General features: G+C 37.4%; 1 protein-coding gene and 1 pseudogene across 1 annotated transcript; one reads left to right on the top strand and one right to left on the bottom strand.

Annotated features, from left to right (window-relative positions):
- The first annotated feature begins 39,744 nt into the window (after window positions 1-39,744).
- On the top strand, window positions 39,745-48,934 carry LOC132069203 ((+)-neomenthol dehydrogenase-like; annotated as a pseudogene).
- Window positions 48,935-56,727: 7,793 nt separating this feature from the next.
- Window positions 56,728-57,540, bottom strand: LOC132029588 (17.3 kDa class II heat shock protein). Its single transcript, XM_059418860.1, has one exon. It carries the CDS (start codon window positions 57,443-57,445, stop codon window positions 56,969-56,971), a length of 477 nt encoding a protein of 158 aa, XP_059274843.1. The 5' UTR covers window positions 57,446-57,540; the 3' UTR covers window positions 56,728-56,968.
- Window positions 57,541-72,089: the final 14,549 nt, after the last annotated feature.

Genomic DNA, 72,089 nt, shown 5'->3' with positions numbered 1-72,089 from the left:
ACAACCCCGAGAATTCCACTTGGCCAATTTTTCAACAACAATACCAACAACTATTTGAATAACATAACAATCAATTCAAACGCATTATATCGCTAATAATTCTTCTCCACATATTTCAACAACATACCAATTATGCTCAACTCAAGTTCATATATTCAAAACCATCCAAACAACATTCAAGAATACTTTAAGCAACTCGCACAATAATTCCAACTTTCCAACAAAAGCATTACTCTACCCGAAACTTCTCCAACCCAACAACACAACATGAACACATTCCCTTCTTTCCCAATTCATAAACTATACCATCAAAACACTTTAACAACATTATTCTCCCAAATTCAAGAAACTACATTTAGATCACATTAAGCTTCAAATCAGCCCATACGATTTTTAATCTTCAACTTGGGTCATTAAACTTCATTTTACGTCATAGAATTCAATACGACGACACGCAAAATGCTAGATAACATTAATTCATTCATTACATACCAAATAGCCTTTGGTCACGGCCCACACCAAATACGCATAATCTCATGGGTTTCATTCATTCTCTACACATTACAACAACACACAAACATGTTAAATTCAATTAACTCACCACCCCCACACAACACACACACCACACGGCCAACCCACACACACACGGCTACACTTCCACATCCATTTTTTTTTCATGATTTTCATTCATATTTGCATGCTACAACACTCATAAACTACGCATAACATATAAAAGAGGAGATTAAAGCATACCTTCTTCACTTGGTTCTTCCACTTAGCTAGGGCTTGTTTGAACTAATTATTGTTCTTGCTACTTCAACAACCCCTCCATGTTGTTAAGCACCTTCTAAAGAGTAGATTTGCTAGAGAAAGTTATTTTTTTTATCACTTTTTCCTTGTCTTGCTCTCCCTCTCTCTTGGCCGAATGGAGCTTGTTGTTTCTCCAAGCTTCTTGATTTTTCTACCAAGTTTTGGAAGTGAGCAAAAAGATGACCAAGTCATATTTTTAATCCCATATTTTCCATGTGGCCATCCCACATGGTGGCCATGGCCCATTTTCTCCTTCTTTCTTTTTTTTTTTTTTCCATTTAAAACATAGAATACAAAAGTCCGCAATTGTTTCTAACATTTCCATACCAATAAAATTATACACCACTTAAGCCTTTAAAACATACAAAAGTCTCTATTCATTGTCCTTAACTTATCAAAGTTGACTCGGATTATCCCGACGTACAAAGTACGGGATATAACAGGCTTGATGCCACGTGATTGATAGTAGATATTGGGAACTGTTGTTCCGTCTTGATTGTGATATTGTAGTACCTCACTTGTTGATGTTGATACGAGGATAGAGTTCCATATGACTTGTGTAATGATTTTGTTGGCGGACCCATGTTGGTTCTTGTGATATTGATTTGATTATTGATGTTGACATATACATTGCATGTATTCTCATCCTTCATGATATACTGTTGATACATCGTGATACTTGATGAAACACTGTGATGAGCTAGGCCCGATTTTTGGATGATAGTGAGGTGAAAGTCCGATATCTGATGTTTGTCTCGAAATCGTGGATTGAGTGAGTGCATGGACTCCACGGGTCCCCCAGGGTGGTGCCAGTGAGAACCCCCTATGGGTAATGATCCGGAGTCTCGTCTGTCTGTTGGGCAATGGTCCGGGACCAGTGGCACTTAGACTTCGCCAGTCACCTCGGGTTGTGCTACCGAGACGTGGAGGTATTCCGTCCAGAGTACATATGTACACAACATTACATGGCATTGCATTTGCATTCATACATTAGTGCATTGCATTGCATAATGGCTTATATTGAGATGGTTTGGTGTTTTACTTGTGATGTTTGTTTCGAATTGGTCATGTTGAGACTTGGCACATTTGGGTTCAGATGCTCTACTTAGGTAATGATGTGTACTTGGTTCCAATTATGTTTGACTTATACTTGTTGATTTATCTGCCTATCTTGTTTTATTGTCTGGATTATGTTAGCTATACTTAGTCGGCCTATGATACCTACTAGTACTGTGGTTTTGTACTAATCTGCACTTGCTGCATTCTTTTATGAAAGCAGAGTACCATGTTGGGTCTTCCTCCATCTCCCGTGGCTGATAGTTGCTATCAGAACTGCTTCGAGTCTATAGGGTAAGCACGAGACTTTCGCCGCCTTGAAGACTCCTCTTATTATGTCTTATTTTTCTATTTTGACACATAGACAGATTTGATGTATATTTATATTCCAGACTTGTATATTTTCACTTAGATGTTGTTTTATGGCTTAGACCAGACCCTGGGGGTATCTCTTTATTTTCGCACTATTTCTACTATATATCATTGTAAGACTTATGTGATTATTCTCTTCCGTTTGACTAATTTATTTATTTATGTCTGTATTTCTGTTGGGTTGAGGGTTCACTTACCGAGGTAAAAAAGGCAAGTGCCGGCACGACTTAGCCAAATTGGTTCGCGAGAAGTTGGTATCAGAGCCCTAGGTTACCCGGTCTATAATACAAGAGCGTGTCTAGTAGAGTCTAGTAGATCAGTACGATGAGCTCCGTATTTATCTGCGAGAGGCTACAGGGTATTTAGGAAGTCTCACCTTCTTTGATTCTTTCGTGCTACTTTATTCTAATTGGTATCTGGAACGATCAAATTGGCATCTGACTCTTTTCTTTTCTCTCACAGATGGTGAGGACTCGAGCTTCTACAGCCCGAGGTCAGGCACCTGATGGCTAGCAACGACCTGAGGACGTTGCAGAGATAGAGGCCACGGGGCTGCCCCAGCCAGGGGCAGGGCTCCTGCAGTAGGACAGCAGGGCGAGAGATCTCCCTTTCCCGCGCCTGAGAATCAGCAGGATCGAGACCAGGCCGTAAAGGATGGTGTGGCCCCAGCAAGGACACGGGGCCGAGATTACTTCGATCGAGCCATACGCAGATACTACGGCCGTGGTCTTACTTCATCTAGATGCCCAATAGGCTGCAGCTAGTGTTACTACTCCTAGGGGAGGTTCACAGACTAAAGTTAGGGTGCAGACCCCTCAGCAGAGACCTACTGCAAGACACCCTGCGCGGCCCATGCTCCCACGTGTTGATGCGCGTACATCCGCTCACCGGTGATGATCTTAGGCCCATGGAGGATGCTGTTATGACCGTGTCTGATCAAGATCTTATTGGGAGGCTTAGGAAGTTAGAGCCGTCGAGAGGTTTTTGGGTACTTCTTCTGAGGACGCTTATGAGTTCATCCTGGATATGCATGAGTTGCTGCATAGGATAGGGATCGTGGAGACCCATGGAGTTGACTATGTGTCCTACCAGGTTCGCAACGACGCGAAGACTTGCTGGAGGTATTTTGTTGCTTCCAGACCTGAGGGTTCCCCTCTCTAGATTTGGACTCAGTTCTACCGGGCTTTCCTTGAGAAGTATGTGCCTCGGTCCTTGATAGAGGCGCGTAGGGAGGAGTTTCTACATCTACAACAGATGAGTATGACCGTGGAGGCCTATATGACTCGTTATCTGTATCTGGCCCGTTATTCCACCCCCTTGATCCCAACTGAGCTTGACAGGATTAGGCGTTTTGTTAGTGGGTTGGTCGGTCCTCTTCATATTCCTTGCCTTCAGATGGAAGCCATGGGAGCTTCCTTCCAGTCCATCGTCGAGCATGCTTCTTTAGTTAAGGTCGCTAAGGCTCGTAGATTTGGAGGTAGTGGTGACAAGAGACCACGTCAGACTGGGAGTTATGGTGGTTCTAGTTCGAAGGGCATTGGTCAGTCTTCTAGGCTATATCAGCCATATTCCGGCCGCCCTGTGCACTGAGCCTTGTAGGTTTCCTCCAGTGAGCCACCCAGGCAGAGAGCTCCTGAGAGTTCATTTTCTCGACCAGTAGACAGGGTTGTTTCATCCAGGTTCTCAGTTTTTCATGTAGAGAGGTTAGATATATTACAAGGAGGTGTTGCCGACCCAGACAGGATTATCAGCTACAGAGGACTCTAACATCATCTATTATTGCAGGGACCATTTCTGTCCATCATAGAGTAGCATATGTGTTATTTGATCCTGGATTCACCTATTTGTATGTATCTGCATATCATGCCGTTGGTTGGGATTTGCTTTGTGATAACATAGATATACCTATTTATGTGTCTACTCTAGTTGGAGATCTTGTGATTGTTGATCGAGTTTATCGGTCTTGTTTAGTTACTTTTATGGGGTATGACACTTGAGTAGATTTGATGATTCTCGATATGGTGGACTTTGATATTATATTGGGAATGCCCTAGCTCTCTCCTTATCACGTGATCTTGGACTGTCACGCCAAGACGTTCACCTTAGCCATTCCGGGCATTCCTAGGCTTGAGTGGAGGGGTACTCCTAGTCCCGCCCCGAAGAAGATCATTTCATTCCTTCAGGCGAAGAAGTTAGTCAATAAAGGGTGTTTAGCCTATTTGGCTCGTATGCGAGACACGACTATTGCATCTCCACCCCTTGAGTATATCCCTATTGTGAGCGAGTTCACGGAGGTATTCCCGTCTGATCTACCGAGTATCCCACTCGATCGTGACATTGATTTCTGTATTGACTTGGATTCGGGTACTCGCCTTATCTCTATTTCGCTATATCGGATGGCACCTGCCGAGTTGAGAGAGCTTAAGAAGCAGTTACAGGATTTATTGAGCAAGGGATTCATTAGACCGAGTGTCTCCCCTTGGAGTGCTCATGTGTTATTTGTAAAGAAGAAAGATGAGACCATGAGGATGTGCATTGATTATCGCCAGCTGAACAAGGTTATCGTTCGAAACAAGTGCCCTATGCCTCGTATTGATGATATATTTGACCTGCTTTAGTATTTTCAAAGATTGACTTGCGTGTGCTACCACTAGTTGAGGATTGGGGCTGAGGATATTTCGAAGACAGCCTTTCGGACAAGATATGGCCACTATGAGTTTCTGGTGATGTCTTTTGGGCCCACCAATGCCCCGGCTGCATTTATGACTTTGATGAATAGCATCTTTAGATCATTCCTTGACTCCTTCGTGACTGTATTTATTGATAATATCTTAGTGTATTCCAAGAGTAGAGAGGAGCATGAGAGCCATCTTCGTACTGTTCATGGGTTGTTGAAGAAGTATAGCCTGTTTGCTAAGTTTTCTAAGTGTGAGTTTTAATTAGAGCCTGTGGCATTCTTGGGCCACGTTGTGTCCAAGGATGGGATTATGATTGACCTACAGAAGATTGAGACTGTGAGGGGTTAGGCGAGGCCCACTACTGTTATTGAGGTTCGTAGTTTTATGGGTTTGTCCGGCTATTACCGTCACTTTTTGAAGGGTTTTTCTTCATCTTTGCCCATATTGACTAAGAAGGATGTTCCCTTCCAAAGGGTCAGATAATTGTGAGGAGAGCTTTCAAAAGATCAAGCTTCTTTTGACTTCAGCCCCGACTTAGCATTACCCGTGGAAAGTACGGATTTCGTGGTCTATTGTGATGCCTTCCATATGGGTTTGGGTGTTGTTTTGATGAAGGAGGGTAGAGTAATAGCTTATGCTTCCCGTCAATTGAAGATTCATAAGAAGAATTACCCTAACCATGATTTGGAATTATTCGTCGTGGTCTTCGCCTTGAAGATTTGGAGGCACTATTTGTATGGTGTCCATTATGAGGTTTTCACCAATCATCATAGTCTTCAGCATGTGTTCACCCAGAGAGATCTTAATTCCAGGCAGCGCTGATGGATGGAGCTCCTGAAGGACTATGACATCTTTATTCTTTACCATCCCAGGAAAGCCAATGTTGTGGCTGATGCCTTGAGTCGCAAGGCAGTAAGTATGGAGAGTTTAGCTCCTTTGATTGTTTCCTAGTGTCTGTTGGCCATGGAGGTTCAAAATCTGGCCAACAGTTTCGTTCGCCTTGATATTTCAGCTCCAGGATGGATTTTGGCTAGTGTAGAGGCAAGGTCATCTTTATTGGACTAGATCCGGACTCATCAGTTTGAGGATGCTCAGTTGAGCAAGATTCGAGATAGAGTTTTGAGGGGTGAGGCCAAGGAGACCGTGATTGATTATGAGGGCATTTTGAGGATTAGGGGACGCGTGTGCGTTCCTCGTGTTGGTGATTTGATTCAGTTGATCTTGTCCGAGGCTCATATCTCTCGATATTCCATTCATCTGGGGGAAACTAAGATGTATCGTGATTTGAGGCAGCATTATTAGTGGCATCAGATGAATAGGGATATAGTTGATTTCGTGGCTAAGTGTGGGAGTTGTCCGTAGGTAAAGTATGAGCACCAGTAACCCAGCGATGTACATCAGAGGATGCCCATTCCTAAGTAGAAGTGGGAGGGGATTATCATGGATTTTGTAGTGGGTCTTCCGAAGACCCTGGGCAAGTTTGAATCTATTTGGGTGATAGTTGATCGGTTGACTAAGTCCGCTCACTTTGTTCCGGTTCAGATTTCTTATACCGCGGAGCAGTTAGCCAAGTTGTACATTCGAAATATTATAAGATTGCATGGGCTTCCTATTTCAGTTGCATCTGATCGGGGTACTATTTTCACGTCCTGATTCTGGAGGGCTTTTTATGAGGAGTTGGGTACCCGATTGGATATCAGTATGACTTTTCATCCCCAGATCGATGGTCAGTCCGAGCGGACCATTCAGGTGCTCGAGGACATATTGACAGCATGTGTTATTAATTCTGGGGGTCATTAGGATCAGCACTTACCATTTGCAGAGTTTGCATACAACAACAGTTATCATTCAAGTATTGGCATGGCGCCTTTTGAGGCTTTATATAGTAGGAGGTGTAGATCTCCGGTTGGTGGGTTTGATGGGTTTGAGGTTCGACCTTGGGGTATAGATCTGTTAAAAGAGTCCCTTGATAGGGTGAGAGTTATTCAGGCCAAGCTTTTAGCAGTACAAAGTCGATAGAAGATGTATGCGGAACGGAAGGTCCGAGATTTAGAGTTTGCTGGCGACTGTGTTCTATCAAGGTTTCACCCATGAAGGGTGTTATGAGGTTTGGGAAGAGGGGAAAGTTGAGCCCCATGTATATTGGCCTATTTGAGATTGTTGACCGTATGGGCAATGTTGCTTATGAGTTATCCTTGCCGCCAGGCTTGGCGGGAGTTCATCCGATTTTTCATGTTTCTATGTTGAAGAAGTACCACGCCGACGGTACTTACATTGTTCATTGGGATTCGATATTACTTGATGAAAATTTGACCTATGAGGAGGAGCCTATTGTGATCTTGGATAGGCAGGTTCAAAAGTTGAAGTCGAAAGAGATTGCTTCTGTGAAGGTGCAATGGAAGCACCGTCCTGTGAAGGAGGCTACTTGGGAGACCGAGCCCGATATGCGCAGCCGATATCCCCAGTTGTTCGCTGATTCAAGTATTTCCTCGCTCCTTCCTCTTCTTCGCTCGAGGACGAGCGATGGTTTAGTTGGTATCTGATGTAACGACCTGTTTGGTCGTTATAGTCTTTTCGACATTTTCGCCTCATCCCGAGCTTGGTTAGCTTATTTTTGACCCGAGTGGACCTTTGACACACTTCTCGAGGTGTTTAGATTTGATTCGGGTGACCTTTTGTGAAATTTGAGCTTTAAGCGCAAAAGAGTTAACTCAAAATTGACTTTTAGGTAAACAAACCTTTTTCAAAAATCCGTCGATTTTAAGAGGTCCGGATGGTCATTTTGAACTTGTGTGTATATCTGGTTCGGTTCCCAATACACTTGGATGCATTTTGACACTTAGGTTGGGAAATTAGAAATGAGGTATCGGAGGTTGACTCGGTCAACGAGACCTCCGTTGGAAATTTTGAGGCCACGAGTGCGTTCGTAGCATATTTTTATGTGGGTCTGTGTATGTGGTTTATGAGCAGATGGCCTCGGAAGTGGGTCGGGATTTCGGTTGAGACTTAGAAAATTATTTGAGATTCTTGTACCTGCCGTCCGCGGTAGCGGCACTGACGTCCCCCGGCACCGCCGTCAGCCGGGACGGGATCGCCGCTTCTTCGACCGCCGACGGTCAGAAGTGCTCCGGCGTTGGCTCCGGGGCACCCAATGCCGTTGTGGCAGTACCCGGCCTGTTATTTCATTAAGTGAGTATTAGAAAGCCCTTAGTCTATCATTTATCACCATTACGAAATTTGAGCTCTTGGGGATTGTGCTAGAATACTCTTGGGGGAAACACTTGGGGGTAAGTCTTGCTAATCTCCTTATTAATTCATTACCTCTAATCATCTTAAAATTCCCCTCTCCTTATTAGTTCCTTAGTAATGGAAGATAAAAAGTGAATTTAATGGATATTCTACTTAGGCTTTTAAATGACGAAATTGATTGGGTTTATGCTAGATTATGATGTATCTAAGGTTATTAATCATATATCTTCCATTATTCATGGCGAATCCTTGAATCTAAGAGTTAGGGTTTATACCCAAAAATTGGGGGTTTTACTTGAAATTCAGAATTAGGTGAATCCTTGAGTTATTTAGCAATTAGTCATTGGGTTTTGATAACCTTGTGCTTAATTTGATATTTGACCCTCGAATTTTCCATTCTGACCATGTGGGCCATGTTTCCCCAAATTCTAGGGTTGGTTTTGACCTAATTTTAATGATAGCAATATAGGTATCAGTGTTCGTGATTTCTAATCTAGATTTCGAATATGCATAGACTTCATTGATCTTGAGGCTCAGCGAAAGGGCAAGGCTAAAGAGTGATTGTTGGAGTTTGCTGTGCGGCCATCCAGGTAGGTTATGGCTTACCCTTGGTGAGACTTCGTGTAGCGAAGCATATATTTATATGATATTGTCGAAGACAGCATGTAAACCATCGGGTATGAAGTTGGGTTGGATATTGCCTTAGGTTGGGCCCTGTTGTGTGATTGGGGCTAGCCACCCCGTTGTGTTGTGATTGTTTGTTCTATTGTAGTTGGCTTGATGCCACGTGATTGACAGTATTTATTGGGAACTGTTGTTCCGTCTTGATTGTGATATTGTAATACCTCACTTGTTGATGTTGATACAAGGATAGAGTTCCATATGACTTGTGTAATGATTTTGTTGGGGAACCCATGTTGGTTCTTGTGATATTGATTTGATTATTGATGTTGACACATACATTGCATGCATTCTCATCCTTCATGATATACTGTAGATACACCGTGGTACTTGATGAAACACTGTGATGAGATGGGCTCAGTTTTTGGATGAGAGTGATGTGAGAGTCCGATATCCGATGTTTGTCTCGGAATCGTGGATTGAGTGAGTGCATGAGCTCCGCGGGTCCCCTAGGGTGGTGCCGGTAACAACCCTCCGTGGGCAATGATCCGGAGCCTCGACTGTCTGTTGGGCAAAGATCTGGGACGAGTGGCGCTTAGACTTCGCAAGTCACCTTGGGTTGTTTTCCAACGAGACGTGAAGGTATTCCGTCTAGAGTACATATGTACACAACATTGCATGGCATTGTATTTGCATTCATACATTAGTGCATTGCATTGCATCATGGCTTATATTGAGATGGTTTGGTGCTTTACTTGTAATGTTGGTTCCAAATTGGTCATATTGAAACTTGGCACATTTTGGTTCAGATGCTCTACTTAGGCGAGGACGTGTACTTGGTCCCGATTATGTTTAAGTTATACTTATTGATTTATCTGCCTATCTTGCTTTATTGTCTGGATTATGTTAGCTATACTTAGTCGGCCTATGATACCTACCAAAGGCTATGGTTTTGTACTGATCTACACTTGCTGCATTCTTTTATGAATGCAGAGTACCAGGTTGGGTCATCCTCCGTCTCCCGTGGCTGATATTCGCTATCAGGACTACTTCGAGTCTATAGGGTGAGCACGAGACTTTCACTGCCTTGAAGACTCCTCTTATTATGTCTTATTTTTCTATTATGAGTCATAGACAGATTTGATGTATATTTATATTCCAGACTTATATATTTTCACTTAGATGCTCTTGTATGGCTTAGACCAGACCCTGGGGGTATCTCCTTATTTTCGCACTATTTCTACTATATATTATTGTAAGACTTACGTGATTATTCTCTTCCATTTGACTGATTTATTTATTTATGTCTGTATTTCTGTTGGGTTGAGGGTTCGCTTATCAAAGTGGGAAAGGTAAGTGCCCGCATAACTTAGCCAAATTGGGTCATGACAGCATAGAAGACATAGTTTGGTAAGCGGCACGATTTTGAGGGATAGAGGTTGTCTGCGTGGTGAGTAAAGTAACAGTGCTTGGGCGGATAACTGGATTGATGTAGTTAGGCTGAGGAGCCTGGTAAAAAGGAACCGAATGAGTGGTTCCCGGTATTTGAGCAACTTTGTCGGGTGGTGGAGTATGGTAGGTAGTACCAGCATGATGAACTTCAAAGGGATTTTGTGGACGTGTGACGCTTTCGGGTGGATAGGTCAGTAAATGATCAGGCATTGGAGAGTTGAGTGAGAGGAAAGGAGAAGGAGGCCTCCTTGTCTCTGCAGCAGTGTTTTTGGCGGCATTAGCCATCTCGGCCTTAGCGACCCTGTCCTGCCGATCAGTGACTGTGCTGAACAACGTTAAAATTACGTCATCATGGGGTGGTATCTCTTTGGGGTCTGGGATATCCTCTTTGCGAATCGCGAGCTCACTATGATTATGCTCGTTTTCTGGCGTACTAGTCATTTTTACTTTCCTTTTATCGACTTCTGATAGAGATGCTAGTGCGGGTTTGGACCTCGTGAAGTATGCCAGTTTGCGTGCTATGCTAATCGGCCTCATTCTATAAGAGAAAAATAACACAAACGCGGACAATGTTAGTCATCTATCAAAAAATAAAGAAAGATATCACATATATCACATGTAAAGCACATAAGAGCATATAAATTCGTGCATTTTTGGCCTGAACACTTGATTGATCCTTTGTTCTAAAGGTTCGGGCGTTAAGGGATTTTAGTTTTAGAAGATCCTAGTTTGATTGTTTTCGTGGCTAACTTACTTTGACTATGCTCAATTCGTCATCCTGGAAAAATATGGGGGGGGGGGGGGTGGCTAATATTTTATGTAATATAGGGGCTGAGTCTAACGTAGACGGCCTACGTATCCCTCCGTGGGAAATCCGATGAGGGCTTCCCACGTATCCCTCTTTAGGGACATCAGGTCGGCGTGGTTCCTAAGATATTTAGGGAATTAGATGTAACGGTTCGCTTTTTCGCGCGGGTTTAAGGCGCAAAAAGGCTACTACGAACTCATTGACGTTCTTTCAGACTTGTTTTGAAAAAGAGTCATCACCTAATTTTTAGGAAATTAGGAAACCGATTTTGAAGGGTTTATTCAAATACAGTGAAAAAAAACTTTTGTAATCCAGAGTTCTAGGTAAGGGTTTTGATGATCCCCGGGGAAGGTGTTAGGCAACCCAAAAGATAAGGATCCGTACTATACGGTTGACCTTCAAATTCCAAGATATGAATATTTGCTTAAACTCGCTTATTTCGTGTTTATTTTCCCTTAAAGAAAAGAACTCATGCATATCATGTATTTTGGAAGAATATATATCTCTTTATTTATAGAGGTATTGTAATTTCGGATTTATATTAACCGAGTATAAATAGCTTCCCTTTATGTATAAGGAATAAGTATAAGTTGTGAAGTAAATGTTGTTTATAAGTTGTTTTATACTCATACACCGATGTTCAGGTTGACTCGTATTGGTATGTTTCAGTCTTTATCCGGAACTTTATATTACGCATAGGTTCTTTAATCGTTTATAAAGGCATTTTACATTTGAACAAGTTTATCTCGCCTGAAAATATGCTTTAAGTTAGGCCCATTCTGGGCCAAAACAGCATTATAAGCGAAAACCCCTTCATTTATTTTAAAACCTTTTAAGGATAAGTGTTATAACTTGAAAAAATCTGCCTTTTATCCAAATCTGTTTTGTGCCTATTTTGTCAGAAAGGAGAGCATTACAATTTTTGTGTAAAGGAAAGTTTGCAAAGGTTAGAAGTCATTTTCCTATGTGAGCCCATTTTATCAAAAAATTGATTTAAAAAGAATGCCCGTTCGTATTTGACTCGAGTTATAAAAAGAAACTTGCTTCTCGAAATTCTTTTGTCAAAAAGCCGATATCCTTGTTTTAGGTTTAGAGAAAAACTTTATCCTTAATTTGTATATGTAATAAAACCAGTTTGAGTTATCCCATTTACATACTTAGTCATTATAAAAACGTTATATTCAAGTCTGTGTTTTTTTTTTTTTAATGAAAAATGCGGATGGGGACCTAAAGTCTACTAAATGGCATAAGAACCATTGTCTTTAGACGTCTAATTCCAATCATAAGGATTTTCCACTATAATATGAGTTTGAATACACATTTTTACAAATACATCAAGTCGGAAATAAATTAACCAAATGTGAAGAGACCAAGTTAGACTAGGGGCTTACCAAGCCCCTAGTTGGCCATTTTCACCCATGGCTGGGCCTTCTGCGCGCCTTGCTATCTTCCCTTTGTCTCCTCAAACTCTATATTGAAGTGGTATTCCTACTTGAGCCTTAGGCCCAAGAGGGTGGTTTCATGCATTTGTGACCAAGTAGTCGCGTGATAGGAGGAGGAGAGGGGGAAAAGAAAGAAAACACCAGTTAGTTTATAATCGCTGAACTTATCACTAAGGTAAATAACTAAAATTATGAATACACACACATGTATAATATAAAGTATGCACACACACACACACACATATATATATATATAGGCAGCCCACACTTGATCCATACTTACCCCTTTGCCTACTCCAACAAAGCTCAAGTTATTCTAAGACTTAGGCATGGCATGGGGACTAGGTATAGATCCCGTATATCCGATGTCGCACAAATTCCAAGGGGTTTAGAGGAACCCCAGACATCGCTAACACCGGGAGATTAAGACAACCCCGAATTACCATGCTTAGCCTTATATTTATTAGAGCCTTATTGAGAGTGGACAGAGAGAGCACAGAACCAAAATGCTGTGGACATAAAAGTAATGTGCTAGTAGCTTCAATGAACAATCATGGACACTATACAAGTATATACACAGAAACAATCTTCCTAGAGAAACTGGATATCACAAAATAGCACTTGACCAAATCAAATACAACTTCTTTTGAAAGGGCAAAGGCAAGCAAAGACCAAAGAAGTGAAAGAAATACAAGGGAAAAAATAAACAATTGCCAAATGGCAAATACAACAAACCAAAATACTTGTATAGGCCCAAACAGCCTAGCCAGATGACAGCCAATCTCAAAATATATTTATGTAAGCATCTCGTGTCCAGGAGGGGATCACTAACCTCAGCCAACTAAACCTCAACAAGACTAAACTTAAGCTGGCATGTCCAGCAGGCATATTAAAATGGAGGGAGGTGACATGATCAAATGTAGGCAACAATGTTGGACAAAATGGAATACCTTGGAGGTTATGTGATCATACATAAGCAAGCATACAAGGTTGTTTCAACCAAAAAAGAGAAGCAGAAAAGGAGAGAAGCACACAAAGAAGAAACAGACCAGGCTAATTAACAAAGAATCAGTTCTCAGGGATTAATCACTTAAACAGACTATACTGTAACAACAACTACTCCAGTCATTAACCATTTAGTTTAAAGACAAAAAAAAAAAAAAAAAAAAAAAAAAAACCTTAGTTGATACTTCAAGTTAAAACATGAATCTACTTCAAATCTAAACCTCAGTCAAGTAAGAACAAACAAGACCAAGCAAATATCAATAGAAGAACTCCATTAAACTACTGTCTTAGCTAAGCTTAACACAAATCCTATGTGCACTAATTCAAAAAAAAGGCAAATGTGCTTAAACTGATTCCTTTTTTTCATCAAAATCCATTTTATCAATAAAAGAAAATAAGAACAAATATAAGGAGCATAATGGTCCAGATTCAAACAAGTTCTACCAATATCTATATCAACTTAGACTAGACTAAACTGGAAGGACACAAAACAGAAATCAATTAACAATGTCACCAAATGATTAAACACAAAACTCCAAACCTAAATTAAACACCATATAATCACAATTAACCAGGAAAAGCCATAATAACTCTAGGACATAACTACAACAAGTATTATAAGACTGAAATTAAACAAAGGAAACAACAAGACTGAATATTACCTTTTGTTGGCACGGCCTAGACCAAAATGGGACTTGGATGTTGCCTCCTCCAAACTCAAGCCCAGAGATGCCAAGAATGACAAAGAACAACAAAATTTAGAGACTAGGCTTTTGAGCAAATCGAAGAAACCTTAAACTTTTGAGCAAAATTTAACTTTTTAAGGACTAATATTTCAAATCCCTAATATTTCTTAATAATCCGACCTTTCTTTCATGAATGGGGGTTTCTATTTATAGAAACCCCAAAAATGCTCCAAACTACAATCAGTCGATGTGGGACTTGCAAGTTTTTGTGTAAGTCTCACTCTCAAGCCTAAATTAACGACTCAGATTTGAAGCAAAAATGAAATCAAAGGTTCAAAACACCTCAATCCTAACATATACATATAACATGGGGTGGGGGGGTGTTATACCTTTAAGGCTTGTTTGGCCTGATTTTAGGGAGATAAGGACAAAGCATTGAATGCTTTGCCTTCTCTCCTCACGCCCACCAGTAAAGGGGATGGGACGGGGAGAAAAAGGGACGGGGTGGGTGGTGTATATGCATATATATATATATATATATATATATATATATATATATATATAAAGGGTCGGGGGAAAAATAGGTTAATATATAAATAAATAATGAAAACTAATTGTTAGTCCATTAGGGCTTAAATAATTTAAGAATACAACCCCCTAAGTAAAACTAAAAATCATTTTGCAGATACCGGTTTCTGAGTTAAGAAAATTAATCGATTACGCACACAGAATCAGGATTTAAAGGGTAAAATGGTCATTCCTTTTAATTACTCAAAATGCCTTGGACAAAAAAACTGCAATAAAATTACTCATTAATCTAATTTTCCTGATTTAATTAACTAAAAAAATAATTATCCAAAAGGGTTTTCTTGCCCCTTCGATTAATAAAATAAAATCTTTTTCAAAATCAATTTCCACAAAAAATTAAAAGTACCTCAGATGTTTCTTTATCAACTCAAAAGGGTGAAATATTGTCCCAAATAATTTCATTAAAAATTATCCTAGACCCCTTAGGGGTGCACAATTTATTTTATTTATTGTCCAAGGACTCTGAGCACTTAAAATAGATTTCGGGAGGTCAAAAATTAGGTATCAACAACTGCCCCTTCGGTGTTCGGGGATGGCGGGACCATCCCTGGGCAACGAAATTTGACTAACCCAAATTTTTGACGGACCCGACTCATCTTGCCTTAAAATTTCAAGCAATTCTCACATGTGTGGCCGTACCCTGACTTCTGGGTTTCTTACATATTTCGGGTTACACGAGAACTCAGGCCACTTGTAGTTCGACTCTACTAAAGATTTCATGTGCATAGCTGAAAGGTCCTGAGATCACCGGTGTTGTGAGGTTTTCTCCGAGACTTGTGGGAGGGTGACCGACTCTCTGGTCTTGAGTTTGCCTATATATCCCTGGTCTTAGGGAATCAGGCCACAGGTAGTTTGACTCGCTGGAGAAGGGTGTGTCCCTTTATGTGGGAACAACTTTGGACTTCCCGATTTGTACCGGACAGTTGCCTTTTAATTTTTTATTTTTTATTTTTAGTAAAAGAAATCAAGAGCAGACAAACTTTACTGAGTCCGAGAATAGGGCCTTCCAAATCCTGGCCGGAGACCTTGACTCTCATGGGCATCTTTTTTTGGTCGGCCGCGTAAGAAAAGTTTCATGTTTGTTCTGAAATTTGTCCGGATCCGGTTTAGTAGGTTGGCTCTCTCTCAGAGATTATGCACACCTTCCGAAATCTAATATATCACAGAGGTCTTCATGATATTTGCATAAATGATCCCTTCTGCAGCAAAAGCAAACATATGATGGCAATATGTAATGAAATGAATGAATGGCCCTCTCGGCAGTATGAATGAAAGAATGAACGGCCCTCTCGGCAGTATGACTGAATAAATGAATGGCCCTCTCGGCAATATGAATGAATGGCCTACTCGGCAACAGAAAATAAACATGCAATGGCCCTCTTGTCATGGCCCTCTCGGCAGTAGAAAAAAAACGTGCAATGGCCCTCTCGAAAGCAGAAAATAAACGTGCAATGGCCCTTCGGCAAAGAGAAAATAAAACATGCAATGGCCCTCTTGGCGACAGGAAAGTAAAGAATTGAAAGGAATTTAAAGAATGGAAGAATTGAAAGGAATTAAAGGATACAGATATGGCCCTTGCGGCTGGATGATCTTTCTCTCATCCGTAGTGTGGGCTGCGACCCTCATGGTCGGATATGCCCCTTTATTTTTTCATGACCCTTTTGGTCGAATATGTCTTTATGCTCATTCGTTGCGGCCCTTTTGGCCTGATATGTCTGTCATTCGCTCTTTGTGCCCTTGTGGTCAGATAGGTCTTTGTCATTCATTCTTTGTATGACCCTTGTGGTCAGATATGTCTTTGTCATTTATTTGTTCTTGTTAACCCTTTCGGTCGATTGTATCTTTGTTGTTTGTTCTTCGTGCATTTCTTTCGGCCTGATATGTCTTTACCGTTCATTCCTTTGTCATTTATCCCTCTCGGGACCCTTTGGTCAGCGTGGCCTCTGTTATTTTTCCCTCTCACGACTCTTTTGGCCAGCTACTTCCTTCGAATCCAGTGCGCCGTTCCTTTATTTTCTGAGCCTCTTGGCCGGGCATATTTCTCATCCCTTTCTCGTGCGATCCATCTCCTGGTCGGATGTATTTCTTTTGTCCATTCGTCGTGCAGTGTACCTAATAATCCGACAAGTTACGCTTGAAGGTTTTGGCCTCCGCAGCTTCGTCGTTTTCCTGTTAAGACCTGTATCCATAGAAAAATGTGAGTTTCTTAAAGGCCGATTAGCGCTGTTGCCCTCCCGTCTGATAGCTTCTTCGATCATCCTTCTGAACCCTCTTGGCCTCAGTATTCCTGGAGATGGTTTTGGAGCGCGCTTATACTAGCGAGTGTATACATTTTTCTTGAAATCTGCAGTACAAATTAGCAAAGCGCATTATTCTATATATACAAGTTCGTTATTATATATACATATTTTTTTTTTGAAAATCTTTGTCATGACATGTGACTGTGAGCGCGGTCTTTTAGATCCCCCGGGAGGTATGACTGTTGATTCTTAATCTTGATGGAAGAATCCTAAGACCTTTCTCGAAAGTCTTGTCTAAGTTCGGGCTTGCCCTGAGCAGCTCTTGTTGTTTCTTATCATGCGGGGATTTTTGAGGTCCCTTCAAAAAATTTCGCCCCAAAGGTAGGGTCTTATTTTACTATCTCGTCTTATTTTACTATCTCCCTGTTGATTGTTCTTGATAGGAATTTTTGAGATCCTCTGAAAAATTATGCCCAAGTGTGGAGTTGACACTGGTCGGTCCTCGCGGCTTAATTTCGCCGCTTCCATTTTGCTTCATTGCCTCTGGGGTTTTCTTAATGGTTTCTGGTTTTTTTTTTATGACGACCGAGCTCAAAAGCACCTACGTATCCTGTCGCAGCAGGAATTCAGGTCAAACGTAGTTCGGGAGAAAGTAATTGAGTTTTTGGTTTTTTCTAGTCCAGCATGTTGAGAAGATGCTTGTTTCGCTTTTTTCTCAATTGTCTCCACCCTGCTCATCATCTTATTTTGTGTGTAAGCAACATTTCTGATGGAAGTGCTAATATTAGTTAACACTTTGTTTTCATCAGGTAGGATATCAACTTCATAAAGGTAGTCATATTTACAAGAAAGGGTTTTATACAGAGTGGGAGACATATTTATTTTTGCTAAGGACTTACAAGGGTTGGACGCAGATGGTAACGACTCAGACATATTTTTACTAAACTGCTCCTCTCTCCGAAAGAGTGTCTACACCCGTAAGTGACCCAGTGATAGCTAGACAGGTATATAGAAATTGTGTGGTTATAGTCTGTGATCGTCATACCATGGCAGATTTGATTGAGCTGAATATGGTAGATTTTGATGTCATTATGGGTATGGATTGGTTGGCCTCTTGTTATGCTAATGTTGATTGTAGAACGAAAATGGTTCATTTCTAGTTTCCAGGAGAGCCAGTTATAGAATGGAAGGGTAATACAACATCTCAGAGAGGTAGGTTTATTTCCTATCTCAAGGCAAGGAAGATGATTGCTAAGGGGTGTATTTATCATTTAGTCCGGGTTCAAGATACAGTAGCAGAGCCACTGACTCTTGAATCTGTTCCAGAAGTGAATGAGTTTCTAGATGTGTTTCCGGATGAGCTTCCAAGTCTTCTACCAAAACGGGAGATTGATTTTGCCATTGATGTGTTACCGGATACTAAGCCAATATCTATTCTTCCTTATACAATGGCTCCTGCAGAATTGAGGGAGTTGAAAGAGTAGTTGAAGGATTTTCTTGAGAAAGGCTTTATCAGGCCTAGTTCGTCGCCGTGGGGAGCTCCTGTGTTATTTGTAAGGAAGAAAGATGGCTCCTTACAGATGTATATCTACTACAGGCAGCTGAATAAGGTGACAATAAAGAAAAAGTATCCACTCCCAAAAAATTGATGATTTATTTGATTAGTTGCAGGGTGCCAAATGGTTCTCAAAGATAGATTTGAGATCTGGTATCACCAAGTGAGAGTCAGAGAGAAGGACATTCCGAAGACGGCCTTCAAAACCAGATATGGTCACTTTGAATTTCGTGTGATGTCGTTCGAGTTAACGAACTCTCCAGCAGTATTTATGGATTTTATAAACAATGTATTCATGCCTTTCCTAGATTCAATTGTGATTGTGTTCATCGATGATATTTTGGTTTATTCTCGATTTAAGGCAGAGAATGCGGATCATTTACGTGCTGTCCTTAGAGTTCTTCAGGCCCAGAAGTTATATGCAAAGTTCTCAAAATGTGAGTTTTGGTTGAATTCAGTAACTTTTTTAGGGCATATTATTTCAGCCAATGGTATTTGGGCGGATATCCAGAAGATTGAAGCGGTGAAGACTTGGCTGAGACCTACCACATCTACTGAAGTTCATAATTCTTTGGGCTTGGCAGGTTACTATATAAGTTTTGTCTAAGATTTTTCTTCTATTTATGTACCACTGACGAAGTTGACTCAGAAATCGGCTAAATTTTAATGGACGGATGTTTGTGAGCACAGTTTTCAAGAGCTGAAGAATAGATTGACTTCGTCCTCGATTCTGACACTTCCAGAAAGATCGAAGGGCTATGTTATGTATTGTGATGCTTCAGGTGTTAGACTAAGTTGTGTATTCATGCAACATGGTAAAGTTTTCACTTCTGCTTCAAGGCAGTTGCGGAAACACGAGAAAAACTACCCGACTCATGATCTAGAATTAGCTGCGGTGATTCATGCATTAAAGATGTGGAGGCATTATTTGTATGGCATTCATGTTGATATTTATATAGACCATAAGAGCCTCCAGTATATTTTCAAGTAGAAGGAGTTAAATTTGCGGCAAAGGCGATGGTTGGAACTATTCAAAGATTATGATGCTAGCATCTTGTATCATTCGGGAAAGGCGAACGTCGTAGCCGATGCCCTTAGCCGCAGATCCATGGGCAGCTTATGTGATGTTCAGTCAGAGAAGAGGGAATTAGCTCGTGAGCTTCAATAGTTAGCTAGTTTGGGAGTTCGATTATTGGACTCGAACAACACAGGAGTTACTATTCGGGATTCAGCTGTTTCGTCTTTAGTGGTTGAGGTGAAAGAGCGCCAGTATGAGGATCCCATGTTAGTTCATTATCGAGATACATTCCCTCAGAAGAAGAAGTCATCATATGAGATTTCTGCAAATGGATTTCTCGTGTGTACCGAGCGACCGTGTGTTCCCGATGTTGCAGGTTACACCGCATTTTTAGGAGAAGCCCATTGTTCCTGTTATTCTGTTCATCCGGGAGAAACGAAGATGTATCATAATATTAAGTCAATTTATTGGTGGGACGGAATAAAGAAAGACATAGTACAGTTCGTAGCTTAATGTCCTAATTGTCAGCAGGTAAAGATCGAACATCAGAAGCCTGGTGGATTGCTACAAGCTATGGAGATTCTGACCTGGAAATGGGAGTGATTAATATGGATTTCATTACAGGCCTGCCTCGTTCTTAGTGTAAGTATGATTCTATATAGGTAATTATGGATAGACTCAAAAAGTCAGCTCATTTTCTGCCTGTTAGAACTACGTACTTAGCTAAAGATTATACAAAGCTTTATATCAAGGAGATAGTACGACTCCATGGTGTTCCGGTAGCCATTATCTCCGACAGAGGTGCGCAGTTTACAACTAACTTCTGGAAGTCCTTTCAACAGGGTTTGGGGACTCAGGTAAGTCGTAGCGCAGCATTCCACCCCCAGACTGATGGACAAGCTGAGCATACTATTCAGACCCTCGAATATATGTTAAGAGCATGTGTGTTAGACTTTGGAGGCAGCTGGGATGATCATTTGCCACTTACTGAGTTTGCATACAACAATAGTTATCATTCCTCGTATGAAGCTTTATATGAGTGAAAGTGTAGATCACCAATTGGATAGTTCGAAGAGGGGGAGACTAAATTAGTAGGGCCAAATTTGATCCAGCAAGCAGTGGAGAAGGTTAAGCTTATTCAGGACCGATTATTGACAGCCCAAAGCCGATGGAAGTCTTATGCAGACAATTACCGACAAGATTTAGAACTCCAAGTCAATAAATGGGTATTCTTGAAGGTGTCACCGATGAAAGGCGTTATGAGATTTGGTAAGAAAGGTAAGCTTGGCCCTTGATACATTGGACCTTACAGGATTGTACGCAAAGTGGGCCGGCTAGCTTATGAGTTAGATCTACCTTCAGACTTGGAGACAGTTCACCTAGTTTTCCATGTATCAATGCTTCGCATGTGTATTAGAGATCCTTCCAGAGTTGTATCTATAGATGATGTTCAGGTTACCGAGCAATTATCTTATGAAGAGGTTCCCATTGCTATTCTATATAGACAAGTTTGGAGGTTAAGGACTAAAGATGTAGCTTTAGTTAAAGTTTTAAGGAGAAACAGGAATAAGAAAGAAATGAATTGGGAAGCTAAAGAAGATATAAGGTCCAAGTATCCACAATTGTTTCCACGGCCAGAGGAGGTTCAGACAGAGACACCATTGTCTTCAGGTGCATAATGATTTCTTTTTGTGATTTCTTGGTCGTGTAGGGCCATTATTGTTGTTGTTGTTGTTGTAGCCATGTGGGCCATTGTATATTTTGGGTTGTTGTGACAGGATGACAGTGGTATAGTTACAGGGGAAACACAGGCAAAATCATTGTAGAATCCCTAAGAGTTTAACATTCGGGGACGAATGTTCTTAAGGGGCGGAGAATAGTATACCTCGTACTTTATACGCTGACTTTTGCCGTAAGATAGCCGACGTGAAGTTAGTAAGTGAGGTTGTTGTCAAGGTTATAAGATATTCTACATGATTATTCCACATATGCGGGAGTTCAAGTTATGTACAACAAGTATCGAGAAGATTAGAGGCAGAATGAACCAGAGAAACTGAGTATGACAGCTGAGCAACTCGACGGTTGCAAGTCGACGGACGGTCAACTTGTCGATGGATCGTCAACATACACCATTGAACAACTCTCTCAGAATCAGAGGCTGCCGCCATTCGACGGTTATGAATCGACGGATCGTCTACTGGTCGACGGACCGTCGACCTTGCCGTCGAATTTTAGGCAGTGGGAATTTTTCTCTCTCCTATAAATTAAAAGGGCTACGACTTGGGGTCATTATTTACACCAAAAATTAGAATTCTCTACACTCTTAAAGATCTCTCTACCCTCTCTACCTATCCATACACATCTTAAGCCAAATCAAGTGAGAATCAAGCTTTAAAAACCCTAAGCTAGCTTATAGATGGTGATGGACCTTGCTTTAGTTAAAATTTTGATAGTTTTGGTTGCAAACAAGGTTGGGTGAGTTAGGGTTCTTCAATATTAAGGTATGTTCTCTCTTTATTTCTTATATTTAGTTGATTTGGAGATTAGTAAGCCATAAAGGTGAAGGAAATTGTGATAGGAAAAGTTATGAGACATTGTGTTGTAGTTGTTGATTATGAATGGAATTTGGAAGGAAGGTTTGGATTGTTTTAGGTGTAAATTGTATATAATTTCTTAAATATGGAATTATTGACATTGTTGTTGGTATTGTGGATGTTGTTATTATTGTTTGGGAGTTGTTTTGGAACTTGGTGGAAGTCGATAAAATAAAGGAAGTGCTTCCTAAATTTCGCTAGCCCATTAATTACTCTTGTTTGAACTTATGAGTGTTTCCAAGACTTAACCTTAGTATGAATCCTCTTGAATGTAGATTTGCGAGCTTGGGAGGAGAACGTTAAGTAGTTAAGGAGACGTAAAGGTATGTTAAGGCTAACCCTTTCTTTCTTAAGGCATGATCCCTTTGTTGTGAACCTACACACGATATCCATAATATCCCTATTCCTAAAAATTCTAGAAGCTCATGATTCTCAGGGCTTTTACGATATTGTTGATAAATGTTCTCCATGATGATGATGATTCCATTACTAAAGATACCAAAGCTTATATTTCTTGATGTTCTCATGATATTATTGAGTTTGTTTCATGATTTTGATCTTGTTCATTGTTGTTGATCTCATCTTATGGTAGTTGTTCCTTCAAGGTGAAATATAGCAAAGATGATGATTCCATAATGACGCATCGGAGGTTACCGACCTTACGTCACTCCGATAGATTTATAGCTTTTATTTGGGCTCTCATGCATGCTTTATATATATATGTATGTATTTTCTCATACCGAGTTGCACTATAGTCAGTCGGGTACGGCACGTAAATGTGCACACCACTGCAGTGGGTACGTTATGATGTTACCCTGGACGCGGGATGATATGATTTATGGATCGGGCTGCACGTTCCACAGCACTAACACTTATATTATATATCTATGAATTATTATTTTTAAAAGGCTAAGCATGCAGGATATCCGCCTTAAGAGGCAATAGATGTACAGGTTATTTCTCCTATCTTATGTTTTTTCAATATTTTCATTAAGTTGTTATTCATGCCTTACATACTCAGTACATTATTTGTACTAACATCTTTTTGTTTATGGACGCTACGTTCATGCCCGCGGGGAGACAGGGAGACGGACCAGACCCCTAGGCTACTTCATCAGCGAGTATACAGGAGCGCTCCTTTTGTTCCGGAGCGGTGATTCAGCTGGTATTATTCTTTTGTGTACATATGGGCATGGCGGGGTCCTATCCCGTCCTTATGATTCCATGCACTCCATGTAGAGGCTCGTAGAAAAAAAATATAGTTAGATGTTCTGTAACCTCATCGGTTCATATTTCTGTATATCATCTTTGTACCGTCACTCGTATATAGGCATGCCACGACGATTATATAGATGCGTTTTTATCTTTGAACTTATGCTCTTACAGAGTATGATAATTATAAGTTATCTCTCATGGACCACCTAGATATGATTATGAGAAGTATGTTTAGAGGTGCTCGGTAGGTTAGCTCGGGGTACCCGTCATGGCCCTCCGGTTGGGTCGTGACAACCACCCGATCGCTGGTGCTCATACTTAACCTGCTGGCAATTCAAGCACTAAGATACAAATTCCACTATATCCCTCTTCATCCTACCCTACCACTAATGTTGCCTCAAGTCACGATACATCTTTGTAGCATTAGGATGAAAGGAGTATCTGGAACTATAAGCCTCTCTTAAAATCAACTGAATCAGATCACCAACTCTAGGAACGCAAATGCTCCCCTTAATCCTCAAGACACCCTCTTCATCAAGAATTTCCTCCTTGGCCCCCACTTAGCATCTTATCCCGAATCTTACAAAATTACACATCCTCAAACTGATGGGCTTTAATCTATTCCAAAAAAGACGACCTCGCCTCAACACAAGCTGGAACCTTGCCAAGTTCCGACATATCGAGTCTCACCATGCTATTAGCCAAACACTGAACCTCCATGACTAAAGGACGCTCTCCCATAATCAAACGCGCCAAGCTACCCATACTCACTATCTTTTGGGTCAACGCATCAGCCACCACATTAGCCTTCTCGCGATGATACAGAATGGTCATATCATAATCCTTCAGCAACTCCATCCACCTACGCTTCCTCAAATTCAGATCCCTCTGAATGAACACATGCTAAAGACTACGATGATCTATGAATACCTCACAATGGACTCTATATAGGTAATGCCTCCAAATCTTCAAAGCAAAGATTATCGCCGTCAACTCTAAGTCATGAGTGGGTTAGTTCTTCTCATGGATCTTCAACTGGCTCGAAGCATACTCGATCGCCTTACCCTCTTGCATCAACACACAACCCAAGCCAATACGGAAACACCACAATAAATAGTAAAGTCTTTACGCTCCACAAGTAAAGCCAAAATTGGATTTGAATTAAGCTTTTAAAAGCTCTCCTCACACTCATCGAACCACTGCAAGGGCACATCCGTCTGATTCAAACGGTTCAAATGAAAATGGATGAGAACCCCTTTACAAACGGACGATAGTAACTCGCTAAACCCACAAAACTGTGAATCTCGATCATAGAAGTAGGCCTAGCCCATTCATGAACTACCTCAATCTTCTTGGGATCAACCATAATCCCATCCTTAAACCCGATATGTCCCAAAAATGCTACGGAATTGACCCAGAACTCACACTTGTAAAACTTGTCATATAGCTTGTTTTTCTTCAACAACCCTAGAACTATCCTCAAATGCTTCTCGTGCTCTACCTTAGTCCGAGAGTACACCAAGATGTCGTTAATCAACACAATCACGAACATATCCAATTAAGGCATAAAGATCCTGTTTATCAAATCCATGAATGCTAGGGGGCAGGAAGAAATTGCAGACCGCTGCAGCGGTTGGATTCCCCCGCTATAGAGGTACCGTTGCGTACCGATCAAGGGATGCTGCAGCGAGACTACCTAGATAGAAATAAAATGGGGAAGGGTGACATTTCACCTTCCCACTTCCATACCTCTCCCTTAATCGAAAATCCTCTCCACTCCCCACGATTTTTCTTTCCCCATTCACTCCTCTAGACTCCTAATAGTCCCCCTTTTCCCCTTTTAAACTCCCCACATACTTTATTCAACTCCCATTCTTAAAAACACAAAGGAAAAAGCAGAAAATTTGGGAGAACTAGCAAGGGTCAGATTATTATTTTTTTTGAGCAAAATCTTACAAATGTTTGGCCCATTAAAGGTATGCACACTATTCTTCTACTCTATGAGATGGCTAGACCCTTTTATTTTGAAATTTTTCATGCTTAAACAATCAGATTGTGGCATAAATGTTGGGGTTTTGAGAAAAGGGTTTTACACTACTTAGGGAAAGGAGATTTCGAATTATGGCATGTTATTTCGATATTCAGAAAGTCTTAGCATTACTGATTACTTAAGATCTACTTAAAAATGGGGATAAAACCTTGTTGGGGTAGTGGGTACATTTGGTAGAAGTGTTTTTGGATAATGCTCAAATTTTTGACCTATTTGCTGCTAAAAAGGTGCTTCATGGGGTGTAAATGATGTACATGCTAACATATACCCGATCTATGTCAAAATCTCTAGAAATTTGGTCAAAATTTGGGCCACCATTTTTGTTGGAAAGGGGTTTTCTCGCTGTAGAAGATGGGTCCACTACAATGAGCTAACCTTTCACGGCGTGACCTATCACTTGCGGTTATAGCGAAGACCGGCCTCGGGGTAACCCGCATTATTAGCAGTCTCCCATCAAGGTTAAGTTTTATTGGTCTTTCTTGACTGCACAAGTCTTATAGCTAACTGAACTGGGTGTAACATCGAAAACACGATTTCTTTCTATAGGTACACATTCTTACGATGTCATGGCTGGACAACAACAACAATAAGCAGCCCCCGTTTATGCCAAGTTCGTCAGCCCTCAGTGCCGAAGGCACTACATGGAGCAGCAAAGCAAGGGGTTGTTACACAAGAGGGTTTTTATTATGGACCAGGTAGACGAGCTTGCCTCGGAATTCTACAACAGTTTTCAGGAGATTGGGTGGAACAGGTTGGTCCAGGACCCCGGTAATTGTGCCAACTGGGTCAGGGATTTTTAGGCCATGCTTCCCACTATTGATTGGTCCTCTCCAGACCCAGAGATTATGATTCGGGGTGTCCAAGTGAAGGTCGGGGTGGAGGGGATCAATGAAATCTATGGGCTGCCCAATCCTCTTGAGGATGAGATGCTTGCTAGAGTCCACGATGGTAATGGCCCTTGGCTGGTATCTGTGCTGGTTCCGGAGAACAAAATGCGTAAGGTCACTTGGGCTATTAGCCGGACCGGGATCAAGAATACCTACTTTTCGGCCGACACTTGCAGGTGGCTGAACCTTGTTTACCGGAAGGTTCGCCCTTCGAGTAACACTATTGATGTCACCTACTCCCAGGCCCTTTAGATTTCTTGTGTAATGGATGGTGTGCCTGTAAATGTGGGTAACCAGTTGATCGAGGAGTGGAGGATTTTCATGGTTAAGGCCGGCTCGAGTTTGATAGTCCCCTCCCTTATTACTTCCTTGTGTTGGCAGGCAAACGTGCCTACAGAGCCTGCAAAACGGATGGTTGAGTGTGATGTTGAGTTCAACCCGTTAAGGGTGAAGGGTTCGCGGACTCGCAGCAAGAAAAGAAAGGTAGACTCGAATGATGAGGATAGTAAGGACCATGAGGGAGGAGGAGATGGTGTTAGCCCTTCGCAGCCCTCAGGTCCCTTGTAGTAGATGGCGACCGAGATGGTGGCCATGAGGAGTATGGTGGCGAGGTTTGCATGACCTTCCATAGAGGTCGGTTTGTCTAGTGTCGCTGCTGGTGCTGGTTATTTCACCCAGGACTGGGTAAAGGGTTATATGGATACACAGACTAAGATGCAGGAGTCCGTGGACACCTTGCAGGATGTGTATGGTTCTCTGGCCCAGGCCCATGTGGAGCTCCGAGAGGATTTGGACAAGGAGAAGAAGAAGAGGCGAGCCCGGGACAAGTTGCTTGCGAAGATGTGGAAGGGCATCAAACACCTTCTGATGACCTTGAACCCAAGTGGGAAACTCCCCAAGGTGACCAAGAGTGATGCCCAGCAGTTCTCCTTTCTGAGCGGGTCCGAGCTCAACAGTGATGACTTCAGCGATTCCAGTAGATCGGAGGTGACCGGGTGACCAGCAGACAAGTGGCCTAGTGTTCTCCCCTCCCCCCCCCCCCAACCCTTATTTTGTATAATTTCCCTTACCCTTGTAGGGCTTTTGGTTTAAGACAACGGTTTATTTCATTTTGGTTTGTTTTTGGTCGGATGCTTCAAAAAAATTCTTTTGTTTTTCCGAATTTGGTTTTGGATAACTATGTTTTGGTACTTAATGGCCTTTTCCCTCTCTAGGCTAGGTGCCTTTATAAATTTGTTATGTTGGGAATTTTTTATTTTTCTTTAAGTTTTTGAATGAAATGTACAGGTTGAGAAATTTTGAAATTGGGGATCTGGTCACTGGAAATTTTTGACCACTGCAGCGATGTGATTTCCGCTATAGCAGATCCATTGTGGCAAGAAAGGCTTTGCGACGGCGAGAATCTTGGAAATGTGAAGGTCCGCTGTAGCGGACTACGTCCCACTATGGTGAACCCGTTGTAGCGGTGCATACATCGCTGCAGTGAAGGATCTGGGCCAGTGAGCGTTTTTCTACTGCCCAACAGGATTGCACAACACAGGGAACTCATTGTGTACACACGTAACACACACACATAATTCACAGCTCATCAATAGGACGGTACCGCCAGATACCAATTGGACTAGTCGAGATACCATTGGATTCAATTTAGAGATGAAACTGACTGAGATAGCACGACAGGAAAGAAAGAAAGGAAGTTTCCTAGATGCTCTATAGCCTCTCGTGGATGGGTACGAACGTCATCGTACCACTCCACGAGACTCTACTAGACATTTGCTCTTGTAATTATGAGACCCGTAACCTAGGGCTCTGATACCAACTATCACAACCCAAATTACGGATCGTACGGACACCCTACCTTATTTTCACCTGATAGGCGAACCCTTACCAACCTACCCCTTTGTAAAGTTGTTTTGAAAGTAAATGCAACTAACAATAGTAAATAAAATGAACATTACGAAGACATTCTTTAATTATTTAGAACAACTCAACTTTCCCAGGAACTAGTCTAGACAGGTACAAGAGATTCTAAAATACAAAGAGATAACACAATTGAAAGGACACAGCTTCCGCCTTCGGAATGAGATGTAGAGAAGCTGTAGGAAGATATCTGCCACTGCAACTAAGGAAACCTTCAAGCAACAACCTGAAACACATCTACACCCCAAAGGATGTAACAAGAGTAGTATCAGTACACTATACATACTGGTAAGCATCATAGGTTGACCAAGATTAGTTCATGCAACACGATATAAAATCAAACAGAATAAGCAGATGAGTACAGTCGTAACACCCTTTTAAATCCTACCCGTACTTAAACAGTTCTGACTTAAATATACTCGTATCCCATTACCATGTCAACGCAACACAAGGAAGTAAGGACCAATAGACAACAATATTTACATTCAAGACAGACTCCTGGACCAATTAGACCTCGGCAATTATAAAGGACAGACCTCAACCTCACTATCAACTGACACTCAGTGGGACCACTAATCCTTACCTTTTTCCCCTTACTTTGACATACTCGTATTTTGATTAGAGTCAATCAACACATAACCCACAATGGACACTAGACTCAACCCACTTATCAAGTATCAAGTAAGAACAAGTAAAGCAATGCAATCAATGATAGCAAATCAACATACTCCCAAACACTTACCCACGCTAATGGGGTCAACTCAACCTACCTTCCTTTATTTATCAACGGATTACGAGGTTACTTGTAAATGCCTCACCTCCACAGTCATGAGGAAATCAATTGTAACTTACCAGAATGAACCATGACTATATGTCATCCAATCGGAATAAGCTATGTCACCGTCACAAATATGAACACACAAGTATAATGCAATCAATGATAGTATCATATCCGTTCACACAGGCTAAATGGTAATGTTTGCCCAAATAGCCATAACCTGCAGGGGACCCACGGTGTCCATGTACCACTCTATCTAGAACTGACCTCGGATCACGAGCCCATAACTAGGCCACATCCTCACCCCCTATCAAATATGCCTCTTTGTATTTATATGTTCTTTCTCATCTTAATGTATTTCAATTCCGACAATCAATAAGGATCATGAACAATCAATGCATCAGTCACGAGATTACAAGTTACCATGTCACGAGTTATAACAAGACTTAAGAAATCGGCCCCCCAACAATGTGGATACCCCACGAAGATACGTACAATAAGAATACAAGTCATCACACCACAACCATATCAAGACTCGGACTCGACTCATCAATAACATGAATCAGAAATCACTCTGAATCAACAAGGAAGTAATGACTGACGGTTCCCGCATGCTCAGTACATAAAATAACAACAACATGAATTTCCGATGAGGACACCTATAATTTAGCAACATTTCTCCCCCGCCCATGGTACATCAAGACTCTATTATGGCCGACTCGGTAATTGCACATACCCCACCATGCTAACTAGATCAATAACAAAACCATATTCACTACTTTGCTTCCCTTTTTGGGCCTATCAACTACGCATCTTGGTTCACTTCTTTACCTAATGGACGATGCCCACAGAAATCAGCATTTATCTTAACCTAAATAATATTCAATTGAACTCCGTGTTTGAAGACCTAACCATGTTTTCTCCCGTCAATTCTATAACATATATATGATTTACTAATCAAAGTCTTACTCAAATAAACCATAACCTACCTTGGGTCCGAGCAGCCATCACGCACGTTCATGGAATATCCACCTTCCCATCTTTGAGCCGAAAATCATGATAGAGAAATCTTTAAGGAAGATAACGCGAAAGATGTTTGAAGGGCTACTTTCCCCTAGTCATCAAGTGTTTTTCTCTGGGAATACCCTAATGACTGCTTAGAAGAAGGGTTTGCGGACATAAGGGGTTAAACCCGAGATAAAGCCATTAAACGCAGGTACTAATCTGCATATACTGTTGCAGCGGACTGCTCGTCCGCCCTAGCGGTCTCGCTATGGCGGTCGTTCACCCGTTGTAGTAAAGATGTCTTCCCCGAGCCCACAACTCTTTAACTCTCATCTAATTCAATTACGATTAAATAGTACACTTAAAACTCCCCCGTGGACTAATATTATGACGATACACTTGGTTTTCGTACACGGGTTGCGGAAGGTCCAATAACGACCAGGCCGGTCGTTACTTACTAATTCCTTCTTTTCTATATTTAACTTGTTCAATGAGATCCGTTTTATCCATGAGATGCATAAACAAGCAGCCCTCAAGAACAAAATAATTGGATTTTTTTAGTTCCTAACTGCGGATGAAAATGGAAAATCATATAAGAGAAATAAAGACTACGTCTCATAAATGGTCACATAATTATAACATTTTTTTAATGAAAATCACATAATTATGTTTCTAACATAAAAATCACAAACTTTTATCCTACTAACACAAAAGTCAGAATTGCCACCACGGAACTAGATGCGGTCATCTTTTTTAATTAATGCCACAGGCGATGGCTAGAAAGGAGAAATTAAAGACTCAGAACATACGAGGTCAGCTTTAAGAGACTGACTTAAGAAATTACTTAAGTCAAGTTATTGTTAGTGATAACTTCTCGCAGTATATTTTAGCTCATTTTAGTTTTTAATATAATAAATACAGACCTAGTTAAATGATGATCGACATGGCCCGACCTAATTTTTAACTTTCCAATGAGTGATAATCCACTAACTTTCTGTCACCTTCAAATGTATCTAAATGGAGTATCTGGCACATTCTTTGAAAATCATCGTCCAGATGATTCTCCCGATTTTGCATTTCAATTTTTAAGATTTTCATCCAAACTGATAGTGATTGTCTCTAGAGCTCTCTCATTCTGACTATATATCTTCTTATTTACACCTTTTTTCTAATTTTTTCCCTCAGAATCTCATGCAAGATACACCAAGAAAACAACTATAATCAGTCAAAAAATTAAAAGGGTCAATGAATTGGAAAAACAATATCACAAGATTTTTTATTTTTTATTTTTGGTAGAAGGGAACTGAGTTATATATATTAGCTAAGCATTACATCAGAGTTCATAATAATTAAGTTACCCATCCTAGATAAAGTAATACAAGCATTTGTAATGATATTCCTAGTAACTAGATACCCATTCTTATCATTTTGGAGATCCTTTAGTACATATGCAGTTGGACATAATAAAAAGTCTTGATATTCTTCATCTTCATTCCTTTCACCATGTTGAGCCAACACATTAGCAACTTGATTTCCTTGTCTAAGATAGCGGTGGACCACAGGGCTTGCTAGTCTCCTCGTACCAAAACCCGCAATTATCAAGTAGATTGTGAAATAGGTGTGAAGGAGAGTATACATTATTGATGAGGTTGATCATATCCGTGGAGTCTGTTTCAATTTCCAGGTTTGTTTCGAACATAATTTGCAGCTAGTTGTAAGCCCCGAAGGAGAGCTTGAAGCTCCATATCTGTGTGATTGAGAGCTTTGACCTTGGCTGAGTATCCCAGTGAGTGTCTTCGGGATTATAGTTAATAGCAAAATATATAATTAATAAGTGTAATTAAAAATCATTTTGAGAACCAATTCAAAACAAATGATAACATCTCATGAACTTCTAGTATAAGTCAATGATGAAAAAATAATTGATTTGAATCCTTAAGTCCTTCCCGTTATATTAGGTTCTTTCTAAAAACAGTTCGAAATATTAAATTAAAGTAAATCATCAAACTTATTAAAAATCATCAGTGAGAAACCAATAACGAGGAAATACATCAAGTTCAACTCATTTACCATTTACCATATTAAGTCTTTCACTTACGAACTCGAAATCATGAGCTCAAGATCATCAACAAGTCACTCACAGGCAACCAAAGCATAAAACATGCCAATATAGGCCCAAATTAATAAAATTAAGGGACAACCACTTAAGGTTCCCTAAACTGTATAGAACCACTACATCGGGGCTATCAACCCACGATGGCTATACCCTTCCTCTCCAATTGCTATGCAAAGACCACACCGGGGCTACAAACCCTCGATGACCACTCTTCCTCCCGCATGGATAAGCATGAACCACACCAAGGCTATCGACCCTCGATGGCCACTCTTCCTCCCGAATGGCTGGGCAACCCCACTAGGATCCATAGTGAATACCCTTTCTCCCGATTATCTAGGCCAAACACAAACACTAAAATCATGACATATTAGCAGAATCACAAGTCATGGCTTGGAAGCTGAATCTCAAATCATGGTATGGAAGCCGAATCACAAGTCCCAGCATGATAGCCAAATTGTTCTTTATGAATTATGTTCATCGTCCTGTTAATAGGTTTTATCAAGCCATTAATTGGTTTAGAAACCATGTTCAATCACTGATCACCTTTCCACTCACCAAAACCCTTTCATAGGGAAAAACATATTAAAGACCCAAGCTTTAGAAACCAAGTTCAGTCATTCCATAATCAGAGAAAATCATGTTTAAATATTATCACTTTAGTAATCAATTTGCTCATCCCTTGGTAGGGGTAAAACCGTTCTAAGATTATCTCTTTCAAAATCAAGTTAAGTCATCCCTTATAAGGGGATAAAGCGTGTTCAAAATTCAAAGCTTTATAATTCAATTTCAATTGGTCCCTTCATAGGGAAATCGTGGATACAAACATATAATATAATACACATCAGGTTTAATGCGGGCTTGTCCCTCACACACACAAACCTTGCAAAAAAAAAACCCTTTTTTTAAGGTTGAAAAGTATGTTCGAAAAGAGACATACCCCAATTCCCGCTATATCGCTACCAAAGGATTTTCTGAGGTTCAACAATCACTCTACAATTGATTTAGTTGAGAAAGATTAGAACTTTACACTTTTCTTTTGAATTCCCGCCTTTTTTAAAAACTAGGGTTTTTAAGCCAATTCTGTGTTCTTGCTTTCATGCGATTCACGCATGGATTCTAAGGGTATATAGATGATATATAAACCCAAAAATATCTCCATATCTATACTTAAATTTTAGAAACTTACCTCACAACAAATTCCCATCAACTTTCCTATTCCACCGTTCTTGAATCGAATTTTCACAATGTATGGAATATGTGAGGTTTCTAGTGTTAATCTTCGTTAGATTAAGGAAAAATCATAGGAATTGATCAAGAACATACCTTAGATGTGTTGGCGAAGCCTTAGGGTTGTTTGCTTTCAAAAAGTCATCCTTCAAGGGTTTTCTACGAAGTTGGAATGTCTGATAAATGAAATTTTGAGTTAAGTACTGAATTTATAGGATGAGGCATTTTGGACCCTACACCTCACTGAGCGAGGTCTATATCATGACCGTATCTCGCTTTGAGCTTAGTTCAAAGGGCTCCTAGGTCCATTTTCACACTTAGTCAAAATTTTACATTTTTCAACTTTGTCAAAAGTGTTCAGTAAAATGGGCATAACTCCTAGCACAGAGCTCCGTTTGAGCTCCACCATATATGGATGGAAAGGTATTTCAAAGATCTATAATTTCATGTTGAATTTTCTCAGATTCCCAGTGTAACTACCCGAAAACTGGGCATAAGTCAAGACTACCGCATACTTAGATGATTTGAAGAACTCTTATGAACTTCACTATTTAGTTTAACTTCAAAATAACTTTCTTTCACCTAAATTCGTCCTGAAATGATTCATATAGATAATATGTCACATCAACACTCATCATACACATTCACACCTAACCCGGATTTACGCAGTGTTACACATTGATGGTGAAAGTATACTTCGCAACTCTACTAACTACTTGATCATAACTAGTAGTTCTAGAGGTATTGTTGAATATATTGTCATTCCTAGTTTTCCAAAGATGCCAAAATGACAAAGGGTAGAAAATTTCCCATTTCAAGAGATGGTGTGACATAACAAATTCACAACTGTTTAAGTCCTCTAACCAATGGATCTGGGAATGAAACATGTGAGGGAAAAGTGGATATTGGCTTGGTTCCAAAAATTCCTTGCCAAGGGATAGTTGCATTGATAACTTTCTAATGCACTGATAGCTAGTAATGATAACTATTACTTCATAAAATTTAATTTCTTATCATCCAACAAAATGTAATGCTTTTTCACTATATAATAACTACACGTTTTATAATTTGACTGGGTCGGGTGGTGCTCTTTTAATTAGGTTTATCTATTAAAAATAAAAAGGGTTAAAAATATTAATAAAAAAAACTATTAAAAATATTAATAAAAACTAAAAACTATTAAAAATATTAATAAAAGCTATCTCTCATCAGAAGTTTGAGTTTTCCGGCAATTATATGTTGGTAGGGTGAAAATTTCATGATTTTTCTATTAAAAACATATTGTATAACTTTTGTGAAAAAAAAAAATTACTCGATCATTTATAAAACAGAAAAGGCAAAAAATATCTGTGGACTATCTCAAAAAAAGTCTAAATATACCCTTTATTGTACTAAAATACCCCACTGCTCACCTTTTGCTCACTTTTGCCCTTATAACTAACATACCTCCTTTTTATTTATTCTTTAATTTTATTAATTTGGTTTTTTTTTTTTTTTTTTCTCTTTTTCTTTTTAAAGTGACAATTGAGGCACAAATCTGTCTTATTAGTTTTAAGGGAAAAATTGAGCCAGAAAGGTGAACAGGGGATATTTTGAGCAAAACAAGTGGGTGGAGTGTGTATTTAGACCTTTTGTGATAGTTCAAGGTCATTTTTTTTACCCCTTTCCGTTTATAAAATTTACCCGAGAAATAGAATACTAGTAGAACATATTAGACCTACTAGTCTTCTCAAGTGGAAATTTGATTTTAAACATTAAATGCAATTTTTATTTTTATTTTGCAATTACTTATTTATTCGTAATATATTTGAATCATTTAGGGATCAGGCATAAAAATACACTTAATTATGGAGACATTGCCAATTACACACCTAAATTATGTGGGAGGCTTATGACCTCCTAAACTTATTTTTTCGTATTATATTATTTACCTTTTTACTAATTACCTAGTGAAGAAATAATAAGAAAAATGGAGCATGTGCAAACACGGGCTTATTATAAACTAAAAACAGGGGTTTTAACGTTTTTTTTTTTTATTTGATTCTTTCAAACACAAATGATCTCCATCTCTTCTTTTATTTTATGTTTTCACAGAGTCACTTGATAAGGTTCAGTATTTGGGATTTGAAAGAATCAAATCAAAAAGACATTAAGACCCATTTTCTTAGTTTAGAATAAGAGTTTGTTTACATATGTTGCATTTTAACCTATTTTCTTTACTAGGTTATTCGTGAACGAGAAATAATACGAAAAATCAATTTGAGGGGGTAAATAATATGAAAAAAAAAAAAAGTTTGGGAGACCATAGGACCCCCCCCCTCCCTCCACCTCCCTCCCCCTCCACATAGGCAATTTCGTCATATTTTATGGGTGTTTCGATCCCTTATGACGTGTGATGATTTAATTAGCAATTTCGTCATAGATTGAAACAATGAAATTAATTTTCTTCTTGTATGATATTATGATTGGTTTCTTTATCTAGAATTTCTAATTTAGATTGTAGGGATAAGGCACCATTACTTTAACTATACCCGAATTTGCTACGACACACCTACCTTTCCTTTCCGGCCCTATTACCCCCTAAACTTATTTAAAAACGGAATAATTACCCCCTAAACGCCGATGTGGCAAAGAGTGTGTTTCACTCTCTTGAGAGAGTTAAAAAAGTAAAACTTAATTTTTTTTTTCTTAAAAATAATTTTCTTAAAAATTTGAAAATAACTAGTCTTCCACATTTAGTTTTAAAAAACGTTTTCCACATGTTAAGAAAATAATTAATTTTTTCAAAATTTTATAAAAATTCAGTTTTTTTCACATTTTGGCAAGAAAAAACATTTTTCCGAATTTTATTTGAAAAATAAAAGTGTCCTAAGAAAATGAAATCAAGATTTTTTAAGACATTTTAAAAAAATAATCAAGTTTTCCATATTTTTAACAAATCCATTTTTCCATATTTAAAAAAAAATCATTTTTTAGTTTTTTTTTCTTTTTCAAAAACGGTTTTTAAAAAAAAAAAAACAAATTTTCAATTTTTTTTTTTTTTAAAAAGGGTTTTAAAAATCCTTTTTTTAAAAGAAAATTCAGTTTTTTAATCCATGTTTTTAGTTTTTTTTTTTTTTAAATGGGTTTAAAAAAAAATCAAATTTTCAAATTAAAAAAAAAAGACTGTTTTAAAACTCATTTTTTTAATGAAAATTCAGTTTTTATTTTTATTTTAAAAAATTGACACGTAAGTTGTTGAAGAAAACAAATAATTTTATTCACTCTCCCACGAGAATTAATTATTGGAAATAAGTTTAGGGGGGTAATATGACCCCTCGTTAATGATTGTACATAAAATGGCACGTTAAGTTACCTTAAAATGACTAAGAATGTGTCATGCGATGCCTTAAATTAGCGGAAAAATTTACTACAACTTAACCAAGTTGCTTCATAAATGCAACTTCACAAGTTGTTGCATAATTTTAGTTACGAATTAAATTGGACCAAATATGTCGTTAATGTATGCGTGTATTTTCAAATATGCATTTATTAGTCTTCTAATGATGCTCAGTTAAGTTCTGTGTGAAATTAGAGTATTTTCGGTCCAATAAAGTACGGCAGGGGCATGGTTAGGCCAAATTTTCAACTTTGTTTGTTTTTTTTTTTTTTAAAGCAAAATCACTAATCAATGATTAGTTGCAAATCTATAAAATCAAAGTAAGAGTCTGTACAGAGTTAAGAAAGCAAATGAAATAAAAATCAAAATAAAAAACTACAAAATTGCATTTGGAAATAGTTTCAGAATGCATAAAACTGAAAAACACAGGGAAATGTAATTTGCTGAAACTAGAAAGTGCAGGATGATCCACTGCCTTGGTTTGATGTCATCTGTGAACACCTAAAATCTCTCACCAGGTGCGCCGGAATCAAAACCACATGAGTATTCTCATGTAACAAGAAGGATCCTGCAAGTGTCATATTCAGCTTTTGTAAACTTTTTGCCACATTACACTACATCAGGTTCCGAAGGTTGAATCCAGCTCAATTTTTCCATAGTTATTCTCCAGTCAATGAATGAACATCTGAAATGTTAATACTACCCATTGGCTGAAAATTAACACTGAAATTATTAAGACAATCTCAATATTATATGGGGATTCTGAGTAGTTAAGGTGAGTTGATGCTACATTACTACACTGCACAATGCTAGTTGTTGATGTTATAACTTGTTCTTCTGATGGTTCATTATCTAATACGGGGTCGCATTTTAATTGTTGTTTTAATTCTTTTCAAGCCTATTATTAAGAAGAAAAAATAAACACTATCTATTATACTCATTTACCGTTACTAAAAATAGTTATTTTTTAAATATTAATAGTATAGTCGTAACAAGAAACCAATTAGTCTATATTTCTCGTGGGATAATATATTTGAGCTAAATCCACTATAATGTTGGACGGAGGGAGTAACCTTTTTTCTCTCATAGGAATCTTTGAACACGTTTGTCTACATTCGAGTACGTTTTCTTGTACATAATTCAAGATATTTTCTTAAACATTTTACCACCTAGCATTGATTAATGTCCGTCTTATTCAACTGGCACACTTTCTCAAGAAGCTCCATTATTTTTTATGATATATTTTGGTCTTATGGGTGCCTTAAAAGGGTGGAATAATAAGTCATTAGAGAAGGAAAATATTGCCTGCTGGTGGTCAGTTGGAGATCAAGTAGGATCACATGACAATAATGACTGATTTTAACCAAAAAATCGATGCTAAATTAAATATTATTTATTGCAAGATGTAATATTGCAGATTAGGTTGAAAAGCAATTTAATATTTACAATTACTAATATTTATATAATCTTCAAAATCTAACTTATTTAAATAATATTTCAAAATCTATTGCAGGTCAGGTTGAAAAGCAATTCAATATACTCCTATAATAATATTTCTTCGAGGTAACGTACAAAATATTACTCCCTCTGATTTAATTTATATGAATCTATTTCCTTTTTAATCCATGCCAAAATGAATGACCTCTTTCCTAATTTGGAAACAAATTCACTTTACGAAATGATTTACAGCCACACAAATATTCAAGACTTATTTTGAACCATAAATTTCAAAAGTCTTCACTCTTTCTTAAATATTGTGTCCAGTCAAATGGGTTCACATAAATTAAAACGGAGAGAGTATATCGCAAATCAGGTTGAAAAGCAGTTTAATATATATATATGGATATTTTCTTGCACGTTACCTCGAACAAATCAAGAAAATAGAATTTGTCAGAGAACAACAAATAAAATAAGAAAAATAGAGGGAAAAAAAAAAGAATCAAGAAGCAAATAATACTTCTTGAAAGTAGGAGAAAGGGTCAAATATGCCCTTGAACTGTATGGAACACATTTGCTCTCCGTTAAAGTCGAATATGCCCTCATCGTTATTAGTTGAGATCAAATTTGCTTCTGAACTATGAGATATGGAACAAATTTGCCCTGATTTTTGAACGCTGGAAGTTTACAACCCGGTGATGCCACGTGTCACACAATTAAGATTTAATTTTTTTAAAAGCAGGATAAATTTGAACTTTTCTCACAGTTCAGGGGTAAATTTTACCCCGTGTTCAAGGGAAAATTTGACCCTTCCCCCAATTTTGAGTTTTTATTTGTTTGTTCCTCCTTTCTCTTCCACCACTACCTCTACTACCGATCACCATTTCTTTCCTTCCACCTTGTTTCTCCCCACCCCATTATCATCATCACCTCCACCACCATCTTCTCTTCCCTTTTCCTTTCTCTTTCTCTTTCCCTGTCACTCCACCACCACCTACACCACTAGTAGCAAATGTGTTTAAATGACAAGAACAATGCAAGATAAAATATTATTCTAATGTAGGTGTATAGCCACATATAGGTCAAAGGAGGAAGATAGTGAAGTTTTCAGGTAAATCCTACTGGGGTAGGTCGTGATTTTTTACTATTCCTTGAGCAAAGAATTTTCCACGTAAAACAACTTCTATAGTTTAATTTCCGCACTTGACTTTCTGTTTGTGTCTAGGTTCTTTAACTCTCTAAAATCGAGCAAGACACAATTTATCCCCTCTTGCGTCTAACTTGCATTGTTAGAATAACATATGCCTTAAAAATCAAATTCAGAAAAAGTGTGTTGCTGCTTAATTGTTAGGTTAGGTAGTTTTAGTACCCACTCATCAAAATTAACCTTAAAAGATCAAATTCAGAATAACATGTGCTGTTGCTTAATTATATGCCCAAACTTTGGATCAATATAAATTTACACTTTCACTTCTGATAACGACGACAAAAAGAACTTGACTGGGAATCTTATTACCTTTCTTATACACATTCCAACATAGAGAACTTCATAAACCATGTCAGAAGCCCCCAACTTCCGGGCAACTGAAAGGCACTATTCAGTAATTTTTATTTTATTGTTATTTATTTCTTCATTATCTAATGAGCCAAGCTTATTGTCTTTTCCCTCATGAGTAGTTTTTGTTTTAATTTTCTTAAGCTACTTTTGGATGCAATTAAAGAGTAAGCTGGTCATTAACTTTCTTATGGTTTCAATGATTAATTTGTTATCAGGATTGCAGTTGTGACTGGAGGGAATAGAGGAATTGGACTAGAAATATGTCGACAACTAGCCTCAAAGGGTGTTGTGGTGATCCTAATAGCTAGAGATGAGAATAAAGGAGCAGAAGCTATTGATACACTAATGGATTCTGACCTCTCTAATTATTATGTTAACTTTCATCAGCTTAATATAACTGACCCTTCAAGTATTGCACTATTCAAAGATTTCATCAAGGCCAGGTTTGGCAAGCTTGATATCTTGGTATTTCCATTGACCATTGTCACTCCTCTTGATATATATTTCTTTTTGCATTTTCATATAATTTTACGGGGTATCTATTATCTTCTACGGGACAGGTGTTGGATAACTTTATCTGTCAAAACTTGGACAATGATCAACTGGGATTAAACTTGAGACCTCATGATTTCCAGTCACTTCATTAATTAATATGTCACACCCTTGGGTGCTAAAATAATTTAACTTAGAATGTTTAAGATGAGAAGTTTCAAAGTTTATAGTCATAGAAATGTATTAGCGCGGAAACGATAAAAACACAGTAATTAACTTGGTTCGGATTGATGTGATCCTAGTCCACGGAGAATGGCCGGCACTTTTATTAATATCAAGGGAGAAAATAAGTTAGAAGATTGAATACTCTTAGGTTCTATGCTCTGTCTCACTTAATAAATCCTAGCTAGCATGTATTTATACTACTAGGTCTAATGCTTTCCTAGAAAGGATCTAAATCCCAGTAACACTCGAAAACCAACAAAGAAAAAAAGTTTCCTTTTATTTTTTTCCTCTTTTGAGTAGGAATTGGCTTAAATATCTTCTCAACTTCACAATCTCCACCTTGAGATGAATTTCGAGCTTCCATATGAACGTCATTCAATCCAATGTCTCTAAGCCTACGTGAGCTAACTCCGTGTAGGAAACAAGAGACACTAACCGAAACCTTGTACATACTAGTAGTTCTACCTTGCCCTGCCGTTCTCTATCCTGACGCATCAGTTGATGCGAACTCTTGCCAAATTCATACAATGACTGAACTTGACAAGAGGAACCACCTTGGTCAACATATCCGTTGTACTGTCCTTTGTATCAACCTTCAAGACCTTAACTGTGCCTTGTTCAACAACATCACGAATAAAATGGAATCTGATATCAATATGTTTGGTGCGATCATGAAATCTTTGATTTTTTATCAAGTGAATAGCACTCTGGCTATCATATTTTAGAGTTGGTTCATATTGAACCCTACTCAATTCTGACACCAAACCTTTCAACCATATAGCCTCCTTTACTACTTCTGCTGCTACCATATACTCAGCTTCTGTTGTGGACAAAGCAACTATAGACTGGAGAGTTGCCTTCCAACTTATGGCACTACCTACAAGAGTAAAGATGTAGCCCGTTGTTGATCTCCTTCTATCGATATCACCAGCAAAATCAAAATCCACATAACCAAGGACCGAGAAGCGTTCATTTCTCATCCAACAAAAAGTTAGACCAATATTCGAAAAACCTTTAAGAAATCTCAATATCCAATTAATTGTTTCCCAATGTGTCTTACCCGGATTAGATATGAATCGACTTACCACACTCACTGCTTGAGCAATAGCAGGCCAAGTGCAAACCATAGCATACATAATGCTACCAACTGCACTAGAATAAGGAACTTTTGACATGTACTCCACCTCTTCCTTTGATTGTGGTGCCATCAAAGAAGAGAGTCTGAAATGTTGTGCTAACGGTAAAGTAACGGGTTTACATTTATTCATGTCAAACCTCTGAACTACCTTCTCAATATACTTTTTCTGTGAGAGATGTACCTCACCGTTCTTCCTGTGAATCTCCATTCCAAGGATTTTCTTAGCTTCACCTAAATCTTTCATGTCAAACTCCTTACTTAGCAGTTTCTTCAAATCATTTATCTTTGTCATACTATTAGCAGCAATAAGCATATCATCAACATATAACAGTAAATAAATATTTGAATTACCAGATACCGTCATGTGATACATATAGCTATCAAATGCACTTCTTGAGAAACCTTTGGTAATCATCAACGCATCAAATCTCTTGTACCACTGTCGTGGTGACTATTTCAAACCATATAAAGATTTCTTCAATTGACAAACCTGGTCTTCTTTTCCTTTAATAAGGAAACCCTCGGGCTGATTTATGAAGATCACCTCTTCAAGTTCACCATGTAAGAATGCAATCTTGACATCAAGCTGATGATGCTTCAAGTCATAATGGGCAACCAAAGCTATCAACAAACGAATTGAGCTGTGCTTCATGACTGGTGAGAAAATCTCATTTTAATTGATTCCCTCCTTCTAACAAAAGCCCTTAGCAATCAAACTCGCTTTGTATCTATCATCTTCTATAATGGGAATGCCATCCTTTTTTTTGAGGACCCATTTACAACCAACAGTTGTCTTTCCCTCTGGTAGACTCACCAAATCCCATGTCTGGTTCTTGTGCAGAGACTTCATCTCTTCGGTCATGGCTAAACGCCATTGATCAGCTTCACCATACATAGTAGCTTTTGTATAGCTTGAGGGTTTCAGATCCTTTATTTCCTCCTCGGCAGTAGCTAATGCATAGGCCACAAGATTAGCTTGCAAAGGCTGAGGGTAATATTTTGGATTAGGCTTCGGAGTTCGTTTGTCCCTTCTAGTAGCTATACTGTATGGTTCACCTTCAAGTACTACTGTGTGAGCTTTTTCATTATCTGACTCTACCTGAGCCACTTGATCCTCCTGCTTGGTAAGTTACACATTTTCCTCCACTGTTTCTGTTGTAAGAACTTTTTGTCCTGTAAACTCAATAGAAGTCTTTACAGGATCTAGCATAGAGGCCTCATCGAAAGTAACATCTCTACTTATTACAAACTTAAGAGGATCTAAACTTCATATTGTATATCCTTTTACCCCTTCAACATATCCTATAAATAAACCTTTTCGAGCTCTAGGTTCTAGTTTTTCATCACTTACATGATAATATGCAGGACATCCAAAGATTCTTAAGTACGAGTAATCAGACAGTTTACCTGACCATACGTCATTTGGAGTTTTGGAGTCAATCACCGACACTGGCGAACGATTAATAACATAACAAGAAGTATTCTTGCTTCCGTCCAGAACTCCTTAGGCACCTTGGCATTAGAGAGCATACATCATGCTTTCTCAAGAAGAGCGCGGTTCATCCTTTCAGCTACTCCATACTATTGTGGTGTATGCCTAACAGTTCTATGTCTCAATACACCTTGAATCTTGCAGAAATTGTCAAACTCTTCATTGCAAAACTCCAAGCCATTATCTGTTCGAAGACACTTAATCTTTCTGTCACACTGATTTTCAATTAATGTCTTCCAGTTTTTTAAAATTCTCAAAGACATCACTTTTAGCCTTTAAGAAGTATACCCAAACCTTACGAGAAAAATCATCAATGGAAGTAAGAAGATACCTCTTTCCACCCTTCGATAAGACCTGAGATGGACCCTATAAATCCGAATGAATATAGTCAAGTACCCCTTTGGTTTTGTGCTTGCCCGTGCTAAAGCTGACCCGTTTCTACTTTACAAGGACACAATGCTCATAAAAATCAAGCGTACTAATCTTCTCACCTTTCAAAAGGTTTCGGTTGCTCAAAATTGCCAACCCCTCTCGCTCATGTGACCTAATCTCATATGCCACATCTTAGCCTTGTCATCATCTGATAACTGTGAGGTTGCAGCATTCGCAGTACCTAAAATGGTGCTGCCCATAAGTACAAAAAGACCACCCTCCAATTTGGCCTTAACATGACCAGAGAACCCTTAGTCACCTTGCAGATTCCACCTTCACCCGCATTCTTATATCCGAGCTTATCAAGAGTACTAAAGAAGATCAGATTCTTTTTCATAGTAGGAACATGTCGAACATTAGACAATGTTCTTATGATGCCGTCATGACACCGTATACGGGCTGAACCAATGCCTGCTATTTCACATATTGTGTCGTTACCCATAAGTACAGTCCCACTCGTCTGCTCGTAGCTAGTAAACCAATCTTTTCTGAAACATATGTGAAAGGTACAAGCTGAATCTAGAATCCACTTGTGTGTACGAATGTCATTCGTTGAAACAGCTTAGCACATAATCTTCTCCGGATGTCGAGCTACAACCAAGTAGATGCACTGGCTGTTGTTTTATCAATCTTCTTATTCGGGCAATCCCTCTCAAAGTGACCCTTTTGACGACAACCCTAACATTCAGCATCCTTCCTACTCACCTTTTTCCTAGACTTTGACCTAACTACTGATTTGCCTCTCCCTCTTTGGCTCGAGCGACCTCTAACCGTCAAACCCTCACCGTGGTCCTCTTTCTCACCATTGTTGATATGGTTTCTTAATTCATCGGAATTCAATGCATGTCTTACCATCTGTAACGTGACCACTTCCTTAATATATATCATTGAATTAACTACGTCTTTGTACGCCGATGATAATAAAAATAGTAGAGTACACGCTAGTTCTTCATCTCCCACTTTAATATCAGCGTGAGTAAGATCTATAGCCAATTTATTAAAAGCATCAAGATAATCCTGCAAAGTTGTACCCGTTTTCATCTTGAAGGTATGTAAACGCTGCCTTAACAACATTCTAGTTGTTACGGATTTATTCTAGTAGAGATCTTCAAGTTTCTTCCCTAAATTCGCAGCTGTTTTCTCGGTAATGACATTACATAACACGCTGTCTGATAAGGATAATTGAATTGTGTTAAACGTATCCATCTCAATCTTCTACTTCTCGGCCTCTTTTGTATTTTCGGGATACGAGTCGCCCAAAGCATAGGCTGATCCTTCTTCTCCATAACAACGCTAAGATCTCGATCTTCCCGATGTTGAAGTTATTACTTCGCCCATCAAAATTCACTACCTCAAACTTCATAGATGTCATAGTGTCCTCATCTCCTAGATCTCATGACCTGTAGGCTTCTGATACCAATTGTTAGCGCGGAAATAATAAAAACACAGTAATTAACATGATTCGGATCGATGTCATCCTAGTCCATGAAGAACGACTAGCACTTTTATTAATGTCAAAGGAGAAAGTAAGTTAAAAGATTGAATACTCTTAGGTTTTATGTTCTGTCCTACTTAATAAATCCTAGCTAGCATGTATTTATACTACTAGGTCTAATCCTTTCCTAGAAAGGATCTAAATCCCAATAACACTCACCAACAAAGAAAAAAAGTTTCCTTTTATTTCTTCTCTTTTGAGTAGGATTGGCTTGAATATCTTCTCAACTTCACAAAATGTTATGGTATGCTTACAACCCAAAGATTCAAAACAAAATTACTCCTATTTTTTTTCTTACATTAGTCCGTCACTACAAGAAAGAAAATATTTGCCAACAAAATTTTTTATTGCCATAGTATTGACTATTGTTGCAAAAAAGTACTTTTTGGCAACAAAATTTTTTGTTGTTGCATAAACTTTTCCCATCGGCTGTTATTGTAACAACATGGAACAACTTCTTTGTTGTTGCCAAAAGTACTTTTTTGCAACAATAGTCAATATATGGCAACAAATTAAATTGTTTGGCAACAAAAAAAGTTCATTTTTAAAAGTTTCATCATATATGCTAATAATAAAACTAAGTTATTGTCAACTATTAAATTTTGCCAACAATCTTATTTTTGTTGCCAAAGAGTTATTGCCATTTCTGTACTTTTTTGTAGTGCGTATGTATTCAATCTTTGTCACAATTGAACCAGAGTTATACTAGTATAAGCTTCTGCACTGGCATATTCATCTGCAGAAACAAATTATTTTGGTTTGTTTGCTTCTCTTTGCGGGATGAATTTATTTTTGGATTTTTAAATGAGAAAAAAGAGATACAGATACATATTTATTTATTATTGTGTAGAGACATAATTAATTTCAAATGAAACACAGTACAATCCTATGACAAATTCAAATAATATGGATTTTTGAGAATTGTGCTTTCAATTTTATTTTTTTTTAAAGACAAAAGAACTTATATATAGATAGAGAGTGCTTAATATTCTCCACAAAATATCAACACTACTATATGCAAACTACGCAACAAAATTACTTAATAAAAAAAATTTGAGATATCCTTTGGACAAAATAGGGAGTTTCTAGAGTTCAAAAATTTAGTTGCTTGAGTGGACATTAAGAGACTTCTAAAAGTTGAAGAACTTAAGGATAGTTGAGTGTATCTTTGGATAGATCGTCATAATATTATTCAATTGGGGCGAGGCAGCAGCTTACTCAAGAGACCTTCCATAATGCGCTTCAAATTGAGATTTGCATTCTTAATCTCTATTTAGTTTACTTTTATGTTTTCTTAAACGTTCATTAATTTGGTTAACCCTTTATCACTTTGCTTAACCACTATGTAAATATAATAACCATTTCTAAACAACCAAAACAGGTGAATAATGCCAGAGTTCTGGGCAGGGGTGTCAATGGTATGGTTCGGGCGATTATTTTATAAAATTTATACTATCCCAATTTTTCAGTTATTTCATTTTGTAGAACCAAAATTAGACTTTTCGAAACCGTTCCATCATGTCGGTTTCTCTTCGGTATCGGTACGGTTCGGTTAAGTTTCGATTTTTTTTTTTTAAAGGAACATCACCTTATAGTCACTAGTAAAAGTTAAGACACAATATCATACATACTTCTATAGGACTTTGACAAAACTCTCTAGATATTTTTACTGATTAAAATGTGATGAATCAAGAAAACATGAAAGAAGACAAGAATAGAGATTGATACCACCATTTTACGGTAGTGTAAAATAATGTTAAGCAAAAACAAATATATTTTAGGTCGCACGAGGGGGAAAAATCAATAAAGATGAGACCAAGAACTGAGACTACGATGATTGAGTATCCACTAAGAGAATTTAAAATCATACGAGAGAAAAGATATCTAATACTTTGTAGCTTTCTATCCAAGATCGTTGGAATACCTTGTAGCTTCCTAGTTACTACTCGAGATACTAGAAATAATTTAAGTTCAATAGGAGTAATATAATATGTTTCAGAGTTGGAACTTTAGGTGTTAATTATGTTGCCGGCTTGTAGTCATTTCCATCATCCCAAACTCAAGGCGAAAATTTTAATATTTTATTGTATGTAAATTTAATATATAAAATATATTTTACATATATACACTTATTCGGTTCGGTTTTGTTTTTTTCGGTTTATTTTTATAAAATTAAAAACCAACCTAATTATTCGGTACGGTTATAAATTGAAATAAAAACCGTCGATTTTATTAAAAGAAACCTAAAAATCGGTTTTTGTACGGTACGGTACGGTTCGGTCGGTTAAGTCGATTTTTTGAAAACCATTGAAACCCAGAACTTCTGGGAGTACGTATGAATAAAGATGCTATTACAAGTCAAGAAGCTGTAAGTATTTGTATTTTTAATACGTAACAACAGTTATTCTTTATTTCGCTTATGGATTTTTCATGGAGTTCCAACACAATCGATATCTTAATTAAACTAAATTATATTCTGAGAGTTTAATTTCTCGAGTACGTTTTTAATTTTAGCCACGGCCAGAGCTATTCCAGCAGGAGCTTGAGGTAGCTACCCAAACTTATGATCTAGCTGAAGAATGTATAAATACAAACTATTATGGGCCAAAATTGATGACACAAGAATTATTACCTCTACTTCAATTATCCGATTCACCACGTATTGTCAATGTCTTCTCTGAGATTGGAATGTTGGAGGTAATTCATCTAATTAAATTCCAACTATTCTTAGGGGCGAAATTAGGGGTGGACATGGTACGGTATTTGAAACTTCGATACGGTAATTTCGATTTTCGGTTTCTAAAAATACTATACCGTTACCGTACTAAATTAATTCAGTATGGTTCGGTATTTTAAAGTTCAGTTTCTGTATTTTACGGTACAGTAAATCGGTACCTTAGTTTGTCCGACTTCAACTTACATATGCTCAAATCGTGGAGAATTATGACTTCCGCTACTTAAGAAACGTCTCAAATATTATGTACTAAACACCTTACACGTGTAAAAATATTCAAAAGAAAGTACAAGCAATCCCCTTTTAAATCAATTACACAAAAAAGATATTTAAATCAAGATAGAGCAGTCAAAGTTTCAAGTTTAAACAATTAATTTTCTAATAATACTAGTTTATATATTTGTTAGTAATATAATACTAAGATATATGAATTGTATATGTAATATATACTTCGGTATGGTATTCAATATTTCGGTATTTTCTTTATGAATACCAAATACTGTACCAAATACTAAACTTTTAAAAATGCATACCAAATACCAGAATAACGAAATCGAAACCGCGGTATAAAAAATTTTGATTTCGGTATAGTAATCGGTATCTACCATACCATGCCCACCCCTAGGCGAAATGCCTTGAGAGGAAAGAAAACATATTTTCTCTCTTGTAAATTCAAGATTCTCTATAATTTGGAGATTACTTTTTAAATTCATCCAACATGTAATATATATACAATTTTTTTAAAAATAATACTAATCTTTTGATAATTTGCATTTTGGTGGTACAATATAATGTTGTTTCAGTCTGTACGCAATGAATGGGCTATAGGAATGTTAAGTCATTCTGCGAATCTAACAGAAGATAAAGTGGATGACGTTTTGAATAATTTTCTCAGAGATTTCAAGGAGGGTTTGTTGGAAACCAAAAATTGGCCTTTAATTATATCTGCGTACACACTATCAAAAGCAGCCACGAATGCCTATACAAGAATATTGGCCAAGAAATACCCAAGTTTTCTCGTCAATTGTGTTTGTCCAGGCTTTGTTAAAACCGATATGACTTGTAATCAAGGTACATTAAGTGTTGAAGAGGGTGCTGAATCCCCTGTTTGGCTTGCACTTTTACCTAAGGGAGGACAATCGGGAAGTTTTTCACCAGGAAAGAGGTGTTACCTTTCTAATAATTTGATTGGGATTGTTTACAGTTGTTTGGACGGTTGTTATCCAACGTTTCATAATGTATGACATTATATTATATTGTGACGTATTATTTTATGGATATTTAGATTGCATCATTTATTGTGGTTTAATGTCATTTTATTTTTTTCATTTGACTCTACTGAAAATTACCTAATAAGTTTACTAAAATATCCGTAATTAGATTAAATATTAAATTTATCAACAACTACTTTAAAAATAATTTAAAATAACTTTTTTCTAATTTAGCATCAATTATGCATTGCAAAAATTTTAAACTATAAATATCAGGCAACTCTTTACGGCATTAAACAAAAAATATTAATCAACTAAAACCAACAAAAAGAGTTTGAAGTATACACATTTTAACATAAATCATGTCTTCTCTTTCTTATTTTATTTTTAACTATTATAGAAGAGTGGGTTTGGTCATCATCCCACTCTTCTATAATAGTAATTTAAAAATAAAAAAAATTAAGGTGGGATCCACGTAAAGAATTAGGAGACAATTGCAAAAAAAAAAAATGTGGGGTCCAAAGTAAGAGACAATTGCCCAAAGAAAAATTAAGGCGGGGTCCACGTGAAGAAGTAGGAGACAATTGCCAAAAAAAAAAAAAAGACATTCAAATAATGATAATAAGTTCAGAAAATGGTAAAGATACGCTTACAGAAAATTTAAAGAAGAGAAATTCAGGAAAAAAGAAATAACGATTTAAATTGAACACAAAAACCGCTAAAGAATTCATAAAACCAAAAGATTTAAAACTTATATCTTTGGGTAAGGATAAAAATGTACTAATTTTAGACACATACGTCTCACACAAATAATGAGGAATAACATCAAGAAGACGAAATATAAATGGTCAAGAAACGTATACACATATTTTCTTAAAATGATGAAGTTCAAAAACTGCTAAGAAGTCATAAACCAAAAGATTTAAAACTTATACCTTTGGGTAAGGATAAAAATGCACTAATTTTAGACACATACGTCTCACACAAATAATGAGGAATAACATCAAAAAGACGAAATATAAACGGTCAAGAAACGTATACACATATTTTCTTAAAATAATGAAGTTGGTCTATACTTAAAAATTTAAGACTACAACAGATGCTAACACATGAAAGCGCTTTTCAGTGTTGTTGAGTAGAAAGAGATAATGGCATGAAATTCGGTAGGAGAAGATGTATTTCAAATTTCTCAATTGGAGAACCAAACCAGAAAAGTCATAAATGGTAGAAGCGGACTAAGTAAAATAATTTATTGATATTTTTAATTAATTGAATTATAATACTTTCTATAATAAAACTTCTATAATTATATTACTAAAAGGTACTCTCTCTGTCCTAATTTATGTGATATAGTTTGACTAGTACGAAGTTTAAAAAAAAAATCTTTAAAATTTATGGTCTAAAACAAGTCATAAAAATTCTTGTGGATTTAAATCATTTCATTAAAGGTAAAAAGGAAAATTTCAAGTTAAATGATTTCTAAATATAAAAATATATCATTTTTTTTAGACAGATTAAAAAGAAAGCGAAAAGAACACTGTGTGTCCGCTCAACCAAACTAATTCCATATTTAACTATTGTTTGGGCTTAATCCCACTAGGTGTTCGGTCGGTCCAAATTAATGCCAAAAAATGGTCGGTCGGCCCAAAATAATGCCAAGGCTGGCCGGCCCAATAGCCTAGGCGCTTTAAAAAAAAAAAAAAGACTTTTTGTGCCGACTAAGTGGCAACAAAAACGTCGCCACTAAATGGCTGTTATAGCATATATACATATGTTGGAATTATATATACACTTTATATACATATGCTGGAATTAATCATACATTTATTATACATAAATTATACGTTAATTATACATTTATTATACACATATTATACAATAATGATATGATATTTATTTTTAACATACACAATAGTGATACATATTATAACCACAATGATACGATTTCTATAATACATTTTTTATATGTATGGTACACTCTCTATACAAGACTGATACAGTTTATATACACATACTGGAATTATATATATACTTTCTATACAAAAATGATACATATTATATACAAAAATGATACAATTTTCTATTCTATACAGGGCAGTTGCACTGTGCTGATACACATTATATATATAAATGATACATATTATATACAAAAATGATACATACCTTAGTGATTCATATTTTATACAGTTTCTATACATTACAAATAGGTACTGATACATATTTTATACACAAATGACACATATTATATATAAAAATCGCCTTAAATATTTTTGTGTTTAGGTTTTTATTTGAAAATTATCTTTTTAAAATTTTGACTAATGGATGGAATTTGTTTAATTGCTACATTTTGGGTTTGGGAAAAATTGGGCTAGAGGATGGGATTAGTTATGGCCAAGCGGCCATATATATCCTTTTCCTAAAAAGAAAAGTGTAGTACTATATTTTGTGTTGGACCCTGCTAAGCTTTCATCGTGTAGTAGCTTTAGGATTATCGATTTCATCTTGAAAATCATCGTCATCAGGGTTTTGATTTGATTTACCTGAAGATTTTCTTTCCTCTTTCTTTATGCCTCTTTCCGGATAGCAACTTTTGAGGATCTACAGTCTGAATAGAATTTGGTATATCATGTTTAAATTTAGACCTATTCTCTCGGGGTGATGAGGGAGGTTTCTTACCCACATTACATGCAACTCGAAACTCGGTTCCAGCCCTGCCTTAGGGTAGCCGTAATCCGAAGACTTAGGAGGAGAAGAAAGTGCAGGATTTTACTCATTTTTATTTGAACAACAAAAAACAAACAAGAAAAATGTTGAAATGTGAACTCTTCCTAAACTGAAAATGTCTCCTAACCAGCAACAAATCGTGGGTTGATGAAGATAAAATCGTGGATGAAGATGAGAGCAAGAGAAATGACGGTTGAAACAGCGCTTGTAGAGAGAGAATGTTTGAAATTGAAAAGGAAACAAGATGAAAACGGTAAAGTGATGGAAATCTTCCCCCCAAAATCAGCCCACAAACTATATCCTGTTCCCACAATTTAGCCCAAATATAGTTGAGCTACGAAAGGCCCAAATCTACTGCAATTGAAAAGACCTTGCTATATTTGGTAAATATGAAATAATATCTATAGTTTTAGTAATGTAAAGTGTTGTTTAATTATTGTTGTGATTTTTCTTATCAATAAACATTTTCAACCAAATATCCACAAACGAGTCTAGTACACATTACTTATTATAAAAAGTTATAAATTAATCTAATTTTACAATCACAAGTCTTTGATTCTTTTTCTGGTTTCAAAAATCTGAATTTGAGTGGACAACTAGATTCATAGACCAGGATAATTTAATTTCATCAAATTGTTCTAGTTTCCTAAGCCAACTAGGTCGAACTGGTTGTTTTAAGCATATTCGAACTTTCTTGTAAGAATATTCATCACTAAGAAAACTGTTAAAGCCAAGAAAGGTGAATCGAACACCCGTTTTAAAAAATGAGAGTTGCTAAATGGCCACACCAATTTGACCCAAATTTGATCACACTTATGTAAAAATAACCATAACCTCTATTGTATAATTTTAAATTAAGATAAACTTTGAGAAAAAAAGATAGAAATGACATTAAGTAAACATAAATTATTAAATTTGACCTAAATACTCATATGAATTTACTTCATTTGGGCCATTGTGATCAAAATAGTGTGGCCAAAAGACCTTTTTGAAAATTTTATAGTGGAATAATATGGAGAGTAAAATTTGTTTTTAAACCCAAATACGTAAGTAAATATCTAGATAATCAAGATAGGTGACAACATACCATTTTCAAACATACTAAGAAGGGAGTATGTTATGAACTTGGATAGGAAAACGTCAAATTACCTTTGGGACCCCGGTTAAAAGGAGCATGTGCACTGAGCATGTGCATTATGTGTGAGGATGGCTATATACAAAAGGAGAACTATTCCATTAGGGTTATGCTATGAAGTTGTCACTTATTTTCTTAGTTGTTTAGATCTGGAACCTGCCTCCCTTCTACCTTTTATTTTTTCTTCCCTTGGAAGATTTGGTTACTAATTGGAAGTATTTATAATAGTTTGAACATGAACTTTTATATTAATGCATATGATTACAATTCTCCCTATCAATATAATTCCCCTTTGTTACATTGGTGCTTTCATTGAGAGTACTCCACACCTCTCTACCCGTCTATCATAACCAATGATCAATTGGACGCACTCTTTGAATCGGGGAAGACACTGCAAGAATCAGTAAACGAGATGGAAGCGACCAACTCTCGTATGCTCTCTTCTATTAGCCATATATGGTCACTGCTGTAGGAGGAGATACAAGTGGACTCCACCGCTTTGGATGCTTCACAAACAGATGAGGTCATAGTCATGGGCGGTGCAGCGAAGGTCCTTTACGATGCAATTGATTCTACGACATTCGATGCTGCTCGAAATATTTCAGATGCTACAACCATTGTCTCTGCTTTGGTATCTGATTTAGCTGATGGAATATTAGATGAGGATGAGGTGTTCGATGAATGTCCTCAACTGGTAGACTCTGTCATTCTAGGTGAACTTCACTCCGTCGAATATACGGAACAAGATAGCGGTAAGCACATTGGTTCGATAGGTTCAACTATTGCATTTCAAGTGGGTTTTCAGAAGAAATTAGTTTGTGATGGTAATGTGGAAGGCAAAGCTGCTTCCAAAGTTGATTAGCTAAAGGTTAAGTTCAAAGACACGGTTGCTTCCCGATTTTATCAACTACAGGTAAAGTTATCTTCCTTGGATTTTACTAAGACTTTTAGGGTTATTGAGCCTGTCAACCCTCCTTCGTTCGAGATTAACACGCAGCGGATTCACGTCCATAACTGGTTAGACACCGGGCAGAGATTACAGAATGACTTTGCCCATGTATTTACCTCTCTCGGTCCCTCATTAAGGCCTGTTCGTCTTAACGCTTTCGACGCAAGTCAAGATATTTGGGTTTCTGTTGTATGTGAGCTCTCACAACTTGGTCCGGAGTATTCATTTTTTGATGTTTTTACGCTAACATTAAATGCACTTACACTGTTCGAGAAAATTTCTCAAAGAGCACTTACAGATTTATATGGCAGTAATGGAGCTCAAATAGGAAGCAATTATAATTTTTGCACTTATAGGGTAACTAGCATATCTGTGGTAAAGGAAGATGACCAAGGTGTTTCACATAAACTTCATTTTGTTCCCTACATGCACACAGAAACTATTGTAAGTTGGTTGCATAACCGATTCAATTATTCACCTGTAATGATCGAGATTTAGAATCCTGGGAAGCTATATGTTCGGGTTGCTACACAGGAAGTGCCAGTGGTTTTATGTATGCACAGTTACTTTGCTGGCAGAGTAGCTAAAGTTCACGTTTTACACCATATAGATGGGAATTCCAAACTTGTGGACCGGGTGTTTGCTTCAAATACTGAACGACATATAGCAACACAACTTGGTTACTTTGCAACTATGGTTCCTTTCGCTAGCATTGCCATAGGTGGGTTATTTCCTTTTGGTCGAATATGCGATGTGCATATTGGTGTTAATTTGGAAAATGACTACATAATTGATACTTGTTCTTGCTGTCATACGAGGACTTGTGCATATATTTCCGATGAGTTTGAATCACCACTAAGGCCTATCCCATTTTGTAGTTATGTAGGCAGTTGGTTTGAAACGGGGCAAGATTTTAAGGCTGATAAAGGTGGAGTTGATGGAGTTATTGCAAAATTACGAGAGCAGGTTGGTGGTGAACTTGTCATGGAGGAATTTGGTGCGTTAAAACACACAAGCAGAAGGTGCTCGGCATCAATTATTTGCTCTTGTTGTAGCGGAGCTCACTGGATTTGCAAAGTGGATTCTTTAATAAGCAGAGGCATTATAGGAAGCTTGGGCCTTTTGGTTGTATCCCTTTACCCTTTCTTGCCTTTTGGTTATATTAGTGAGCTTTTCTTGGCTGAATGTCCTAACCAGATAATAGAGGCACTTGCTACAGATCAGCTTGCACTAATGGATATGAAGATGGAATATGAACATCCCATGAATATGCTGTTGATTATGTTACTGCCGTCCCATCTTGTACCTGCATTTCCTTATGTTGCATCATTTTCGTCTATGTGGCCTCATTGCTATAGAATTGTATATTCATTCATTGAGCACTCAGTGAGTTTCATATCATATGGTGGCGAACTTATTTTCCATGATATAGTGAAGACGTTATTGGCTCGATCTATGACTAGGGTGGCTGATTTTGAGTTTCCAGCAAGGGAATCATTATGTACAGAGCTCACTAGTGAACTGGAACCATTGTTAGCAAGATCACTAGTATTTGTGGTTGCCTATGTTGCGACGGAAGTGCTTGGCTTGCTAGCTGCCAAAAAGAACATCAATGCTTCTGCAAGGACTCACAAGACTAATCTTACACGATGTATGCAACAAACAAAACAGTTGGTAATAGAACATCTTAATTGCTTTGTATCTTGCAACACAACGATTGATCTGCGTATTTGGTGGCAAAGATGTGAAAAGCACAATTTGACACAGTCCAAATCTGGACAGTCACAATGGAGTGTCGTGGTAAAGGATTTCATTAGTCTTCTGGAAAGATATCAACTCTTGTCACAGCAAGCTGAGAACTTGCTATGCTGCTCCAGGGTGTTGGAAAGTTTGGCCTCCCACGTGATGTTAAAGATTGCAGGTTATCTATCTGTAGATGATGCTACACAACGTCATTCAACTGATGACTTTCATGCACAACTTCAAGATCTTCGAATAATAAATGACACTAGTCTACCTAGAGCTTTCCTAGTGTTGCAGGAAGCCAAGGAAAATGGTAACTTAATTACGTTTGGCATTTCATCAGAAATTGCTACTGAAGAATTGAAAGAAAAGGACATGGTCTTGATAAGCTATCTGATGAGGTTCTCTTGTGTATTCAATACATTGCTAATCATGTTATTGGTTGCTGCTAGCCTACTGCACAATGCCTTTATGCTAGGAGCATGGGAAGAGAAAGTTAGTGATAGTATTGTTGCTATAATTTACTTCATTGGTGTTGAAAATGTCAATCAGATATTCCTGCATTTACTCTACTATTTGAACCTTGAGGACAAAGTTCTTTTTAAGAGCGAAAGAATTGTTATGAACTTGAATGGGAAAATGTCAAATTACCTTTGAAATCCTGATTAAAAGAAACATATGCACTATGTGTAAAGATGATTATATATAGAAGAGAAGCTATTTCACTGGAGTTATGCTATGAAGTTGTCACTCATTCTCTTAGTTGTTTAGATCTGAAACCTCCCTCCGTTTTACCTTTTACCTTTTATTTCTTCTTTCCCTTGTAAGATTTGATTACTAATTGGAAGTATTTGTAATAGTTTGAACATGAACATGAACTTTTATATTAATGATTTGGTTACTAATTGGAAGTATTTGTAATAGTTTGAACATGAACATGAACTTTTATATTAATGCATGTAATTACAATTCTCCCTATCAATATAATTCCCCTTCGTTACGGAGTATAACATTATTCTTTTGGGTAGTTTGTGCTCAAGTTATTGAGGTTGTGAGTTTGGGTTGTTTCATGGACTACTTTGAACTAGCTTTTGTTACAGGTGATGCTCAAACATAACTCATTTCACCCACCAGAACTAAAATTAAATAGAAAGGGGAAAAAAGCCATAGTTATTTAAAGAAAAAGTAAGGGCCATTTGATCATACAGATATACTAGAAGCATTGCACTGCATTAAACTCCAAAACAAACAATATCATGCCCAATATATAGTTCTTTCACATGGCATTGATAATACTTTACCAAGGCATGGAGAGCACATCAACAAAACAAGATGTAAGAAATAGTAATCCTACATCTCTACCATCTTTATTAACACTAATCATACCACCAAACATGAAAACAAAAAAACTTTCATTTCCTTGTCCACAAAACAGAGCATAACTAGACCCCTTCAAGCAATTTTAACCTCAATGGTTTTGGGTTTCTTTGGCTCAGGAGGAGGCAACTTCTGAACAGTGACAGTCAAAACCCCATCTTGACAAACAGCTGAAATTGCATCAGTATTCGCATTCTCCGGCAGTGTAAACTTCCTCATGAGTTTCCCAACCCTTCTCTCCATTCTGATATACTTAGCCCCTTCTTTCTCTTCTTCTCTCTTCCTTTCTCCACTTATCATCAGCAAATTGTCCTCTTCCACCTGCACCTTGATATCCCCAGATTTCAAACCTGGCATATCAACAATAAAGACGTAAGAATTTGGGTATTCTTTCACGTCAGCTGGTGTGGCAGCCATGGCCTTGGCGTCACGTACGTAGTTCCTTGATGGGGCATTGACTGGCTTGTCAGATTCGTCACCGGCAATGTCCATCATATGCTGGAGAGTGTGGAACAATGGTGTGTTGTCGATATCCATCAGCCTAAAATCCATTTTCCCTTTTTTTGATTGACTTGGTTGCGATTTTGAGATATTTTTGGATGTGTGATTTTGTGTGTGTGTGAGTTTTAGCTTTGTATTACAGAAATGTTGATGGAAGATGGGGGTGATTATATAGTGGAAATACGGAAGCTTCTGGATGGAAATAGAAGAAGAAAGTGGCAAGTTTCTAGGAGGTTCTGTTTAGACGTTGTCTATGTTCTACACTGCTCTAGAATTTGGTGGAAAAAAGTCTCGTTCAAAAATCAAAATGTAAGGTATAATCCCCTGCTTCTTAGATATTTGACATATGACATATTTGTCGAAACTTTTTAAAATTTGACCTTGGACCTTAGACAATAAATAACGACATCAATTACTTCCATAATTTTTGGTTGTTGTTTCCGGTTTTCATTTTTCGTCTTGTACTCCCTCGATCAGTTGATGTATATTCCACATTTTGATTAATTTATTTTAAAAAATAATATATTTATAATAAAATATTTTTGTATTTTACTTTAGTGTAAAGCTTTTATTGGTATACAAATATTACAGCATATTTAATATCTCATGTATACCTATATAAATAATATCTCATGTTTAATAACACACATTTTAGAATTCTCTTTTGATTAATTCAATTTAAATTATGTATCTTTAGTTAAAGCTTTTATTGTATGTATTACAGCATATTTAATATCTCATGTATAAAATAATATCTCATGTTTAATTAAGCATGTTAGAACTCTTCCTTTTCAGTGTCGTAACATCTATTAACAATGTCAAAATTATATAAATCATCTTGTCACGAAAAGTATAATTGCAGAATATTAAATAAAGGTGAACATCATTTATGTTTCCTGGTTTTTTTTTTTTAAATCAAAGCTCTCCTCTAATTTTGAACAATTACTATTTCCCCACATATTTAAAATCTTTTAAATGCCAATTCCCGCGTTTATTTCATTGCTAAGATTATCTTTTAAGTATTATTACTTTTCCGTGTTTAAATTTTTTGGCTCATATGACCAACTTGAAAAACGAGCATTGATTGAATGAATCGAATCAAACTTAATTGAATCAATTATTATATTTCAAAAAGTAAAACAATATAGATTTATAATCGTAGCGAAAGCTAGAATGATGTTTTATATAATTTTTTGAAAAATACCAAAAAGATATCAAAGCCGATTGCATAAATTTACATGTGTAAAATAAATGTTATACATTAAATCTAAAAGTAAAATAAACATTAAAACTTGGACCTTGGGTGGATTTAGATAGGACTACGGCATAGTATATTTTTACTGTTCTTCTTTCCCCACTATTTTTTAGATTCCTTTCCATTGATTGATTTGTGAATTACTATATTGCGTTATTTATATATTATATATGATAAACGTTTAACATTTTGGTCTTAATCAATTGTTATGATATGCTAGATTTGTTTTTAATATGATCAAACTTTGCTTTATTTAATACATAGTACATCGGGAAAAGGCGTAATGTATTCCCCGTGCTATATTCAAAGTTTTAGAGATACGCTTTATTTTTACGGGGTCTTATTACCCTCCTAAACTTTCTTTTTCTTATTTCTTTGCACCTTATGTGCTGACGCGGACCAAGACGTGGTGAGAACACCTCTTTCATGAGCATATGAAAAAAAAAAAAAGTTGTAACTTATACGAAATTGCCATGTGTCAGTCTCAAAGTTGATTTTCAAGAGCCCTTCATGCAAAACACACTTGACATCATGAACATTTTATTACCCATTTTCAAGGGCTCCAAATTTGATTTTGAGTCTCAAAATCCAACAAAAACTCACCAAATCCGCACTAATAAAGCTCAAATTTCAACTACAACTTCACAGTAATATCAACACGGAAAGCAGAAATCAATTTGGCTAACAACTAAGAAATTTGACAAACCCATTTGTCTGTTCTTCAAGCTTTTTCAAGGCTCAACAATGGTGGATTTGAAATTCTTTCTCCATTTCGAATCTCAGCAACAAATAAGGATCCAGAATGAGTTTAGCACTTGAATTTCAACTTCAAAACTTTCAACAACATTCGAATCTGCTCAGCACCTCCAATTCTTTTTCAAGTTCGTACAAAACAATAACAATAACAATTGTCCTTTTCATTTTTCTAAATATAAAGTGTTTCATTATTATTTGAAATTAAAAAGAAAACAAAAAGAAAGAAAATGACATAAATTTAAAAAATGTAAAAAATTTGTGAAATTACACGTGATAGCGCGTGTACTTCACTGTCTACTAAGAGTTTGGTTTATGTCACGCCAGCACTTAGGATATCGTTTATTACACTTTAAAATAGTTCAGATGGTAATAAGACCCCGTAAAAAAAAAATAAAAAAATGTGTCCCTAAAACTTAAGATATAGTTCACTGGAATACTTATACCTTTTCCCCTGTACATTCGTAATAATTAAATGCTTACCTTTAAAATTTCTCATAATTCAAATATTCATCCACAGTTGCCAAGAATCCTCATGTAGTTTGGATTTCCTTCCGTAACAAACACATAAATTTTTCCCAGAAGTAGTTTTCCTATTTTGTCTTGTGTGTAAAACGCTTCTAGTATGTATTTGAGCATGCACGGTTTAGCAACAAAATTTGATATGATTTTAATTTCTTAAAAATAACCGGCTAAATCGTACCATTGTCGTTTCAAACTATTATTATTTTAGATGTATTATGCAAAATCAAAGAAATTAGGGCGTAAGCCAGAGAAGAAGTGATGAAAATTTCATTGTTTTACTCATAGTTCCTTGTATTAAATCAAACCAGAAGAGTACATCACTATTTATATATATAAAAAAAAGTATACAAATAATATGGGAATATAGTATATATGACGAGCATATATGAGACTATCGGGTATTAAAAGGGGTTGCTTGAAATCGCTTAAATGTTAAGCTACTTCCCTACTTATATTATGATGATGTGAGCATATTATTTTTGCCTTGTTGATGTATTTTGACTAGTTTACATACTAGAAGAGCATGATTTATCTGTTTCATTTTATATGTTATGCACTGTGTTATTTTATTTCTGCTTCTTATTCTTGATATGGTGTTGTTGTGGAGCTGTAATATGGAGATATGAGAACCGTGTAGACCTGATATGACACAGCAATAAATTGAGTCCGTGAGATCATTACTAAGATCAACATGAATGATGGGATGACGCTAGCGTCATGCTGGCTATGAGCAATACTTACTTCATGCACAATTAAAATTGCCATCACTATGGAAAAATTAGTGATACACATAGTTGGTTGGGACAGTTGATGAGGTGATGTTAACTATGGACAATCTATTGAAATACATAGGTCAGTGCAAGTAAGGATGGGACCTATAAATGGTCTATTGAAATGCATAGGTGCCACAAGGATTTTAGCTGGGTTGATCATGTATATTATTACTGTTAGATATAATAATTGCACAAATTTAAAAATGAGTATTTCTAGTAAACCCTCATCACTATACTTTGTCGGGCAGCTAGTGTCGATAATACTTACAGTACATGTTTGTATACTCATACTACACTTGCTGCATCCTATGTGCAAGTATGAGTTTGAGCTGTTGCAGAGTTGGGAAGAGAGCTTTGGAGATCCATCAATGCTCTAGTGTTGAGCTATCAACTAGTTCATGATAACTTAGAGACCTTCGCTTCTCTTTGTATTTTAAACAGATGATGTATTATTCCTATCGGAGTTGTATTTTCTATTTCTTATCAATTCTTGGGGTGGTTATATTAGCTTCGCGGTATTGATTCTTTTGTTTATATTATATTTTGGGTGTATTCGTGCTGTATCGTTTGCCTAATGAATTAGATCAGGTGTTATCTGTCACACCCCAACTTGGGGAATCGTTCGGGCACCTACCATTTTCCACCTCGGTAGGTGGACCCTTTCCATAATCATTCATTCAACCACAATAAATTAGTTAAGGCAATCGAGTTTAAGTCTCAAAACATATAATAATAAGGATAGTGAATACGTGCGGAAATAATACAATGATCCCAAGGAATCTGGTCTAAGGCCGTACAAGAGCCACTACTAATAATACTATAAGTCTGAATATGAATACATGAAAGATAATGGAATACTGTCTCAGAATATCAAAATAAGACAAGTAACTAAGAAGAGGCATTCGGGTAGCGAATCCATACAATGCTCACTCTGGAATACTCGTCAGAAGGCCTCGGGACTCAGTCACGGGGCATAGAAGCCGATCCGGTCATAAACTCTGCACTTAAAAAGAATGCAAAGAAGGTGGAATTAGTACAACAACACGTATTGAGTAGGCATTATAGGCCGACAACAGTTAGAAAATCATCTATGGTAGAAAGAGACCGAAAAAGTAGGCATGCTCACAATCATATAAAACTCAACACAATCCAATCACCGAATCCAATACCAACTACCAAGTCTAGTCAATCACCTCAAATTTGCTATAATTCCGATCCATATCTCAAGAACTATTATCAAGTACATGTATCACCAAGAATCAATCAATAAGTCCCAAACAATGCCAACAATAAATATGAGATGAATGCAATGCATATGCAATGATACACACACGCTTCGGGTGGAATATCTCATCGCCTCGACAGTCATGACCTATGGGGGACCGCTAAGTCCATGTACCTGCTGCGAAACGCACAGCTCGATCCAATAGTCAGTGTTGCGGTACGTGCAACCCCATCCCAGTTAGTGGTGCGGCGGCGCAACATGATCCCAATATATATATGAATAAGTGAATGCATGATAACAATGCCAAAAAGAATATATAATCAATAGTGCCACACATGGACACGAATCTCATTCACAATAACAATATCATAATCCTTACTTCCTTTCCAACAACTTCATTCATGATAAATATGCTTTCCGACACACACATAATCACTAAACATCAACTCTCTAGCATCAATCACGTAGTGGTGAGCCAACAACTCATAATAAGCAACAACACAATGGAACACAATAAGGCAACAAGCCATAAATCACAACAATACCAACCTAAGTATTCCATCCCAACTTCAAACCCGAAGGTTTACATACTTTCTCCAACAATCACTAACTATACATAGAATCCACTAACCAAAGTCTAATCGAAAGGTAAGCCGTAACCTACCTGGAGAGCTGAACAGGAGCCTCGAACCGTCACACCTTAGCCTTGCCTTTCCGTAATGCTTCCAAGTACTCAAAGTCTATTCATAATCGAATTCTATATTAAAAAGCATATGAATAATGATATCCATATTGCTATACTTCTAGCTAGGTCAAATTCTACCACAAGGCAATTGGGGAAACGGGCCCACAAGGATAAAACGGGAAATTGAAAGATGGAACATGCAATTCAAGCTCTGGGTGATCAAACCCACTAATCATTTGCTAAAACAACTCAAGATTCAGCCTAATTCAGATTTAAAGCAAAACCCCCAAATTTGGGTATGGACCCTAATTCTTAAATCCTCAAATTAACCATTAATAATGGAAGAAATAAGCTTACAAACAAGGAATTCATCAAACTCTATGGTTATTCTAGTCAATTTCACCACCAATTTCTATTTTAGAAGTCTAAATCCATTTCAAGAATTTTAACATAAGACTCATCTTCTCTATCTAGATTCTAATGATTCTAAGCATGGAATAGGAATCTAGGAAGGTAAATGACAAAGGCTAGGGTCATAGATAGACTAGGGTCATAGATCTTACCTCGAACAAGAATCATTCCACAGGTTGCTCTATTCCCCCTAAGAGTGCTAAGAAAAGTGATGAGAAGAAGTGATAGGGTTTAAGGGTCTTAACTTGAGAAAAGAGAAATAATTTTGCCCGCCTACGAAATTGCACGTTAGTCATGAAGCCGCGCAGCGCACGCGCTCGTGGCGCATAACCGGCTCGCCACGGGCGACCTTTCACGTCGACGCTCGCTATAGCGACGACCCGCTACGGCAGCTAATCACCAAACTCCCCGATGCTATAGCTGTCTCCCAAGAGCTATAGCATGACCGTTACAGCGGTTATGGTACCGCTGCAGCGCCTACACCAGAACCAGAATATTCTGGTTTTGACCAATCTCATTTTGAAATCCTACTATCACCCGAGGCCCTACAGATACGAAACAAGCATGCAAACACATATAAGAACGCGCTGCGAACTCACACATGGCCTCGAAATTCCCCAACGAGGGTCTATTTGACCAAGTCAACCCCAATAGACTAAAGACAACTTTCCAACCCAAGTCTCAAAACACTTCCAATTGCATTGAGAACCGAACCGAACATACCCACAAGTTACAAATGAACATCCGGACCTTTTGGAATAGATGAATTTTTAAAAAAGGTCCACTTACTCGAAAGTCAACTTTGGGTCAAACATTTTCATTTTAAGGCTTATTTTCACAAAAGTCTATCTAAAACCATCCCCGATGCCTCTAGGAAAAGATCACCCTATCCTCGGGTCAAGTCAAATATATGACCAACAAGCTCTTACATCGAAATATCAATTCAAAATCACTCGTCCTCGGCGACAAGGGGTCGTTACACTTAATAGGGAAAAGTTCCATGTTGATCAAGTTCAAATAAATGGGGATATCTCTCGCTTTCGTATCGAATGATTCCCAAGTCACTCTCCTGATGAAACGATGCTTCCATAAACTTTGATCGGAAAATGGTCGGAGGTCTAATGACCTTCTAGTCCGAGAATCGCTATGTCTCCATATTTTGCATTACATTTCATTTGTATATATCATCAAGAAACACGTGAATCCCAAAAAAGGCATTATATAGGTATATTATCGTAATATATATATGTTGGGGGTGGGACAGGTGGAAAATCGGATAAACACACTACCACAACGACAACTCATAAGCACAGTCACATGATGATGAGAACCTGAAATGGGCCAAGGTACCTCGATCAACTTGATACTCAATCAAATCGTATAACACAACAAGTAGAAGTTTTAACACCTGATATTAGCGAATTAAACTCAATAGAAGAATTAAAAGAAATTTCTTTCATGAGTGAATCAATGCATACATGAAGATTTTTGTGTATATCATCTATCCACGGACTCTCTCAATAAATTGGTTCATTTCATCCTATGTTCTCTTACGTCTCTTTCAAACCAACCAATAGGAGAACGGCGCTTTGTCCTACCATTTCAAAGCCTCGAACGACGTCATATCATACTCGAATTTCAGGTAGACTATCGATGTTGACCTCCGCTAGGGGCAAGAACAGATCCCATATGAACACCAAAATCAATGACACGTTCTCTAAACATATCTTTTTTTGCATATGGGTATAGTCCTCTCCCGACTTTGACATCATATACTTCAGAGGCTTGAAAATCATGACTTAGTTAGACGATTGTATGGCCCTTACCCATATTTTATCCGAAAAGTATTCTAGAAATTAAGACGGGGACCTCGATCCGAAACAATGGAAATAGTTTTTGACCCCGTACACTCGCACAATATGTCTTCTTGGGCTCATAAATTTTTTAATATTCTCATATGATTTAGTAACTTCATCCGGAATGAAATGAAGTCCACTCTTTATGATCGGTCATAGGAAAGCATGTTCAACCAAACCGAGTCAAACTTGCCCGGGGTCTTTTATGTCGTGACCCACCACAAAATCCATGCTAATCTTTCTCACTAATCATGAGAATAATATCCTACGAAGCATGGTATTCCGAAGCACCCCAAGGGTTACAGATCTTTAAGATGGACTCATATTGATTTGGGAGACCATTTTTAAGATTGAAGGAGTTCTCAAGATATAATATATAGTTAGATCTCTTTCATCCTGAATTATAGATTAAAGCCTCAAATCTGTAATATATTTTCGTGTTGCGACGAGTTAATGGAGAACCTCCGAAGATGAATTAGATGGATAGGTTCAAAATTAAATGAATTAGTCACCAACAGTTATTTAAGGTGAATCCCTGATCCTCAGTGTAACGGATCACTTTTTCACGCGGGTTTAGGGTGTAAAAAGGTTACTACCAACTCGTTGGTGCTCTTTTGGACTTTGTTTTAAAAGAGTCGTCACCTAATTTTTAGGAAATTAGGAAAATCGATTTTGAAGGGTTTATTCAAATACCGTGAAAAAACCTTCATAATTCAGAGTTCTAGGTAAGGGTTCTGATGATCCCCTGGGGAAGGTGTTAGGCACCCCAGTATTAAGGATCCGTACTATACGGTTGACCTTCGAATTCCAAAGTATGATTATTTGCCTAAACAATCTATTTTGTGTTTATTGTCTCAAAGAAACTGTCATTTTTGTAAATTGCATATCATTTTTTTTGGAAAGATATTTGAATATATCCCTTTATATATAAGGTATCGTAGTTTTGGATTTATTATATCCGAGTATAAGTAATTTATCCTTATATATAGGAATAAGTATAAGTTTGTAAAAAGAGTATATAAGGGGGCGTTATTTTGAAAAGGCTAAGAAGTGATCATGCGTATACTCATACACCGGGTTCGGGTTAATCCGTATTGGTACGTTCAGCCTTTATCCAGAACTTTTTATATTACGATGGTTTTATTTTTAAAGTCATTTTTATTTAAGAAGGGCAGTATATCCAGGCTGCATATATTCCTTTATGGCCATTTCGGGCCCAAAATTTTATTAAGGGAGGGGCGTTTATCAAATGAAACTGATGAGCCTTTTGTTGAAAATAAACCTTTATGGTTTTCAGAAGTTTATATAAAAAACTGATCGTATTGAAACTGTTTTTATCCGATAGAATTCTTTTCTGGATTTTTTCATATACAAAACGTAATGTAAGTTGGTTATTTTAACAAACTCATGGGCGTTGGACCCAGTTTTTGTACTTTGGAAAAAGATGGTGATCAATACCTTTTATTTCTACTCTGAAAGTGATGAAAGGTTTCTGGTAAAACTTTATTTTTTCACAACCATTTAGAAGCCTTTTGACTTAAGCACCAGTTGCCTATTTTTTGCCTATAATGCCAAGTTTTGATGTAAACTCATTTTTTGTAAAGGGGATGGTTTGCATTGCCGGTTTTAGCATGATGAAAATCATTAAGAGTTGCCGAGGTTTTTGAAAATCGTTATCCTAGGACGTCTAAGCCAATAGATCCACTATAATATGAGTTGCATGCACTTTACTAAAACGTACAAATATAATACACACATATATGAAAATAGATTTAAACTAGGGGAGTACCAAGCCCCTAGTGGCCGTTTTCACCCATGGCTGGGCCTTCTGCACGCCTCGCTATTATTTTTTCTCCATAGACTCGATCTTAATGTGAATGAGAAATCCTATTGGGCCTTTGGGGCTGGTTTGGACCCGAGCGGTCCTGCAAGTAGAGGAGAAAAAAGATAAAAGGGAATTGGTTAGTTTATATTTAACCACCCTTATCACTAAAGTAATCAAACACACATGCATGCATAAATAAACAGACCATATATATATAAGAAAGAAATCATATACTTGCCCATACGTATCAAAACTGCTTGTAGGGATTTATCTCAAGACTTAATATTGGCATGGGGACTGGGTTCTAGCCCCGTATTCCGATGTTGCACAAGTTCCAAGGGGTTTCTAAGAACCCCAAGCATGGCTAACACCGAGGAGACTAGAACTTCGAACTACCAAACCGAACTACATCAAATCAAATTGAAGGGGGGGGGGAAAGAAAAAAATACTTCAAATTATTTGCAATTACATAAAAGGAAAGGAATTCCAAATATACAACTACTTTTACACTTGGGCCAAGTCAACAATGCAAATGCTAAGCCCATGTGGATGAGCCCAAAGGATGAGCCCAAACTGAGCACTCTGTCTATCCCGATATAAAAAAAAACATCCAGCTATGGTATTTCATAATAAGGAAGCCAACTATAGACTTGTTCACAAGAAATTAAAAAAGAGGAAACTGGAAATTCACTAACAGGTGCAATCACTTCTCATTTATGGTAACAAAGATGTCATTTTGCCTTTGGAGAATACATATCATACCCAGCATCCCCAAAACATACCATAGGTCTACCCAGTTTTCAAACAAAGATATACACAACCTTTTTGTAAAAGAGCGACAGAGTGAGGGAGAGCGACAGAGTGAGGGAAGACAACTGAATCAACTAGTTTAAGATGGTAAAGGACAAGAGAACAAGGTAATTCAGCTAAGCTAGCAACATTAAACAGAATGCAAAGACTGGTACTCAAAGAGCAACATCACACTTAGGTGTAACTCAAATTAGATCATATTCTAGCTTTGAAAAAAGGGGGTTCAATTAATCTAGGTGAGGGTCTCTAATGCATCACACAGATAAGATGCAGACTAGGCAAAATGAGTAAAAGAAATAGCATCCAACTCAATAGGATTTTTTAAAGAAAGAGGTCAAGTTCATAAAAAGTAAAAGGTGAGCTATGCCTATACAGTTTGGTCTGGTCATGACCTAGAATAAGGAAAATAGTATTCTAGTTCAATACATAATGAGAAAGCAACATTACTCACACTACTGGAGACTACAGAATAAAAAAAAAAGCCTCATATATATTTTTTACCAAGTTCTGCAGGTTTAGTGAAAGACAAGCATGGTCTCTTTTATTGTGAGGAAAAACCCTTGAAGGTTTCAATTTTGAAAGCAGTTGATAGACAGGAAGGCACAATCAAATGCAGACACATATAAACAAACCAGGGATGTCATAGTTAGTCACTTGTAAGTTCAATTAAAGAGAAAAGAGAAGGAGGAAGAGGCAAACACCCTAGGAGGTTTGAAAAGAAAACACAACTTTCACATATAAGCTTGAAAAAAAAGGAGTACACACCTATCAGACTGGGTTCTAGAAAGAGTAAACAAAGCACACACTGGTTTTTTTGAAAAGAAAATAGTCATTGACAAATTCAGTTTTGGAAGAGCCAAGCAATTCTGCACACCTAATCTTTGAAAAGGATCAAACAATCCACACAAATGATTTTTAAAGGAGAGTAAACACTTCACAACTTAGCTTTGAAAAAAAAAAAGAACAGATCAATCATTCCAATAGGATCAGCTTTGAAAAGAACAAATATCCCATATACTTGGTTTTGAAAGAAAAAAAAAATATTTCCACACAGATGGTCTTACAGGGAACAAACACTTCACAACCATGGATTTGAAAAGGAAAATAAACCTTCACACAATGGTTTTGAGAAAGAACAACTACTCACACACTTAGATTTGAAAAGAGCAGCCACTCCATAGACATGATTTTAAAAGGAAAGCAGACACTTCACCACTTAGCTTTGAAGAAGATCAATCAGTCCTACTTTTAGTTTTAGAAGGAAGCAAACACTCACACATGTTTAGGCTAAACACACATCATTGTTCATAAATCACACTACCATTTTAGGAAAGAGATCTCTCAATACAAGCCTAAAACTTTAACAAAAGTAAGTGCAGGCAAGTGCTGCAATCATCATATAGAGACAGGAAACTGGATTTGTACTCTTATAAGGAGAAGCAAAGCACAAAAGCACCACAGTAACCAGCCATACAGAATAGTGACAGAGAAGAGGGGTCGAGCATCTGATCAAATACTTTTAGAAGATCTTTTGCTTCTTATTTCATTTTATCAATAAGAAAAAAAAAATACAAGAACTAACTTTATATTATTAGACTTAAGACAAAATGAGTTTGAAATGGCAAGTCTCTTTTAAAAGAAACAATCAATGCAACTTGCTAGCAGACTTATCAGGTTTTGTTTCAAAGAAAGTGTGAGGGTGTGCTAGATCTAACAGTATCTTATGTTTGACAAAAGAAAGAGTTTTGAAGTCCAATTCAACAGATACCAACTACATGCTAGTATGCCCATAGCCTTAAGTTTTAAAACAAGTGTCCAAACAAGTTCTTTTTACATACTGGATGTGCCCATCATGAAAACATGGATTTTCCCAAAAATAGTCATAGATTTTATCAAAGACAATTTCAACAAGACTCATCACACACAGAAAAGAGAAGTTTTTACATAGACCTATTAAGTACATAAAACACAGCAAGGAGAAATCACACTAATCTATGAACTAAACCTCTATTTTGAATCAATCCATAAAGACTAAACAGGCACAGATGATAAAGATTACTGTTTTTTGCAAAAAAAAAGTGTTGACTATTTCATGCCAAATTACTTTGATCACAATGAAAATTGAACAATTAGCAAATCATAGAACCATTCAACTTGACCTTTTTAAATAAGATAACAGACAATTAACCAAGCTCAGTCATCCAGACAACCAACTAAGTCAACTAAAAGCACTTACATCAAGGGAAATCTAGAATCTAATCTTACTTCTCATAGACCTTCAGACCAAACTTAATCTCTTATTACCTCATTATTTCACCCTATTTAAGCTTAGTGGGACATGATGACATAAAGGGAATTGATCCTTGTTCTTTCAGACTGAGATAACTTCACAAAAAACTCTTTTCAATCAATGATACTACATTATCAACATCAGACTTGCCCAGATAAGACCTTTATCTAAAATTAGAAGAAACAAAAGTTGCAAGTGGTTTTTATGACAAAACTACCATACTTAAAGACAACCAGACTTTCAAATGATAATAAAAAGAGACAATGAGACTAAACAAATCAAATTAGAACAAGGAAGGCCAAATGACAAGACCCTTTGCACTTAACCCACCCCCCCCCCCCCCCTAAAATCTCATTTTTTTAGCTTTTAAAACTTATTTCTTTTTTTTTAAGAACAATCATGTGTATAATTTCTTTTTTAAGAACAATCATGTGTAAGGCAGACAAGTCAAGTTGAGATAATTCAATCCAAAAACTCTCCAAAATTTGTAGGGAAACAACTATATTGACCCCTTTTTAAACAAAATTCAATCTCTAGTTATCCCGTAGATCATTTTCACTCACCAGACTATCACAAACAAGCCAAATGCTAGCCTTACATTGTCCCAGGTTACACAGTCAAGTAACAAACATCCTAGACACAACTAATGCATCCAAATGCCAAGTAGCAATCCATATAATCACTTTTGTCATTGATCAACCCCAGACAACTAATATTAACCTTTTTTAGCAAGTAAGTCTATCAAACAGGTTACAAAAAGTGTTTTGGACCTTTGATTTTAAGAATACGACTCATAAATAAAAGTAAAATCATTTTACAGATACCGGTTTTGAGTTAATTAACCAGATAAAAGAAAATTAATCGACTACACAAACGCACACAGAATCAGGATTTAAAGGATAAAGTTATCATTTCTTTTAACTTCTCAAAGTGCCTTGGACAATAAAACTACTCATTAATCTAATTTTCTTTGATTTAATTGACTAAACAAATAATTATACAAAAAGGGTTTTCTTGCCTCCTTTGATTGATTACAATAAAAATATTCTTCAAAATATCAATTTCCACAAAAATTTAAAAATACCCTAGAGGTTTCTTTATCAACTTAAGAGGGTGAAATATTATCCCAAATAATTTCATAAAAATTACCTAGACCCTTTTTGGGTGCCTATAAGCAAGCTTTTTTGAGTGATTTTATTTATTGTCCAAGGACTCCGAGCACTTAAAATAGATTTATTTTTTTGGAGGTCAAAAATTAGGTGTCAACAAGCCCATCCAATCCCCTCACCTTTTTGGGTGCACAGCTCGATTTTATTTATTGTCCAAGGACTCACTTAAAATAGATTTGGGAGGTCAATGGCCTCTATCAAGAATGGCCTCCTTGGCCTCACCTCTCAGAACTTTATCATGAATCTTACACAACTGGGCATCCTCAAACTGTTGGGTCCTAATCTGTGCTAAGAGGGACGACCTCGCCTCAACACAAGCTAAGACTCTGCCCGGAACTGAGATGTCAAGGCGCACAAAATTGTTAGCCAGAGTCTGAACCTCCATGGCTAACGGACGCTCAAAAGCAACCAATCGGGCTAAGCTACCCATACTCACTGCCTTGCGACTCAAGGCATCAGCAACAACATTGGCCTTTCCTGGAAGATAAAGAATAGAGATGCCATATTTCTTCAGGACCTCCATCCATCGGCGCTGCCTGGTCTCTCTGGGTAAACACGTGCTGAAGGCTACGGTGGTCGGTGAAAACCTCACAATGGATGTCGTACAAGTAATGCCTCCAGATATTCAAAGCGAAGACCACAACTAGCAACTCCAAATCATGGGTAGGGTAGTTCTTCTCGTGGATCTTCAACTGACGGGAAGCATAGGCAATGACTCTACCCTCCTGCATCAACACGATACCCAAATCAACACGGGATGCATCACAATATACCGAGAAATCCTTACCCTCCACGGTTAATGCCAGAACTAGGGCTAAAGTCAGAAGAATCTTGAGCTGTTGAAGCTCTCTTCACAAGCATCAGACCACTAAAAGAGAACCTCCTTCTAAGTCAATCTAGTCAACAAAGAAGCAATAAAAGCGAAGCCCTTCATAAATCGACGGTAAAAGCTGGCTAACCCACGAAGCTACGAATCTCAGTCACAGTAATGGGCTTTGCCCAATATCTAACAACCTCAATATTCTTTAGATCAAGCATGATCCATTCCTTAGGCACAACGTGGGCCAAGAATACCACAGACTCAAGCCAGAACTCACACTTCGAAAACTTGGCATAAA

Source organism: Lycium ferocissimum, chromosome 9 (genome assembly GCF_029784015.1).
Source record: "Lycium ferocissimum isolate CSIRO_LF1 chromosome 9, AGI_CSIRO_Lferr_CH_V1, whole genome shotgun sequence".
NCBI classification, from domain to species: Eukaryota; Viridiplantae; Streptophyta; class Magnoliopsida; order Solanales; family Solanaceae; genus Lycium; species Lycium ferocissimum.
Note: the sequence above shows the minus strand (reverse complement) of the source record. Positions and strands in the feature narration are given on the sequence as shown.

Bases quoted from the DNA above. Each gene is read 5' to 3' on its own strand.
- LOC132029588 (XM_059418860.1), bottom strand. From the start codon at position 57,445: ATGGATTTTAGGCTGATGGATATCGACAACACACCATTGTTCCACACT.